This window comes from Populus trichocarpa, chromosome 18 (assembly GCF_000002775.5).
Source record: "Populus trichocarpa isolate Nisqually-1 chromosome 18, P.trichocarpa_v4.1, whole genome shotgun sequence".
Classification (NCBI taxonomy): Eukaryota; Viridiplantae; Streptophyta; class Magnoliopsida; order Malpighiales; family Salicaceae; genus Populus; species Populus trichocarpa.
Window position 1 is genome coordinate 11,053,956 of NC_037302.2, and position 63,834 is coordinate 11,117,789.

General features: G+C 31.4%; 2 protein-coding genes across 13 annotated transcripts in view; both read right to left on the minus strand.

Annotated features, from left to right (window-relative positions):
- Nucleotides 1–17,082: 17,082 nt before the first annotated feature.
- On the minus strand, nucleotides 17,083–54,173 carry LOC7488956 (lysine--tRNA ligase, cytoplasmic). 11 transcript variants are annotated; one of them, XM_052448856.1, is made up of 18 exons: nucleotides 54,094–54,167; nucleotides 28,068–28,160; nucleotides 27,894–27,969; nucleotides 26,934–27,005; nucleotides 26,653–26,818; nucleotides 26,464–26,557; nucleotides 25,847–25,932; nucleotides 24,606–24,721; nucleotides 24,467–24,529; nucleotides 23,737–23,862; nucleotides 23,354–23,636; nucleotides 23,167–23,263; nucleotides 22,915–23,071; nucleotides 22,237–22,380; nucleotides 22,058–22,126; nucleotides 21,831–21,974; nucleotides 21,634–21,685; nucleotides 17,083–17,375 (listed from the first exon to the last, which is right to left on the minus strand). In XM_052448856.1, exons 2-18 carry the CDS (start codon nucleotides 28,115–28,117, stop codon nucleotides 17,149–17,151), a joined length of 2,022 nt encoding a protein of 673 aa, XP_052304816.1. In that variant the 5' UTR covers nucleotides 28,118–28,160; nucleotides 54,094–54,167; the 3' UTR covers nucleotides 17,083–17,148. The 11 variants fall into 11 exon arrangements, 10 of the variants coding, with proteins under 10 accessions (XP_052304816.1, XP_052304815.1, XP_024446231.1 ...); XR_008057990.1 differs by lacking the exons at nucleotides 17,083–17,375; nucleotides 21,634–21,685; nucleotides 21,831–21,974; ... (12 more) ...; nucleotides 27,894–27,969; nucleotides 28,068–28,160 and adding exons at nucleotides 21,150–21,290; nucleotides 47,258–47,316; nucleotides 47,603–47,654; ... (12 more) ...; nucleotides 52,897–52,968; nucleotides 53,834–53,909 and having other exon boundaries at nucleotides 54,008–54,173; XM_052448855.1 differs by lacking the exon at nucleotides 28,068–28,160 and having other exon boundaries at nucleotides 54,008–54,169.
- Nucleotides 54,174–61,996: 7,823 nt separating this feature from the next.
- LOC7488957 (homogentisate phytyltransferase 1, chloroplastic) overlaps nucleotides 61,997–63,834 on the minus strand; it is a 7,210-nt gene continuing 5,372 nt past the window's right edge. The window contains exons 13-14 of one of the 2 annotated variants that reach the window (XR_002979150.2): nucleotides 62,252–62,376; nucleotides 61,997–62,180 (exon numbers count right to left, since the gene is read on the minus strand). Coding sequence is in view for 1 of the 2 variants with exons in the window: in XM_006372018.3 (XP_006372080.1) it covers nucleotides 62,335–62,376 (42 nt within the window). In the remaining variant the exon portion in view is untranslated. Of the gene's footprint in view, nucleotides 62,377–63,834 lie in introns of both variants that reach the window. The other variant, XM_006372018.3, reaches the window with a different exon arrangement.

Consider the following 63,834-nt stretch of genomic DNA (forward strand, 5'->3'; position numbering starts at 1 on the left):
ATATAAGTCATTTGGCTGACTTTTTTTTATTTTATAAAAATACTCTTAAATTTATTTAGAAATACAAAATCAAACAAAAAAAATAAAAAGAAAACTTCTCTCAACCCCAATCGTGATTCAAAATCATTGTGGAGGGCTGTAAAAAAAATAACATTAGTTGATTCTATAAAAAATTATGTCATGGAATTTCAGGGGAAAAATAGAACTTATTGATATTTAGATCTATTTTTTTTGGTCAAAATCGATTTTCATTGAGAATTTCTCTTTTCAACTTGAAACTAAAAATTATATTTTTTTCTCTCTCAAACTAAGAATTTAAAAATAAAAAAAAATAAAGTTCTAGAGAGAAATTAAATTTTAGAAAATTAAAAGGGTTGAAAAAATTAAAAATTATAAAGTATAAAGACTAAATCAAACTTTACATGTGAATGTTGAAGTCACCACCGATTTTCCCAGTTTTTTTTTACTTAGGTTATCAATCTTTTAATGGTGTTCTTTACTAAGAAATTATAAGCAATTAGCCATCAATTTAGCCACATGGATCAAATCACTAAAAAAAAAAAATCAAAATGAGAAAAACATTCATTGCATAAGTCCATAATAAGTCATGGTAGAGTCAATGGTGTATAGTAAACACAACATACTTTTTAGTATTTTCTATAATTTTACACTGTTTTCTTTTAGAAGACAATATTTCATATAGTTAATTACGTTAATATTTGTTTCAATCCCTAAAAAAAAAAGGAATGTGCACACGCTTGTGCTTGTGCATATATACATGAAAAAAGGTATTTACTTATTGATTTTGTTTTTTTAGAAATAAAGTTATTTACAGAACAATCTTGATAAATTAATAATTTTAATTAAATAATATTTTTTGTCGATCTTGACTTGGAACCAATATAGTAAATTAATCCTTTATTAAATTTATAAGATAATACATTTTAAAAAAAAAATACATAGGTCCCACATGATATATAAGTTAATAATCTTCTTATACATCACAATTACATTCATATATCACCTATTTGTAAAATATTACTCGAATGTTACTTATTTTTTCTTGTAATTGATATCTTCTTAAACTTCATCTCTAACCTTTTTTAATGGTTTAAGAAACTTTGGTGTAGTGTTCTCCTATTGTAAAAATAATTTATGCAATATAATTGTTGCTTTAAATGCATCTTTGTGGAAGATATGTTCGTGACAAAAAAAAATCTTGTTTGTGTGCCGCGAAGGGCCTACCCCTTGAAAATGTAAGGGCATGGAGAAGCGGATTCCTACTTCTTAATAGAATAGCTAGATCGACCCTCCAATCCCTCGCTAAACCTTATGAGGTCGTGACGATTTTCCGCGGGTCTCTCGTCGAAAAGAAGAGTGTATTTGGTATTGTGGTTGTGGTTTGAAAAAAGTTGTTTTATAAAAAGTACTTTTAGTTGAGGTTGGTTTGAAAAAATAGGTGTTTGGTTAAAACTGTGGTTGAAATTGAGGTTGAAGAAAAAATAGTTTAATGTGTTTGGTTAAGAATGCTTTTGAAATTGAGGTTATAAAATAATTTAAATATATATATATATATATTAATATTGATGATTTTTAATTTAAATATTATGGATTTAACTATTGCTATTATATCATAAAATAAATCATACTTTATATAAAATATTTTTTATTATTCCATGAAACCATCTATAATTCCACTACGTACGAATTACATCCGATAAGAACTACAGTTTCCATAATTTCTTAGCGTGTAATAAAATTTAAATAAAATATTATCATGTATAAAATTCACTCAAAACTAGTTTTTTTTTTTAAAAAAAAATGTTAAAAAAATTAACACACTAAAAAAAAAAGAAAAAAAATTTAACACACTAAAAAAAAAAGTGTCCACGCAGTGCAAGTGAACAGTGTAATTCTCTTGCACTGTTCACATGAACAGTGCATCACTATGCACTGTTCATGTTAATTTGCACTGTTCATTGAACAGTGCAATTAACGTGAACAGTGCAAAAAAAGCAAGGAATTCTTGCTTTTCAAATACTGCGTTTCCAATGCAGAAAAGAGGTGGGACCCAGTGAACAGTATGCCTCCTTTTTCTTTAACCAAACGGCTGCAATTGTGTTTTAAATAAAACGCAGCCGTAGCCGCAGAGCCAAACAGGCTTTAAGAAGCTAGCGAAACAGCGGTTGGTGTGTAGTCAACTTCGTCGAGCCTCACTCTGTCCCTTTAATTAGGAATTCTAAAGATTTCTCTTTGATTTTTATAGGTGAATCAGGTTTTCTGTGTAATCTGATGAGATTCGTTCAAGTACATAATTATGGTCTTTAGTTTCATCTTCTTCTTCTTATTTTCATTTCCTGTTCTCAATAATTTGGTTGTTACTCAACGATTCTTAAGTTGCCTTGTTTTCTCTAGAGTGGTTTAAAATGTATTCAATATTCAGTGTATCATGATATTTTAATGTTTTTTCTAGAATATATAATTGTTAAATGACTCTATCATACGAATGTTGATCCAAATTCATTAAAGTCTAATTTTATAATGTAGAAAACAATTTCCCATTGTACTTGTTTGAATTAAGAGAAGGAGCAGGACATTCTCAAAATATACATAAATAAAGATAAAGAAGAAAAAAATTATAAGAGCAGGCAGCCGTTTAATAAGGCTCTTCACATGCCCTCCCAAGTCCCAGGTGGAAAACTTAGTTTCTAGCTCCCTGTATAAATTTGTCTACTAATAAAATTCAAACATTTTTAAAAGAAAATACTAATTAAACTATAATATCACTGAGAGTCTAATAAATGGTTACCAGTAAAATAAAATAAAATAATAAGTAGTATTTTTTTAATGGCAAGAAATAAATACTTGAGAGGCAGTTCTCCGTGAATGTTATGGGGGCTTGCGCCGCTGAGCACTGCCCAGCCAATGGGAGCAGCAGGTGCACCTTGCCGGAGCCGTTATCAAAATCTTTAGAAATTGTCAGGGCTGCACATGCACTCATTATAGAGGCCACAACGTATAACATTTGCTTGCGCACAAACGTACAAGTTGCTAGAAAATATTTAAAGGTAGAAGTGTAGAACAAATTGTTGAAGTTTTGTTCAAAGTGATCCTTGTGGGAGTCTCAGTCTTAATGTTTGTCTCGTATTTTTTTATTGTTGTAATGTTATTCAGTACTGCTTCCTTTATTGATTATTGTGTTGTTTTTTTTATGACGGTTTAAACGGCTAAATATTGTTTAATTATTACTATATTTGTGTTTGTCCGTGTTGTGCTGCGGGTTAATATTCTTGTTTAATCATTTAAAAAAAATGCTCGGATTATACTAACATATCTTAAAAAATTAAAAATTAAAACATAGATCTAACCAAACAAAAATTTACTATAATTTAATTAGATAATAAAAGTACAAATAACAATAATAAATAAATGAATTTAAGCCAAAAAGAATTATGAGAACCTGAATAAAAAAAAGGGTTACCAAAATTATAAAAAAAAACACTAAGCAATGATTTCAAACAATCAAATGAAATAAAAAAAAAAAAAAAAAACTTACATGAATCAACCTAAGTGAGCATGCCAAATATATAAGCTAAGTAATGAGATCGAGATAAGCCAACAAAAAATAAAAAAAAATCAAAGTCCAACTCCAAATAAATCTAACGTAGAAAAGTGAATTTGAAAAAAAAAATCAATTAAAAAAAACTAGAAAAACAACAAGAAAATCCAACAAGTAAACTAAATTTTGTGAACCAAATCATATAAATGAGATAACTCAACAGAAAACAAAAAAAAAAAAAACTATGAAGCTTAATTCTTAAACAATGTAGTTTTGAATGATAGATAGTAAAACAATATTAAATTAAAAAAGATAATTTTAAAAAACCCCAAATCAATTTAGACTAACCCACTAAGCTGGTGTTATAATATACACAACTAATACTGTATACTATATGAATTATTACAACGATAAATGTCAACATTCTGTAAAGAAATAGGTTATCCTGTTGTTAGTGGCATCTTGCAACATAAGTAATCATAATAATATAATATTTCACTAAAAAAATATGGGGAAAAGGACATATTTTGTCACATAATTATTACCCGATTCTCATTGTTTCCATCCCTAACAAAACCAAAAAAAAAACAATTTCTAATTGGAGTCCCCGTCATCCAATTAATGTTTTTACTAATATACATGGCAGACAATTTCTTCTTAGGATACTAATTTTCTGTTTGTTTTTACGTTTTAAAAATATTTTTAAAAATAATAATTTTTTTATTTTTTTTATTCAAATTAATATTTTTTTTGTATTTTTAGATATTTTGATTCACTGATGTAAAAAATAATTTTTAAAAAATAAAAAAAATATTATTTTAATATATTTTTAGTAAGAAATACTTTAAAAAACAACCGCAATTATACTTTTAAACACACTATACAATAGGTCATCAACGTTAAAATTTGAAGGTAAGTTTTAACCGGATAACATCCACTAGATGAGGGATCAAGTTAGAAAGCTTTTCGCACTGAGGGTCTTGGCCTGGCGGTGGGAGGGGCTTGTCTCCTCCTGCTGCTCCTGGGTTCGAGTACTCATGTGAACGTCTGTCACCCCCGCGGTGCCTTACATGCCTACTGGGTTTGCAGGGTGTTCAGTGGGCCGTGGGATTAGTCGTGGTGCGCGCAAGTTGGCCCGGATATCACGTAAATCAAAAAAAAAAAGTTAGAAAGCTTTTCGAGTGATGGTTTGGACACAAATTTGTCAAAAATATTATAATATCGTGCACTTGTTTCCTGGAATCATTTTTTTATTGACTTACAGAATAAAAAGATGGGTATTTCAAACAAAAGACAATTAATGTTTATGGTGCCAGAAGAGTACTTAATTGATAGCAGACACGCAATCTTCCATCAAGTCAGTTAATAAATACATGACAACGTAGGTCATATCCTAAGAAGTAAATTAAATTATTAAGGACTTATTATTATGATATTAAAATAATAATAATAAAAAAACTAAAACTCATCTTTCTTGGGCTGGACCAGTTGCACTATCGATTGCTACAGTGCAATCACGTCTTTTCCCTTCATTTCAAAATTTAAATGGCCTACATACGGGTAAAATGTTCTTGTTTAGGGGGGCTTCATTTGGTATTATTAAATGAATTGAGGTATAATAATTTATTTATATATATATATATATATATATATATATATATATATAATTAAATGACATAAATACCCTTAAAAAGTAGACAAAGGGTATTTTGATAAGAGGGGTTTAGCGTCATTTGCTTTTTTAAAAATAGTAAAATTACTTCCTTGCAATTAAAGAAGGAGTCAAAGGTTATTTTGGTATATATTTTCATCATAGTTTTCTCGTTATAATTTATATGAGTTGGGGGTAAATCAGTCTTTTAATAGATATAAAAAAAAATTTTGGTTGGCGTCTGCTGCAATGAGTGGACACCGCCTACACCCTTCGGGCAGCGTGTGCAACGTCTTTTAGTCGCCAAAAAGAGTCCAATCATCGTGTCATTGAAAGCGTCCAGTTGCGGCAGCTGATGGAGTGACGCATGTAGTGCGATTTACGATGGTTCCGTGTCGATGGAATTTTTTTCCTTTTTCTCTCTTTTTCCTCTCTCCTCTCCTTGAAATCTATGCAGGTTCAGCCAAAATTCAGAATTTGTCCTCCCATTTATTTATTCTTTCAATCTTTTAGTTGATCTTTATTTGTTTTGGATATTTTTTTTTTCAATTTCATTTATTTGGTGCTCATTCTTTTGATTACTGTTTTTTTTTTTTTATCTTTTTCTTGATTTGTTTTTTATTTTAATTTTTTCCCTTATTTCATTAATTTTTTATCCAATTTTAGTTCTCATTCTTTTAATTGTTTGTTTTATAATTTTCTTAAATTTGTTTCAATAATGTCCTCAACATTTTATTTTATTGATATATTTATTCAATTTTGGTCCTCGTTCTTTTAATTACTCTTTTGTTATCCTTTTTTTTTTCAATTTTTCCCTCAATATTTTATTCAATTTATTTTTTTATCCAATTTTGATCATCTTTCTTTTAATTACTCTTTTTTTTATATAATTTTTTTATTTTATAAGGTTGTCCTGTATCGTAGGTTAGTTAAGTTGACCTGAGTTGTTTAAAAAAAAATTCAAAAGTTTTTTTAAAAAAACATTTCATCCTGACATTAGGCTATTTCAGTCTTGAGCCTTTGATTTTTTTATATTTTTCTTTTCTATGGGGTTATATTAGGTCGCAGTTCAATCAAGTGAACCTAAGATGACTCAGTTTGTTTTCAATATTTTCTTATTCAACTTTGATTCTTTTTTCTAGGTCATTTTTTTTTCAAATTAATTTTTTAATCCCGATTTCATGTTGTAGTTGGCGGGTTAGTAGAGTGAACCCGGGTTGACTCGAGTTTTTTTATTCGATGTTTCTTTTTTAGAATTAATTTTTTTAAAATTATGTTTTAAAATTAGGTTATTGGACCTTATTTTTGTGGTTTTTTTTTTGCCTTTTATTTTAAGGTATCCTATTCTCATATCTCACATATTTATTAAGTTAAGTTGGTTTGATTTAGGTTATCATTTCCGACTTGCAATCTAGGGCGAACAAAAAAAAGCTTTTATACTAAACAAAATTTCAAATCAACTTATATATCAATCAAGGTTAATTCTTTTCTTTAAACAATCCTAAAAACATACTCGATATCATTCTAGTACATTGAAAGAAATTTAATATTATATTTTTAAATAAACACGTGAATTATTAACGTGCAAAAATTGATGAAAGAATTTCTTCTTAACCCTAAATTTAAAAAAATAAAACACTGCATTATTTTATTAAAGAACCCATCAAATATGCGCGTGGTGATTCTTATGAGCTCAGCGATCGAAGTTTCTGCAGTTCTAGCCTGCATATGAAAGCTGCTTATAAATTTCCTGTCAAAGTTGCTTTCATGTTCAGTTTGATTTTGGCAAAATGCTTTGAATCTAAAAAGCCAAGCAATAGCGTTACGGTGACTAAGTTCTATCCAGATGTTGGATGCCTATATACGACACTCCAAGAGCAAATATAACCAAATATATGTGTATTCTATACAAGTAAGATCCCAATATTAATTTATATGGCCGACGTATATTCTAATCACTAGTCAGACAACATTCTAGTAGTCTAAAAAGAGCAGGCAAAGTATATTTTCAAATCTCCATTCTCCCAGGACCCAAAGTAAGCCAATATTGCCCGACAGGCATTTACAATCTTCAAGCCGTTTAGCTAGCTGTTGATCATCACATTACAAACAGGAAAACTCCATCTTGTAATGAAGTAGTCGTCCCCAATAATCAAATTATGCATCTTTCGAGTTATATATGGGCAACAATCAAATTATACAGAACAACATAGTTTAATTATGCTAGTTTTTTCTCAACTCAACTTTTTTTTTATTATTATTAACCGTGAGTGTCTGGATCAGGTTACGTTTACCTCGATTAATCCTCCAGGACCCTGAAGTTAACGACCATGTAAATTTCTAGTAACCTTGAAATTTATGGCGCTCGAATCGATATATGATTTCTGAAGAATAAACTCAGAATTTGACCAATTAAACTATACCTCATTTTGCTCACCACAACTTGCACCTTGCTCAAATGTCCTTACACTAATTTCATGTGCATGATGTTGGGAAATTGTCGACACAATATATATAGCCAGATGCTACCACTTCCATGTCCTAATTAAACTACTTATTATTACGATAATACAGAGGATCGATCCATGGATTGTAAATATTAAAAAGAATAAATTCAAGGCAACTCATTGCTTCCCATAATTTAAAAGGGTGATTATCGAAGAAGGTTTGATATTTTATCGAGAGGAGAAATGTGCTGTTGAAAATATCTAGTACAGAATTTGTCTCCCCCCCTCCCCCGATAGAACCGTTCAAGAGGCGTACTCTCGGGAGAGACGAGGAAAACAACAGACGGTTGATGGGGCTAGGGATATAATTTCGATAAGGGAGACCAAGTCGTCGGAGGGCCAAGATTTATTATTGTCTTGATTTATTTTATTTTGGAAGTCAACTGTGTGATGAATATAAAAGGTTTGATGGCCCTTTAAGAAGCTCTGGCCATTTGGGAACTACTCCAGGTAAAATTTTAAGACTATAATATGGAATAATGCAAGTCAGTTTAAATATAATTGTGTAGAGAAACATTTAAAGAAAAAACATTGCACCACAGCATGTGTTCTTCGGCGCTTACCGCACGTTTTGTTTTCGTTAAAACCCCTGTCATAATTCATTTAAGTTGCTCGTCAATGGTGAGATTCCTTAACATATATATATATATACATATATATATATATATATATATATATATATATATATATAATGTTCATCCTTTTTCTCATTAAATGATTATATAATTAAGTCATAAATTAAGAACCACTACTCTCCCTTAATCCTACTGTTTTAATTAATTAATTTATTAATTTAGTCCTAAGAAATAGTTTTCAGAAACAAATTCAGAACTGGCTTGCTCTAAGAGTCGTATTTGATTATACGGCCTGGCCGGACTCTCCCAATTCAATTTCGTATAGTTCTTTCTCCTTTTTTTTTTAAGGTGTAGAAAAGTCAGTTTTCACGTGGTAATATCTTCATAGCATATATAATCAAGTAAATTTATGTGCTAATATATATATATTAAAGAAAAAAATTAGAAACTCAATGGGTAATTAAGAACTATTTAGAAAATTCAACGAGATAAGAACTTAGTCTATTATGTACAAAACTAGATTAAAGATACTTTGACCAGTAAAACATATATAATTAATATATTTGATTTAATCTCAAGTAACATTTAAAATTGATTCATTTATTTCATTTTACTTTTATTACTTCTATAAATAGAAAATGAGCTTTTTTATTTTTTATTTCTTTTTTTATTTAAATTTAAATAAATAAAGATGGTTAATTTCTCAAGTCATAAAATAAAAAAAAATTACAATTTTGTCTGAATAACTATTTTTACATATTTTATTTATCAATATATGTGATTAGATTTTCATAAAAAAAAAATTGTCTTTAGACTCTTTACACAATTGCTTGTGCAGCACAAAGTTTTCATCCCTTCTACTTTGATTTATAGCTCTTTTTTCTATAATATATCTCACATTACTTTCACTCAGCTTTTCTAATTAATTTCATCAATTATTTTTACTAAATACATTATTTACACCATTTATTTTTACTAATTTAAAATTTATACGTTTTATTTTACTCAATTGAGTATGGTTTGCTTCAATAAAAGACCCTACTCAATTAAGAGGGATGGTTGTTGGTATCAGATCAGGAATGAAAAAGAAATTTGATGATAATAATTTGTACAGTGAGAAAGAGTGCTCAATTAATTAAAATAAATTTTATAATCTTAATTAGCAATTTGTATTCAATTGACTAAAATTAAAAACATACATTCTCAATTGATAAAATGTACAATAGATGAATTTGTTTCTTGATGAATTGGTGAAATTAGAACACAACCGAAAATAGCAGGTTTTGCTAACTTTTTATTTTAATATACAACCTTGACGTTGCTGTAATCTTATTTATATTATATCATCTATTTTAACTTTGTTGGATTTTTACTTGATGGATTAATATTAAGACTAAATGCATCCATCATGCACATCACCGATGAAAAAATCTTACTTAAACTAGAGTTTGTTTGGTATTATAATAATGATTGTTTTTTAAAAATATTTTTCATTAAAAAATTCATCAAAATAATATTTTTTTAAAAAAATTATTTTTAATATTAGCATATTAAAACAATTTAAAAACATTAAAAAAATAATTTTTTAACAATGTCAAACAAGTTGTAAAATGACTTAAAAACAAAAAAACAAGGGAAGTTGAGTCAAGCTAAATAGTAAAAAAAAAAAAGTCCAAAACCCAATCTGAGCACCTATGGGGTGCTAACATGGTTTTTTTTTTCTTTAAATCTTCATCAAGTGTGTTGGACAGCTGCGTTATTCTCTCCTAGCTCAACGCATGAAGAGTTGGGGAGTAATTCTGTCAAAATAAAAATAAAAATGTGTCTTTTTAAAAAAAGAAAAGGCAGAAGAGGCTCCACAAATAACATGTAAACATGTGACATTTATTAATTTTATTCTGCATCCCTACCTAAAGATTCACTTGGTCGATCGTGCATGATCCATAATTTCATTTACATGGCATGATTTGTCATGACAGTTTGGCATGAAACACCGTCTTCTACAAGCTACAGCTACACAGGTTGCATGCACCATGTGTCTTCTTCAATCATTATGGGTCGATCTGCCTGCCCTGCGCAATTAAGCACCAATATCCCTTCATGATTCCTCAGTTTATCTGTCTTTTTCCCCAGTTTTATCCAATGAAACAGGAGTTTAAACGAATGTGTTCATTATAAAAAGATGAAAAGATTTGAGCAAATCAAATGTTAAACTATTCAAGCTGAACCAAAGAACGTTCCATGCAATAATATGAACAAGATCAGATGCCGAAGAGCTCTTTGTAACATTAATTAATTCCCCAGTTATTATCACTGATAGGGTTCTACCTTTTTAGATTTTGGAAGCTCGAAGGGGAAGGCTAGCTTCTCTTGACGCATGTACTGTCATGCTTTGTCCTTGAAGGTCCTTGGACCCACTTGATAACCCCGTTCCCTTCCCGGCTCTCGCATGCACTCCCTTCAACCTCAACAAAGAGTAAAATAAAAAATATGGCCATAATGTTAGTAATATCCTGAGAAAATCCTTTTTCATTTTGATATTGAAATTTTAGAGGATTGGATTAAATTTTTTTAAAGCTCAATTATGGATAGAATTACAAGAAAATCAAAGTTTGAAGTCAATTAAGAGTCAAATTAAATAAATTCAAAACTAAGGATCTTTTTGTAAAAAGATTATGAATTTAGAGGTTAAATTCAGCTGAAAACAAAGGTAAAATTAAAGAAATTAGAAGTTTAAAGGTCAATTGAGGACAAAATTAAAAATATCAACGATCAAGGACTAAGATGGAAAACACGCTGGAATCAGGGTGCGTTTTTTAAACTTGACAGGGGTGAAATTGAATTACTTTTTGGAATCAAAATTCAATTGAGAACTTACATAAATAATTGAAAGTTTGACGAATGGAGTTAAAAGAGGAAATTTAAAACCTAATTTTACCCTAAATACCAAAACGACATTGTTTCATTTAAATGAAGCGATGTGTTTTGGCTATGTTTTGACCAAAACGACGTCATTTTGGTCAATGCCAAGTAAAAAAAAAGTTAGATAACACGTCATCTGGATACTATTCATCATCGTTTGTAACAAACCTGGAAATGGCAGCTCCAATGTCACCTTTCCAGCCTTCTCTCTCTCTCTCTCTCTCTCTCTCTCTCTCTCTCTCTCTCTCTCTCTCTCTCTCTCTCTCTCTCTCTCTCTCTCTCTCTCATACCTTCACCATACAAAAAAAGAAACATGCAACCCTTATGACCTGACAATGCACTACACTCTCGAGTCGAAAACCGCTAATTTTTCACCTAAAATGTCAATTTAAAAATGGTCTGAATACCCTAACCCAATCAGCCTTATAACTTGGTTTTGTAAAACCAGGTTATTTGTTTGTGGTCAACGAATGAGATCCTTTCAAGACGAATCAAAAGTCATAAACCATGCTCACGAGACCCCTCATGCTCCTCTTACCCCCTATAAATAGGGGTAGATTTCATGCAAGAGAGGTGGGGGAGAAAAAACCGAAGAAAAACTACCCCAACACTAGCCTTTCTTTGAAAAAAGGAGAAGGAAAAAAAAAACAGAAACCATCCCATTCTGCTCGAAGCCAAAAAAACCAACAAAACATCTCCTCCCCCTACACAGTTGCCTTACATTTTGGTAAAACCCAAAAGAAACACACTAGTATACCAATCTCACCTCTGCATTGTGAATAACAACCCCTCCATTGCAGTCTCTACACTTCCCAAACAAGCACCTTCCTAAGACAACAGTTGTTGTGGACCATCAACAACTCAACTGTGAGCCAGCCAACAACACCCTTATTCAACCCATATAAATTTCTGCTCTCATTCTCTCTCATGTTATCTTCTTTAGAGGCATGTCATAGCATACTAGTAACGTCAAAGAATAATTCACGTAACTGACAGCCACCACTAGGTCAGGCCAGTGATGGCTAAAATGGACTAGACCCTTGTTTCAGCCCACATCTAAAAAAAAAAAAGTTAGTTAGGCCATTTTTCGGCCCAATAAAATGAGTTGGGTCAAGCCTGAGCCCAAACCATATACATGGGTTTGGGCCTCAAGCCCAATATGTCTATCCCATGTGGTTGGGTGTGTTCAACACGCCCTATTTTTCCTTAAGGTATAAATCTTTGTATGGCTTCTTAGGACATGTTTTCCAAACACACCCTTAAAGAATTTTGTATGCCTCTGATTTTAGTTTAAGGGAGCATTTGCTAAGCTTTTCCCTTTAATTTTAATTTGTCTATATTTATGTGTATAGTCAAACAAACCCTTAAAAATAAAAAAGAATCTAAAAAAATTCAGGAAACATTTGAAATTATTTGTGGGTCCTTCAATTTTTTTTCCAACATTTTTGTCTAATATCAAGTTGAAAACTTACGTTATGACCCGATATTAAAAAATACCTGATTTTTCTCTAATTTTTTTTTTAAAAAATCCTTTGTTCCAGAAAAACAAAAGCATGTTTTTCTTCAAGAATTTCATTTAATATTGGGTTATAAACTTACACTGTAAAATAAAAAATACCCATTTTCTTTGAAATTTTGAAAAAATCTAAAGAATTTCAAAAGAATTCCTCATTTCAAAAACACAACAAATATGTTTTGTTTTCGTGCATATGATCAAATTATAAAGGTTTGTCACAAATTGTTTTATAAAAATCGCATTTTATCATGCAAAATACATATCATAACCTGTTTATGATTATCTATTAGGATTTGACTAAAATATCAAAAATCTCAGAACAATTAATTTTTTTTTAATTAATATTCGGAGTATTAGGATTTAGTTATAGACTTTAATATTTGAGGGCATAAAATTACATTATAAAGTATACGCTCAAGTATTAAAGATATAAAAGTAAGAAATAAATGTGTTTCTAAAAATTAGGTTTTAGAATAGTTAGGATTTAACCCGATAAGAGATATATTAATTGCACTAGATGTATACGCTCAAATAGAAACATGTTTTAGATTAACAAATCACTAAACAATACAGTTTATCATATATTAATTGCACTAGATGTAATATGTTTTCTCGTTACATAACTAGTCTTTTTATCCAAATTTTTATTGATCATATATTTTTTAGTGATCATGATATTAAATGAGAACCACATCTAATAATTAATTTATAATTAACTCAAACACACTACTTATTTTTTTAAGACACAGCTCTGCATTTCAACGCCTCACGTCATAACACTCTTCATCAGAGATTTCATTTAGTCTTGAGACAATTGATTGTATATTATACTTGCGTGTGTTCTAAGACATCAAAGACAATTTCGAATTTGCTTTGTTTGATCAGTAACTTGATCGTGTAAATTAAATGCTATCATAGCGGACAGTCAAAAAGCAACACCCGTGGAAGGAAACAACAACCGTGCATGTTATTTATAATTATATTATATTATAGAACTAGTAAAAGACTTTGGTATTTTCCTGTTTCTTTTCTATTAATTCAACAGCACTTAGCAGTCTTGTGTATATTAAATCATCTGGATACGAACTTTAATTTATCTCTTCAATTTTATCTCTTCATTTTATGTTAATACGGTTTTAAGCATCATAATTTGTTACATTTTACAAGTTATAGTGTATTCATATGATTTCAATAACTATATATCACAAAACTAAATTGATGCTCGATCGATAAAATTGAGTTTTATAAAGTAAATAAGAAAAACAATATGGATCAAATTTAATACAAAAACAAAAAAAAATCCTTTTTTTTTTAATATTTATGGGGTGTTATAAACTACAATTTGATCCTTGAAGTTTTTACTTTTTGATTTTTGGTTCTTGAATTTTGAGAGTTCCACATTTCAATTCTAAAATCTAGTTATTTATTTTAAGTTTCGGTCTCTAAAATTTAAGAGGAAAGATAGTCACTAAAACAAAAAAGAGGGGAGAGAAAGTAGTTGGTTGATCATATTTTGACCACTAAAAACATTAATCTTTATGTAAATAGATTCGTTTTTGAGAGAAAGGTTCAAAAAAGATGGTGTTTCTCTTTGTCTTAAAAAATAAATCAGAATTTGCAAAGTTTTTTATTCAACTTAATTTTGGTTTTTTAGAGTGATAATATACTCTCTTCTTTTTTTGTTGGAATGAGTTTGTTGAGGGTTTTAGAATGTTTCTTAAATATTTTTAAGTGAAAATAAGTTAAAAAATGATATGTTTAGGATTCAATAACTTGAATCTTGATATTCTAGCCATTACAAATTATTAAAAAATCAATTAGAAAATGATTTTTCATATATATATATATATATATATATATAAATTAGTATGAACGACATGTGTTTCATTTATTGGAAAAAAATAGGCGTACATGCACTCTTAAACTTTTTCTTGGGCTAAGCACTCTTGGCTTTTTTTTTTAATATTTTTTTTAATTTTTGATAAAAAAAAATGTCTTTTTAAATCAATTAATTAAAAGAATATTGTAGAGATTTTTCAATTAAATAATTGTTTTGATGAAAATTATAGCTTTTGGGGATAATATTATTATAAATAATGATGCGGTAGTCTAATGTTTATATTTAAAAAAATAATTTATTCTTTGATATCGTCAATCACCAATGAAATTGATGTGATGTTAACTGAAATGACAAAGAAACTATCCCGTCTTGATGCTGATGAAAAATTGTTGAAGATCAAATGATACAAGTCAACGATCGAGCTGAAAGGGCATGTAATTATTAGAACTGTGTAATAATGAATGACCTAGTGTGGGTCTCTAGCTTTGTAGGGTTTGACCTTTAAATCATTCCTACAGGCACTCCATGCGTCTGGCAAAATTGAAACTTGAAAATATAACAGAGAGGAGGCCTTGGTTCTGGACTGGTTGTGTTTATACTTTTATGAACTAAGCAAAGGAATTAATGAAAGGCAAAATGGGAGTCGACCAACGATCTGGTGGCATTCCTGTGGGAGTACTAGGCATTGAAGACGGCCACTTTTGCATGGCCAAATCGGTGAAGACAATTTTTATCTTTACGACTTTTTTTTTTTTTTTTTTTTAGAAACGATTAATATGGTGCCTAATTTATTCCTTTGTGGGGTGTTTTTATATGGATGAAAAATGAAGGAAGCCAATTCTAAGAAATAAACTAAGACATTTGTTTTACCTTATTAGAAAAACTATTTCATAGTGTTTTGTTTCATTAATTCATGGTTTTCAGGAGAATGAATCGAAGCCATGAGAAGGCAGCCGAGAGCTCCAAACTCAAACCATACCATGAAATACATGGTTTTCATGAAATCTATGTATTTCAAGTGATACGCAAGTTATCTTCTTTTTTTAATAGGAGATTGCATGATAGGTTGGGGAGTGTTTGATACTGTGGTAATTGTTGTTTTTCATAGTGTTTTTTTATTTGGAAATGTATTAAAATAATATTTTTTTATTTTTAAAATTTATTTTTGATACCGGTATATGAAAACGATCTAAAAATACTAAAAACAAATTAATTTAAAATAAATTAAATTAAATTTTAACAAAAACAAAATAGGTGAAGCTTCATTGCCAAACATGCAACAAATAAAGCATGAATAGATAATTTTCCAAAGTTTGGTGTGCATTGGTTCAGTCAGATACAATTAGTCTATACAAGATGAGGACATGAAAGACTAGGCAAATGGCCTCTCTTTTTTCCTCCTCCTTTTGAAACCCGCAACGTGCTGGACCAGCATCTTTCAACTCATGACAATTTTATTTTTTAGGAAAACTTTTTCTATATAAATTAATATTTTCACCAGAGCCCCATCCCATTTGTCCCACCTGATTGTTTTGGCACTAGCAAAGAAAGCTTCCTCCCAATATTAAATAGAAAAGAAAAGGAGGAGGATATAAACAAAAATGACCATCAGAAGAATAGACTAAAGAGAAAAGACCGCGAATTATTGCCACTAGAGAAACTAAGCATCTCCTTTGGGATTCCAAGTGATTATACCCACCAATTTGTGTCCACCAGTGCTTTATTCTGGGTGGTGCAGTTTGTTTTTACTCCTTTCTCATTATACAGATTCTTGAAAAAGAGCATGGCTTGTTTCAAGAATAAAATGATACAGGTGGGAGAAAAAAAACCATAGCTACACTTGTTCTTCAGCAGTATCTATATAGCCTTTAGACTTTAATGCAGTGTAAAGGCTTTCTTGCAAAATGGTATTTGGTCGGATGCTTTGAATCAGCAGGCGCTGCAATGGCTTGAAATAATGGAGAACATGGAAAGTGCACAAGATCCACTAGCCAAGTGGTTTTATATATTACACGTTGCCTGTCTTTGTCATTGATCAAGTTTCTTCTGTTTTTCTCATTTGATGGCCATAATTTTGCAACCAGTCGATACCCATCTAGCTACCTAGTTGGTTATGGCTCCATGTCCACAGGATGTTTTCGCTTTGTGTTTGGTTATGGTCATATCATATGAGTTATGTTTTCAATACGGTTTTCTGCGTTTGATTTTTTTATTATTATTATTAATATGGATATCCGGGTAATTTATATACTTCTTGACTAATCTTACGGGTTCTAAATTTAATGATCATATAAACCTCTAGTGACACTGAGAAGACTCAAACTCATGACCATTGAAAAGCAAACCTAAAATCTGGCCAATTAAGCTACCCCTCAAGATTCTATACTTGATTTTCTTTGTGCATGTTTTGTCGGGAGGAGGATATCCAAACACCCCACGAATTAATTTGCAAGAAATTTATTATAAATTATCTATCTTCTAATATATTCGTTTGAATTAATCTAGACAGAGCTTATTTGAATTATATCGAAAACGAATTTAATTTAATGGATGAGAAAAATGGGATTAAACAAGTGGATTAGAATGATAAAATAATAACAAGAAAAGATAGAAGGTGATAGAGCAAGGCATCAAAATGAGCACCTGCTTTTGATGTCAGATGTCCACTCCTTTTGGCCACACTCCCTGTTTTATCTTTAACAATAAATGAAAAGCAGGGAAGCCTCATGCATTCAAAACACCTATTCTTGGACCAGTTACATGTTGCTATCTTGCTGCTACTAACAAAATTGCTTGCATGATCCTCTACCAAAAAATAAAAAAAACGGGGGAGGGGGGAATAAAAAAGCATGATATATACTTCCATTTTTGGGAAGGGACAAAAGTATAAAAAAAATTAAAAAATTGATGTAATTAAGTGACTACATATACACTAAAAAGGCCACTCAAAAAGCATGATACATCCATTGTAGGAAGGGACAAAGGTTATAAAATAATGATGTAATTAAGTAACTACATTAAAAGAAACTAAAAGGGCAAGTTGTTTTACTATATTCATTCTCTTATACATCATTGTAAATTGGAATAGTGATTTTTTAAAAATTTTAATTTGATCCTTAATTTTTTTGTTTTGTACAATTAAACTCTTTTAGACCTAAATTAATAACAAATCAGTTTCTTTTTTTTAAAAGAGGGTGAAATTAAAAAACAGAAGTTCACTTCTACTGCCTGCTAATAAATATCCAACTGTTGGCGAATCAATCGCATTGAAGCATCTATAAGTTTTGATCTCGAAGGAAGAGGGGCTGACAGGGACAGAGGCCCTGCAAGGAAAGACATCTTTTTCGGCCACCTCCTTTAATAAATTAGATTTTTAATCTTAAGAATAAAAAAAAAAACATTTGACCGCTTCTAAGATTTTTTTTCTGTAATTTGACTCCGACAAACTAAAATTCTTTGCTCTGTCCCTGCCTGAAACAAAATAAAGGTAAGAATTTAGATCATGAAGTGAAAAACCCACGATTCAAAATCTATTCTTTTGTTTGAAATTGAAAGACTTGCTGCTTGTTTTGTGGCTTTGCAACTTGTGGCTGGATTTGAGGTTTTGGTGCTTGAGGTTCTTGTTCTTCTTGCTGCGAAAGAGAGGACTTGGCGTAGTGGGAAAGTCATAATCTTATGGCCAGCAAATGGGTCTTGGAGGGAATGATGGAATGAGATTTGGTTCTAAAATGGAATTCACAATTTGAATGGAGAATCGGAGCGCCAATGTTGATTGTTTTTTCATGATGTGCGTCGCTCTCAGTGTTTGAAATTTTAGATGAAAATATTCTTCCTAGGTTCTATTTTTTTATTTTCTCTTTGTATTTATCTTTTTTTTTAAATAAACCCAATAAATAACTTGTAGAATTTCTCACTCGACATCATCATCCACATCGTAAAGTGTTATCTTGTGCTTTAATAAATCAGGTGGCTACCGGAGTAACACTGCTGGTAAGTCCAAAGAGGTACAAAATAACAGTCGTTGGTTTCAAATCATGGATCATGCGCATTTGATTTACTATTATTCTGTCTAAAAATTGTGGATTTTCTTACCAAACCCCACTAAAGACAGTCTTTGGACTGCTCAAGATACCAAATCTGCTCTCGTTTAGAACGTTGCCCTAAAATCACTCCATATATAGCCGCAAGAGTTTATCAGACAAAATCTTAAAATTAATCTCGGATTTCTTAGCTGCTCCGCCCGATAACTGGAGGGGCTACTATTTTTTTTCTTAGAGGACTTACTGCCTGTTTTTTTGTTTTAGCTGCGGGGCCACATGTAAGAAAAAAATTAATTTTTTTCTTTGAATTATATATTTTTTCAGTGTTTTTTAATCTTTTTGATATGAGAATATATTTCCAAATTTTTTCTTTGAAAATCTGGCTCTGTGTCCACTGGGAAGGCTTTTTTTTTTTTTTTTTTGTGAGGCCTATAGTTAAACTTCTATTACAAGAAGAGCATGGACATGAAAACTGAAAGGTTCAAAAGCTTTAGCCCATATAGCACCAGACCTGGGCATACAGAGAAATATTGAGGCTCGAGAAAAGAAGTTGGGTTCTCGGAATAATTCAACAAATATAAGATGCCCAACAACCTCATGTATCAACACACAAGTCAAATCAAAATGAGTTAAAAATTATTAACCAAAATAGTATCAAAATATATTATCTATTTATTTATCCGAGTTATTATTATCAATGGACATAATGTTCATTGAGGGATATAATATTCATCAATAAAAGCATTTTTTGAGTAAATAAATAGATAATGCAAAATAAAAACGTCTTTGATTTTGGAAAAGAAATGATCAAATGAGAGATTTTTACAAGTTTTTATCCACCTAACCTTTTCTATTGTCTTATTGTATTTATTAGGATTTGAGTTTTATTTGTATAAGGTAATTTGTTGATTTTTTTTAAAATATTAAATTTAAGAAATATTAAAATATTTTTATCTTTGAACATTTACACTGCTACCAAGCACGTGTACTAATTACTCTTGTAACGATTACCTCCTTTTCATTTGTGTAACCAATCATCCATGAAAAATTAACTTTTACACTTCAAAAATTGCCCTTGTAATAATTACTTTTGCACTAATTCACTCTTATTTTTTAACCCTATACCGGATGCCACTATAAAAGTGATCATATAGTAACTTGATTGCAAAATATTTTCCAATAAAATGATGGGATTTTATTTTTCAGGCCTATTTGTTAAGTATAGGGACCAAAATCACTTTCTTAAAAATTATAAAGAGAATAGAAAACCTATAAAGTCTAATTTCCAACCATTCTAATATTTAAAAATAAAATAAAAAACCCGAAAAATAAATCAAATCAATTAGGATAATATATTAAACCTGTAACTTTTTTATCATGAAATCAAGATGATTTTATAAAAAGCAAATAAAAAAAATTATAAAATTTCAATTCTAACATATTCAATGTTAAAGATTGAAATTGAGAAAAAAATAAAAATAAATCCATTAGACCAAGATACCTAAAACAAAAAACAAATTGAAAATAAAATTATAAAACTCAATCCCCAAAATAACATATTATTAAAAGATTAAGAAGAAGAAGAAGAAGAAGAAGAAACAGAAGATTGAATTGTTGGAGAGTAAAATTAAAAATAAATAATCAATTAGAAAATGACAAAAAAATAAACTCAGTCAACTCAACTCAGGTCTTCTAAACTTGCAATTCAAGTTATGAAATTGAAATAATCATATAGAAAAAAATTGAAAAAAAATTATAAAACCCCATTAAAAAATATTCGATTAAAAAGGACCAAGAAAAACATACAAAGTCAACCTCAATCAACTTACCAACCTCATCGGGTTATGAGATCAAGATAACACAATAGCATGTAAATAAATAAAAAATACAAAACCTAATTTTTAACTAACACAATGTTGAATGATGAAATCAATAAAAAAAACAATAGGTTAACCTATTAAACTCACGACCTGAGTCATGAGATCATTATAAATTTATAAAACACAAATAAAATTTTTTATAAAACTCCACTTCCAACTAATCTATGTTGAAGTTTGAAATCATGAAAAAAAAACCGCTAAACCCATAAGATCATTATATAACATAATAAAAAAAGAATAAAAAATAATTATGAAGTATAATTTTTAAAATAATATAATATTAAAAGAAGAATTAAAAAAAAATTCAGTTGTTAAATGGTGAAATTAAATAAATCAAAAACACAACACAACTTTTAATGCTGATAAAAAAGAAAGACATAATTGTAAGACCAGACAAGAATTGTTAAATAGAAAGCAAAAATACCTGATAAAAAAGAAAGACATAATCAAATAAAAGAAAGATTCAAGGATGTGAAAGCTGAAAAAAATAGTTTTGAGGTGATTCACTGTTTATCATATAAATGGTATTTCCACACTAACAAGATCATAAAGCGACACAAGACAAAGTGGCCCACATCAGTGTAACTCTTTTAATGCTTTTTTATAATAATAAAACTAAAAAAATCAATCTCCGAATGATGCAACTCATAGTCAAGAACTGTAACAAAAGCACATCTTATATATTTAATGAACTCATCGAATACCATTTCAAGCCCTTCTACGTTAAGAGTCCAAAGATAAATTTCAAATAATTATCAGTCGGGTGGGGAAAAAAATCCTGAAGGTGACAACACAGCCACCTCTATAACTGACAGAAGGTTCATGCTCCAGATCTCAGAATTTCAGACAGCCTAAGTAGCTGCGGTAACAAAAAACAAGTATTAAATGGCAAATGATAAGCACCAAGTAAAACTGAGTTGGTGAAACATGCATCTCTAGTCTACAAGTGGATTGAACTATGCATCTTTTTGTGTAACCTCTATCCCTGTAGGTGCTTAGGGTAATTACAAAAAATAAGAATGCAGTCGCATCTAGCTAAATACAGCCAAAATATCCTATGATGGTGAGAAGAAAGGGGAGGTGGCAATGCAAGAGGAATTAAAGAAAGCATTAGTAGGATTCAGGAGTCAGGATGAGAAGTACCTTTAGCAGACGGTTCATCCTGAGGCTTCATGGCAGGGAAGAGAAGCACCTCCTGCCCCCAAAAAGCAAGCAGAAATATGAGTGATAGATGAAAATTAAATCCCCGTGCTGACATGGTAGTGAGTGTGGCAGCATTGGCAAGCAAACATGTGGACACGCAAATAAAATAAAATATGAAGAGGTGATTTGGCACAAACCTTTATGTTCTGTGAATCAGTTAACAACATAGCTAACCGATCAATACCCATTCCCCATCCACCAGTAGGAGGCAATCCATATTCAAGTGCCGTACAGAATGTTTCGTCGAAAGCCATTGCTTCATCATCACCTGATTGTCGATCCTGAAATTCGGAAACGAATTGCCTTTAGGTATAATTTCCAGTCATTAGACTGACATTGCAAACTGCAAAATGATGTGGGTTACCTTGAGTTGTGACTCAAATCTTTCGCGTTGTACAACAGGGTCATTCAATTCAGTGTATGCATTGCAAAGCTGAGCAGTCACAGAATATCAAACAATATAAGAGGCGCAAATCGAAGTATAAGTAGGCAGATGAATTGAAGGGGAACGAAAAGTATGAATGATGCAACTGAGAAAAACACCTCATGCTTGTTGACAAACAATTCAAAGCGTTCGGTCAAGCCTGGTTTCGATCTATGCCACTTTGCCAAAGGACTCATAATCTCAGGTTGGTTAATGATGAAGGCAGGGTTTACACAAGTCTCTTCTAGAAAATGCCCCACCAGCTGCAGACAGAAAAAGTACAATAACATGAACCTTGAACAGTTGCTTGGTCCTTTTTTAATGCTTAAAACAACTCAGCTTTTGACCTCAACATTAACTCAAAATCAGTACAGCACGCTCCATGATCAGTCATTACTTCATCTCTATATGTAAAAAGTATGCATCGAAGTGTAATTTTGTTTCAAACAATGAATTATGTGTAAATGAATATCAAAGGCTTCTGTTAGATTTTGGTGTTCAAAACCCCAAACCATAGAAATTCCCACCATTCATCCCCAACGAATGCAGAACACATGAAAAAACAAATGAGAAAACAAATTGAATGAAATACTTTCTAATGTTTCCTTTCATGATTAAAGATTTTCTCAGCAGACCATAGACCTTGTTTCATGCACAAGGCTGACTCATCTACTTAATTGTGAAAAAGTCTTTCTATGGTACACACCCTAGGATACAAGGAGAGATCCTTTTTCTCATTCAACGCCATACAATTTTACAACAGTCAACTAAAGAAAGAGATGGGGAAGAAGCATTACTTTATCCAGCAAACGAGTTGTCGTTTGAGGAGGGGGGCACTTGACCTCAAACCTCTCACATGCAGCTACAAGATATTTGGTAGCTTCATCACTTGAAAAGTCCTTCGGTATATTGAGGTTGGCCATCTTCTCCAACTCCTCAATCATGTCAATTCGTCTGCAACAGTTAAAAAACTGTTAATTCAATCATCCACAGATAAAGTCAAAAGTTAAAACTATCCTATAGATGAAAAGCAACAATATCTAACAGACCTAAAAGGAGGTGTAAAGTCAATCTCAATTGGATCCTTGTCAAGCCCGTTGGCATGATATTTAATTTTGTAGCCACCTGTAAGTTCCTTGACCATGCCTATTTTAAAAATACAAGTATTTCAGTAAAATTAAAAAAATAAAAACAATGTAAAAACGAATTTTGCAGATCCCAAATATTCACTCTTACCGCTCAACATTTTCTCAGTGAGTTCCATCAAGTCATTGTAATCAGCATAAGCCATATAGAACTCACAAGTTGTGAACTCTGGATTATGTGTCAAATCAATACCCTCATTCCTAAATTGTTTTCCGATTTCATAAACACGGTCGAGTCCACCAACAACTAACTCTTTAAGAAAGAGTTCGGGTGCAATGCGCATGTACAGTTTCATGTTCAGGTCATTATGATGGGTTACAAATGGACGGGCAGCAGCTCCGCCAGCAATCATATTCATCATTGGTGTTTCAACCTGAGCACAAAAGTTGAAAAAATCAGCAAGAAATAAATAGTTACATATGAGGAAAGCATTACAGGTAGAGGCTTGCAGAACAGCAAAATAGATGACTGACCTCCAAGAAATCAAGATTGTCAAGAAAGCTCTTCACATATTTAATGATTTTAGATCTGGTCTTGAATATTTGTTGAACCTCCAAATTCAACATTAGATCTAGATATCGTTGGCGATAACGTGTTTCCTAAAACAAAACAATAAAACAAATAAATGACTGCTCCAAAGGGACACTGGAAATTGTCAGAGACCCATCATGGAGGCTATTCTTGTGCTAGAAAGAATGGAAAGTGTGATCTTATCAGTTTCCCCAAGTATCATTCTAAGTCAACAGAGAATAAATCAAGACACAAAAAATTTACAAGTTCAACAGTCACCCAGCTCAAAGATAATATAATGGTTTTATTGCATTATTCACAAAAGAAAACACTATCATAGTTTCAATTGCATGACTATTTTGAGTTGGTAATCTGCTATTCAAGTATTACAAGACAGCAAGTCATGCAACTTAGCTAACATCATTACTAGTAAGGCTAATCCAACTATATCAAGCTAAAAATCTTAGCCAGAAGGTCAGCTTCATCCATTATCCTTTCTAGGCAAATTCATCCAGTCTGACAGTAACATAGACAACAAAACTAATTCAACCACTCAAATAGTAAATGTAATTGACAGGCACAGCAAACTGGTCTTGTTTAGAAAGTCGTCCATCCAAAAAATGAGTTAACAAAGAATTGAGAAGAAAAGAGACCTGATCTTTCAAAAAGACTTGATTTCTTTTGGCTAAATACCTGATCTTTTAAAATATATGCCTCAGGGTTCCTGACTGTTCCCGGGGCCCAAACCTCAGATTTCTGTAGAACAAGGACACAATTCCATCATAATATAATTTCAGCCTGAGGCAGTAGAGTAACAATAAAAGTTTCTAACCTTCACACAAGCATCTGAGCCAGGGCCAGCTTTCTGCCTCGGCATCATGTGCAAACAATGAGATAAAACCGTAAAAGATGTTGGAAAGATGCTCAACTCTCCCCTTTTGGTTTTTCCTGAATTATAAAAAAGAAAAAAGTAACAAATAAAAAAGGCAAAACTAACATAATTAAAAGGATGAATTCCTAGCAGAATCTATATTTAAGATTGAAAAAAAATGACAAGATTACAGTTATAGCATAGCATCCATAGCAAGATGCCTCCAGAAAACATTACTCATTCAATCTGACTTTGAATAAAACAGAAGGGAGCAATATTTTGCAAATGCCTCAACATAATAATCAAAACAGTCCAACCAGGAAAAAATAAAAAAGATGCTTTCCTCTCAAGTGTTGTTTGGTTGGATCATGTCTTTAATTATTCTGCTGACACATTGATAGAAACATACAAATGAATGCCCATGTGCAAGCATGCACACAACAAAGGTATACTTGCCACATACAGAGAGAACTTTTTATTACACTTCTATAAAACGGAGTTATTGATCAGTTCAATTGTTATAAAATTCACCTAGAATTCTTCAACATCAATATCTCAAATGTTTCAAAAATATGTCCTGGAGAATATAAGTGTAGCTCTCCATTCTCACCTCACTATACACAAGTTGCATTTCTTAGCCAGCACAGAATATAGAGATATGCTTCAAACAGCAGTCCAGTCTTGTGAACATGGCCATCATGGAAGTTGACGAGTAATTTCTCCAAACTAGGTCTTGCGTACTTTTCTCAACTAATTCTATATATGCTTTCTACAAGTATGCATATTCATGGATACACGAGCACATGCACGCATGCACATACACACACAGAATTGGAGGGAGAGGGCTTAAACATTATGTACAACAAATGAGGTCCAGTTCAACACAAGTTGAACTCATGATTACTCAATCTCAGAGGAGAATCAATCACCCCAAGTTTTCAATACAATATTTGTTGCTAGGGAGATTTGCATCTCCTATGAACACCTCAATACAAAGTTCAATAGTCATTGGTGGCCTTCAGTTGCAATTAGGTCAGGACAAAGAAAAGAATTGGGAATGAAATATTTTGTTTGATAGTACAAATATTGAAGGTGAACTAAGACTCTTGTTTAGTTATTTCTTTGTTGAACATATTATTAGTTAAAAATATAAGATAAATTCAAAGTTAAGCATATTAACCAACACTTGTACCACACCAAACCTGGAAATCCAGTGACACCAACAATATCACCACGCTTCACACTTGAATGGAGCTTAGAAAACTCCGCTTCATCAAGGCCTGACTTGCTGAAATTACAGAAAAGAAAAATTATCCATTTGAAATATAAAAGAAGCAAAGAAAGGAGTAAAAAGGAAGAATGGGGTTGGGAGACACAATAGCATGCAACAAATCAATCCAATATATCTGGAAGGAGAAGGAGAGACAATAGATAATTTAATCAATCTATCAATTGATATGAGCATGCATATAAACTACTGGAATATAAATATAATCATAAAGCACAAGGAAGATCACAATGATCCATCTAAGTAAACGAGATCATATTGTTTACTTCTAACTTAGCACTATCCACATAAAGCAGCTAAAATTAACATAGAGAATGTGAGTTTCAAAAGGTGAAGGTGCTCTTAAAGATGAAAATAGTCGCTGTTACATAATAAGTTATTGGATTGAACAACAAAAAATGGAATATGTTTTACCACTTTCAACAAAGGAATCCAAAATGAAGGATTTGTTGCCCATGACCAGGATGAAATGCAACAAACTGAGCATAAACGAGTTTGAAGTGATGAACATATGGAAAAAATCTAATATACCTTGCATCAGCCATCACTTGGACCTTAGTACCAAGACCATGCAGATCATAAAAGAACAGCTTTGAAGAGGAAGATCTTTTGCTCATTATTCGACCTAGTAGAAAACAAAAATAAAGTTCATCAAAATGGAACATGACAACAGCCAATTACATAAAACAATAGAATAAAAGTGCCTATGTTCAAAGTTACCAGCCAAAGACACAGAAACATCCTCAAGATGCTCTCCATTGCTTAACCCCCCATACTTGTCAATATATTCAGGGATGGTCAGTGTAACAAAAAACTTATGAGGGTACATATTTTTCCCTTCTGCCTTCTGAGCATCGAGATATTTCAACCTATTCTCATAGTATTGCTGTTAACATAAATCAAAACAAAAAACCAAACTCAAAAACCAAACCTTAACAAAACTTCTGTTTTTTGTACTCATCAAGTGCAGACAAGATAAAACAAGAATAAAAAAGTTATACCGTGGGGTCCATATCTTCATCATCAGCTGCCGCTGCAGATTTCTGAACCTGGGTGCTGGCCTTGGCAGCAGCCTTCAAAATGGAGTAACATTGTTAAAAGACACAATAAAACAGAAATGCACTTAACATAAATAATCATAAATGTTCAAATTAAAAAAAAAAAAGGGAAGATAACTTTTTTGTTTTATATGATTGTAAAGGAAAATTCCTTAGGCAATAAGAGGAGCATATTACATGAAGAACAGCTGTGAAGGCTGAAGAGAACAAAATTTCTGATCAGTGTGCAGGAACCCAGGAGAGAGAAAAAAACAAAGAAAGCTTAAGAGTAGAGTAGAAAATCTCAGAGAAAGAAAAGGGGTGCTTTGGGATAAAAATTTATGAGGTTCAATTATCAAGCAAATCGCACCCCTTTGGATGTGATTTGCGATGGCATGGAAAACATGAGAATAACACACACAATCCACAATCAATTGGTCTACAATTGTTCTCTTGCCATTCATTTACTATTCCTAGTAAATATAGGCAAGCCAATTTCATCTAGATATGAGCAGGCAATAATAAAAAGATTTGGTGAATAAAAATATAGGTCATCTCCATTGACAAACACACACACACACACACACACACACACACACACACAAAAACCCGCATGCATTGAAAGCAAAACTTTTTCATCAAGATTTTGTCACTGTTGCAAGTCTACTCTGAAGCATCTTAGAAGGAAAGAAATCTTGAAGACTGCAAAGTGCCAGCTTTCCCTTATAACTAGTCTAGAATCCAATCCATCCCTTGTCATTGATGGTTTCCAAACATGAGAATTGAGTAAGTAGCTTAGAATTGAAATCAACGCTCCACAATTCCATAGTTTCCAAACGGGCTGTGATTTAGTCATAATTTAAAACCTAAAAAGAAAAAGAATAAAGATAGCACTAAAAAAAACGAAAAGAAAAGGAAGGAGACCTGTCTAGCTTTGTCTTCCTCTTTAAGGCGTCTCTCTTCCTCTTTCTTCTTATTCTTCAATTCCTTCTTCAGCGCACTACAACAATGTTAACATGCACAAACCACAATCAAATCCACTTAACAAATTAATTTTAAGCAATAACAAATTAATGAGATATATAGCGAGAGACTTACTTCTTGCTTGTGGTTTTCTCAGCGGGAGCAGAAGCGTCGGTCTCCTCCATTGTTGAATCAGTAACGCACGCAGTTCAGGTGTTTGAGAGAGGGAAATGCAGGGGAGGTGTTTGGAAGGCAACTACTGGCTGTTGCTGGTGCGTAATTGTTCTTATGGTAGTAAAAATAACGCTAGCTAGGGCTTTTATAAAAGGCCTTAGAAGTGGGTTCAGCAGAATCGGCACAACACGAGACAAGACAAGTACTTTTAAAAACACTCTTTTAAAAATTTTAAATTTTTTTATATTTTAAATTAATTTTTTTAGTAATTTTAAATTATTTTAATATACTGATTTTAAAAATATTTTTTTAAAAAATAATAATTTAATATATTTTTAAATAAAAATCATTTTAAAAAACAATATATACCCAAGCTAAAGCTTTTCTCTTAAGGCCCATTTAATACTAAAATTTTGTTCGTCAAAGGAGAAAGAAAATGTGCCGAAAACATGCTTACTTGCCCATCACACAAATGCAACCATGACAAGGGTTCAATGTATAAAAAAATAAAAAAATAATATTTAAAATTTGAGAGACCTAAATTATCTCCATGAAAAGAACCAAAATGATTGGTCCGTGAAAAGTCAGTTCGCGCGTATCATATTCCCACGTCCCTCCTTTTCTTGGCCCCCAAGCACCTTACGGATTTTGTCAGCTGGCAGTCGTGCATCTTAGTATTTCTTTAACAAGTGTAGGTGACTAAATTCTACCCATTTTACTATTATTATTATTATTATTATTATGCATATTAAATTATAAGTGTATTTCTTGACTGTGCTTGCTTGCTTGCTGCCAAAATAATATTAAATTTTGATCTTCGATTCTGCAGAGGTGTTTCGATCCTAATCTTTTACTTTTCTAATCCTCTGTCTTTAACATGCATTGAATTGAAAATGTGGTTGTGATTGTTTTTTAAAAATATTTTTTATTTAGAAATATATTAAAATAATATTTTTTTATTTTTAAAAAATTATTTTTGATATCAACACATCAAAATAATCTGAAAATACCAAAAAAATATTAATTTGAAATAAGAAAAAAAATAAAAAAAATTATTTTTTTAAAAAATACTTTTAAAATATAAAAACAAACATGGCTGAAAAACTATTATAGATAATAAATAATAATAATCAGCTCCCATCTTGTTGAATTCCTCTTCAGTTTCCTTTCTCAAACTTTTAAGAGTTTCAGTTTTATTTATTCACATTAAATTCAGATTTTATTACACACATTCGATATGTGATAATAAAAAAAATTAAATCAAGTTATTGATAATTTTAACTTGATTTAATTTTTTCTTCAGGTCCAACAATATACGTGTAAAGCCCGGTCTAGAAAATCGGTAAACCGGTGTTGAAAGGGTAATCCTCCATTAAAAAATGGTAAATGAAGAGGAAGAATTATTGTTGTATAGGATGAACATCCCTGGTGAGTTAACTTAAATTTATGATGAAATAAAATAATAAAATTAATATGTAAAATGTTAATTAGTATTAGTGATAAATTCGTGTAAAATATTTATTGTAAAGGCAAGATTTTTGTAAATTTGGGGTGAAATTATTTAGAAATATATTTTGAAATTTCAAATAAATTAATGTATGATTTTATGCATAAGTAACTATAACCGCTAGTATAAGCCCCGCGTACAATCTTGCAGTTTTTAATCAAAAGATGATGAAAGTTTTCAATGAATTAGTTTGAAAATCTTAACAATTCAAGTAAATAAACATTATGAAAAATGATATGATTAAGGAAATGTTGAATAAGCAAATTCATATTTTAGTGTAAATTTGTTCAGTTTTATGTTATCAAGGATAACTTTTAATTCAATTGTTAGATTAGGCTGAAATTTCTCAAAATATCTTCTAACGTATTGTTCTATCTTAGAGTTAGAATTTCACGTCATTCAGTATTTAGAAAGTCCATATAAATTTACCGGTCACCAAGAGAAAATATCAAAAATTAACACGTGGACCATTAGTAATGGTAAAATTATAAATAAGATAAAAATTTCTTATTCCTCCTTCGTAAACTTACGTGCAGCTGGAATTAAAGGGGGAGAGACCCTAGCTTATTTCTTCTTCTTCTTGTTCTTGGTTTTTCTTTGGGAAATTGGCCAGTGAGATGGAAAATGAGATTACAATAAGAAAGAAACTACCTTGAGGCCGCAAATTTGGTTGGGAAGAGAAGAGAGAGAAGTAGTTTCGGCTATGGAGAAAAAGAAACAAATGAATTGAAGAAGAAAGGAGTTGGAAGCTAAAGCTTGCAAGGAAGTTGTTTTGACACTAAAATTGATTATTAATGTATTCTTTACTATGAGTTTTATAATTGATTAAGATTTTAAGCAATTTTAAATGAAATTCCCAAATCTTTCAAGTTATGGTTCTTAGTAAAAAATTAAGGGAATTGCAAAATTAGTTTTAAATTTGTTAATTGGTGTGAAATGAGTTGTGATGAATGTGAAATTATAGAGAGATGAAAAGAAAAACTTGGTGTCATGGAGAGTTAAGGACCTGCCAAATTAGAGAGAAAAAGGATATTGGTTTAATTGATCTCAATGTTTATAAATTATATGTAATTAATGTGTATTGGTACGAGGATGATGATTTGAGATGAATTTTGTTTTGAGATGAATTTCGTTATTGTATTTAATTATATTTGAACTTGTAGTGCATATTGATTTAGGATTCTTGAAATTTAATTTGAAAAAATGCTTGATTATGGTGTTTTTAGTTAAGGGATATGTAATGATTGGTTGTTGTGAAAATTGAGATAGATTAGGGGAAGAAAAAAGCCTTGGGGTCGATCATGAATGAGTCCTAGGGAATCTAAATAAATTATTAATAAATTTTAATAAATTGTGATTTATTTGTATGTATTATTGATGTAATAATGTTTGAGAGAGTAATGATTACTATTATTTATGAATTTGGTTTTGTATGAGTTTTTATGGGATTGTTTGATTTTTAATGTTTATGGGTTAGGGGGTGTTTGGTAGTGTGATAATGATTGCTTTTCAAAATATTTTTCGTTTGGAAATGCATCAAAATAATGTTTTTTTATTTTAAAAAAATTATTTTTTACATCAACGCATCAAAACGATAAGAAAAGATAAAATTATGAATGATTATAACAACGAAACTAGTAATAGATAATTATGTTCGACTGCAATGGCGGTAACCCGAATTTAATCGTCATCTGCTGGAACGACAAAACTTGTGAATAACTGTGATCAATCGCAATGGCGGTGACCAACACGTAATGTGAACGATCATAATGACAGTAATCAATATATAAATTATAATCGACCACAACAATGGAATCTAAAAATAATAAAAGTAGGTAAATTGGCGGCAAAGATGGACTATTGTATAGATTATTGAATGTGTTTCGAATGAGCAATGATATCAAATGAATTATGCCTTCAATGCGGGAAATGATGCCTATAGGGAGGGAAAATGATATTAAATGAAATATGCCTTCAGGGAGGGGAATGGTATCAAATGAATTATACCTTCAGGGCAGGAAAACAATATCAAATGAGTCATGCTTTAAGGGTGAGAAATGATATCAAATAAATTATGCATTTGAGGTGAAAAAAATGTTATAATAAAAAAAACACCTTTGCGACAATGACTTTTAATTTAAACTTATACTGGTCGAGATGGAAAGGGCTAAAAGTATTCAAAGACATAAGTTACAAGTAATGAGAAGAATTGCTGAATATGGATGATGTAAAACATTAACCAAAATTATTGCATTGAATTGATGAGTACATGGTTGATGTACAATACATGTTATAAGTGTTGAGATAAATTAATGACTAGTGTATGTAATATATAGATCTCAAATATTGAAATGGGTCATTGAATATAATCGATGTAAATCCCAAGCTATGATTATTGAAATAGATCTATGAATGTACAACGACATAAAACATGAAATGATAACTATTAACATGAATAAACAATCGTGGTTGATGTAAACTCCAAGCTAAAATTATAGAAATAAATCAATGAAGTTATAGTTGACGTAAAATATAAATTATGGTATTGAAATAAATTGGTGAATACGATAGATGTAATGTATGAATTTTGAGTACCATAATCACTCGGGGAATTTAGGTAATTTATGTAGAATAATGAGTTATGATGATTATTGAATCGGGTAAATGAATACGGTTTTTGTAAAGTAAAAGCTATGATTATGGAATTGAGATAATAAATCCTATTATTAAGATAAGATCAACTGAAAGGTATTGGATTGGGTAAATGAGTGTGGTTATTCTAAGGTATAAGCTATTAATAAGAAAATGAAATAGATTAATGAATCCAGAAGTTAAATTAAAGTTTGAGTAAATGAAATTGAATGGGATAAATGAATCTACAATTAAGTTAAAACATGAGTTATGAGTATAATATGAGATTAATAAATCTTTAATTGGATTGAAGCACTAAATATGATTATTGAAATGAATTAATGAATGCATAATTGATATAGATCATGAGTTCGGAGTATATAGATAAATCGAGAAACATATTTCATTAAAAGCAGGAGTTGTGGTTTTTAAAATGAGATAATGTATATGGTTAATTTAAAGCATGACTTATGATTATCTGAAAAGAATTATTGAATACATAGTTAACAAAATTTTAAGGTATCCAAGGTGGTGACTTATAATAAAGATTAATGACATTGTGTTTGTTACTAGAATTGTAATAAAAATATTAGTGGTACTGAAAGCGGACATGCTTACTCTATTTTCTACGTGATACGGGTATGTTTCATCTCTCACTACAATCTTGATTTTGCTAATCAAACTTTCATGGTCATTTTATTAGCAGAAGAAGATTGTAAATTTATCATGATTATGTAAATAACTTATCACATGTATTTAAGTAATACACACACAAGAAGGAAATGATTATTCTTTTTTAATTTGAAAATGATTTTATATATATAAAGAGAGAGAATTACCTCCAAATTTCACATACACAACAATTAAAAAGAAAATATTTGTATGAAAAGTTTGGGTTGTTACAATACATATAAATCAATGAATATGATTTCTTTTTTTTTTCTTTACAAGTGTCTCATGAGATATATTCGCGAGTTAAAGGTGATATATCAACGAATTAAAAGTAAAAATGAAAAAAATAAGTTGTTGTCTAGTTTTTATATTAACTAGAAACCCTAATCGGTATTCAAAGAATTTTTAATAAGAGATTGATTATGTTAGGGAAGATAAAATTAAATCACCATAAAGCATCATATTTAAGATAAGTTGCATTGTTATTTATTTTTAATAATAAATACACCTATTATGCTTTTACTAAAGCTTATCTTAACTAGTATATACATCTTTCTTATTAAAGAAAAAAACTACTAAAACTCAAAACAGTGATTCGAGTCTTAAGCCTAATAATAAAACTTAATCCTTACTTTCAAAATTTAAGGCATTAACTTGAAAGAATAGTAAATGATTAAATGGACTTCAAGCTCGTTTTCTTAAATTATATTCAAAATAAGCTCAAAAGCCTTAATTCACATTTTATGAGCCTTGGTAAGGTAAGATTAACCTACCCCAGATTCACTCATAATAATAGGGTAATATATCTTGGCCTAAAAAAATAATTATAAATAAGCATTTTGAATGCATTGATAAAAAAAAAAAACACATATATAAGAACCAAAAGCTGGAATAATTTACGTGATATGTTGTTGTTGTTGATATTATTATTATTCTTATTATTATTATAGTCACCTGACTATACAGGTGGAATAGCGGTGTACCTGTTTGAAAGTGTGGTTGCAGTTGCTTTTCATAATATTTTTTATTTTTAAAAATTATTTTTGATATCAGCGCATCAAAATGATCTAAAAACACCAAAAAAATATTAATTTGAAGCAAAAAAAATAAAAAAATTTCAAAATTTTTTAAAAGCGCTTTTGAAACGCAAAAACAAACAGGTGAATGAAAAAGCTATGCATCAAGGAGCACCCTTCAATTCATATATCAAATCCATGTGTGTGAATATATATATATATATACACACACACACACACACTTTTATGCATAGTTATTTAACCCGGATCGGTCAATCAAGTTGCTGGACCGATTCGAGTAAGATTAAAGACCGGCAAGAGCAAAAAAACAGTCAAACCCAGTCCGCTGGGTCGACCCATGACCAGGGCGATCCAGTGTTAAAACTGGGCCTGGTTAAAGAAAAAATAGGAAAAATCATGACCAGGTGTGACCCGGCCGACCAGGCGGGTTGACCCGGAGACCCGGTCAAAAACCTGGTTGGACCCGTTGACCTTTTTTTTTACTAAAACGACGCCGTTTTGAATTTTTTTAAAAATAGAAATTGACCCGGGCGACCCGATGACCCGGTCAAAACCCGGAACCCGGGTCTTGGACCGGACCAGGTTTAAAAACTATGCATTTCTCCACTGAAAACACTGGTGCTCTATTTAACAAAAAAAAAAATAGAATTTGAGTTTATTGTACGTAAAAAATTAAAAGATCAAAATTAAAACAAATAAATAATAGCAAGCCTTTTGTTTTTAAGAAAAATATAATATTAATTTTGATCCTTTTTTTATCTTTGATTCTCAACCTTTTCTTTTATTTTCAACTTGATTTTTTTATGTTGTGTTGATTGAAATTTAAAATTAATAAAATATTATGATTTATTTTTTATTCGATTATCCTAATCTCAAGAAAAGTCAAACTATTGGATTGACACTTGTTTTCATGAAAAATAGTCCAATTTTATTGTTTAAGAGAAATTAAAGATGAGGAGATCAAAATTGAAACAAAGATAAAATATGAGGCCTTTTAAAAAAAAATGTGTTGGCACCTTTTGCCTTTGCGATCTTATCAAATTTCTTTCTTGGTCCCTTTAGTTTGTAAATTAAACAATTTGGTTTAAAATTTTATTTTGCTCACATTTTGTTTTGTGAGTTTGGAAAAGGATATAAAATTATCGAATTACAATAAAAAAAGGTGACTTTTCAATGATAAAACTTGTTATCCTTTGTACTAATAAATGAGGAGAGTTTCATTTAAGTTTTTTTTCCCTTCAATTTGCATAAAAAAGTAGACATGGTCTCAAAAATGTTTTTGGATTTGAGTTAGTTTTTTGTTTTTAATTAATTAAATGTTGATTTAATATCATAAATGAATTTTTAAGGTACATTGGGTGTTTCTTTGGTGTTTTTTATTGTAAAGGAAATTTTTTACCCCTTGAAGTTGATTGTCCAACATTCCAACCAACTGTTATAACTAAAGTCTGAAATGAAAGGTGACACAATGCTTGTTGTTTGTCCCAAACGTACATGTTTAGGTATTTTTTTTAAAGGCTTAATTCCCCGTGCTTGATTTATTTTTTTTCCTTTAATTTTTTTTTTATTTCAACTTTCAAAGTTGTTTTCTTATTTTTTTTTATTTTCACCTTTAACATTTTATTAATTTTAAATTGGTTTTATAATTTATTTCGATTTATTTTTTATAAGTTTATCATAGTCTCAAACAAACTTCCTAGCATTTGGTTGTTGTTCAATTTTGTGAGCGTCTATTTTTTTTTATCAAATAATAAAATAAAGTTTAGTTTCAAAAAAAAGTTATTAATTAAAAGTAAAGGAGTCCACGACCCGAATCACGAGTTTGATGGGTTAACTTGGGGTAGTTAGACAATGAGTTTCATAATTTGTTTTAGTTTATTTTCTATGAGGTTATTGTAGTGTTAAATAAACGTCTTATTTGGGTTGGTGCTCCATTTTGCAAGTATATATTATATAATTAAATATATAATAGTTTTAAAAAAAGATTATTAAGCTCAATCAAATCCATGAACCGTGTCGTGGATTTGGAGGGTTAGCTTAGGTTACTTTGAAACTGACTTCATAATTTATTTCGGTTTGTTTTATATGGGATTGTCGGTCTCGACCAAACATCATAACATTGAATTGTTGCTTAATTTTGTTAGTAATTTTTTTATCATATAATTAAATAAAAAATAATTTAAAAACTTTTTCTCAACCTGATAGAGTCTATAACCCAGATTACAGATCTGGCGAGTTAGACCGTAAAACTCGGGTAGATCCAATATATTACTATTTTAATATTTTTTTTAAATAATAATATATTGAAATCTAGTAAAAGTCATACCATGTTTTTTTAGATAGTTCAAATTATTTTTGAAACTACCAGGCTAACTGTGTAATGTTAGGATAATTCTTGCATGATTTTAATGTGAAACTTTGGTTAAGTAAGAAATCGGATCAAAATACTTATAGGTTAACCCATTGGCTACCAAAAAGATTCCCACAACCTAAATATTTATTTTATATGTTAAAATATGTTTTTATGTGACTTGCGGCATAACACAAACCACCTATATAGTTTATGTGTTTATTTAAAGACAACTATGTACTAGTGATTTTATTTTATTTGGTCCTTAATTTTTCAACATAAATATAACTTAGTCCTTTATATTTCAAGAACCTATAACATAGCTCCTTCAATAAGTAAAATAAAATAGCATGCAACGTTAAGAAGTACGCTAACCAATTAAGCAGTGACTGAACGGAAAACTGTAAAAGCAACTCACAAGGGCATTGTTGGAGCACCCTTAAATAGAGGGATAGAGATAAGGAAAAAAACCGAAAAACTGATTAAACCGGAAAAAAAATAACCGGAAAAACTGAATCGTGAAAAAAAACCGATTAAAATTTTGAAAAAAACGATCGGTTCGGTTCGGTTTTGGTTTTATAAGTCTGAAACTGAAAAAACCAAACCGAACCTAAACCGGAAAAAAACCGAGCCTAACCAAAAAAATCAAGCCAAACCAGTTTGAACCGGTTTTTGTCCAAAAAAACCAAACATCATAACATTGAATTGTTGCTTAATTTTGTTAGTAATTTTTTTTATCATATAATTAAAAAAATATAGTTTAAAAACTTTTTCTCAACCTGATAAAGTTTATAACCCAGATTACAGATCTGGCGAGTTAGGCCGTGAAACTCGGGTAGATCCAATGTACTGCTATCTTAATAATTTTTTTTAAATAATAATATATTGAAATCTAGTAAAAGTCATACCATGTTTTTTTTTTATGATAGTTCAAATTATTTTTGAAACTACCAGGCTGACTGTGTAATGTTAGGATAATTCTTGCATGATTTTAATGTGAAACTCTGGTTAAGTAAGAAATCGAATCAAAATACTTATAGGTTAACCCATTGGCTATCAAAAAGATTCCCACAATCTAAATATTTATTTTTTATGTTAAAATATGTTTTTATACGACTTGCGGCATAACACAAACCATCTATATAGTTTATATGTCTATTCAAAGACAACTATGTACTAGTGATTTTATTTTATTCCGTCCTTAATTTTTCAACATAAATATAAATTAATCCTTTTTATTTCAAGAACCTATAACATAGCTCCTTCAGTCTAAATAAGTAAAATAAAATAGCATGCCACGTTGAGAAATACGCTAACCAATTAAGCAGTGACTGGACGGAAAACTGTAAAAGCAACTCACAAGGGCATTGTTGGAGCACCCTTAAACAAGAAAATCTCGGTACACAAATCAAAGTAAAAGAAAAAAATATTAATTATAATAAAATAAAATAAAATAATGTATTATCTATTTATCTATCAATTATATAATTATCGAAGAACATAGAAACAAAGGAGCATGCTAACTAAGGGATAGAGGGGAGCCAAAAAACTGAAAAACTGATTAAACCGAAAAAACCAAAAAACAAATAACTGAAAAAACCAAACCGTGAAAAAAAACAGATTAAAATTTTAAAAAAACTGACTGGTTCGGTTTTATAAGTTTGAAACCGAAAAAACCGAACTGAACCCAAACCGGAAAAAAACGGAGCCAAACCAAAAAAACCAAACCAAACCAGTTTGAACCGGTTTTTGTCCAAAAAACCCGAACCGAAACCGGTCGGTTTGAACAGGTTTCGGTTCGGTTTTGGTTTTTTTTTAAAAAAAAAATAGTTTGGTTACTTTTTTTTAATAAAAATCGAACCGAACAAAAAATAATCACCCCTACCGAGGAATATAATCATTTGAGGGGTCAACTAATCAAGGATCGTGATTTTTGAATAGCCAAGCAATCGAGAAGATTTTTTTGGATATATATATATATATATATATATATATATATATATATATATATATATAACCTGCAGCCTATTTCCTAGTTTATCTCTCCTTTCTATGGATTCCGTTTTCCACATGACTACTTCCATTTCAGCTTACTCTACCTCTGAATCTTCTAAAAGCAGAAGGATTGTACAAAGTGAATAGATAACTATTGAAGATTTTACAAAAAACATTGATGATTGAAAATTTTCAAAAATTTCTCAAACTCAGATTTATCAAAAATCTAAATATGATATTTTCAAAACCGATTTCACTATCAAAACTGAAGAAAGAGATATTCAGCTTATAAAATCTTTTGAAACCATCCAACTCCTCTCTCAAAAATCCTTACAAAAACATCTAGCTCGAAATTATAAATATATCCATGTTGGCCTTATCGAAGTCTGGATAAAACCCCTTACAAAAAAAGGTTTGAACACCTCCATTCTAGCTGTCCTTCGGGATGCTAGATTTCAAAACTTCCAAGACTCCCTCCTCAGTTCTATTGAGTCTAGCCTTTGCAGTGGCCCGGTATCATTTGACTGTTATCCAAACATAACCATATCCCTCAAAGACAAGAATATTTTGCAAAGTATGCTACTACAAATAAAGACCCATAATTATGACATGCTAGAAGGATCTATCCATGTTGCTCTCATATTCAAAATTCACTACAAAGCCATGTTCTCAGCCTTTGCCAGCAAACACAAATTCCAATCTCAAAAAGGCGAAACACTCATTCTACAAACAGATTTATCCCGCTCAAACACTGTTGTCCCAAAAGCAATCTAATGGAAAGATATATCCCTTCCAGAAGATTGGATCCTCGAAGGTGTAGCACCACCAGAATTACCTCAACCACCTCAACCCAATATCCAAATTAAAAACATTACCCAGTACACATATTGGAAAAGTCAAATTGTCTTTCCATCGACACTCTACAAGTTCTAGATTCTCAGAAGAATCTTCCTCTTCCAATACAATAGATCTAGGAAGAATTTCCAAAATCCCTTCTATTATCAATATCCCTTATTACGCAAACCCTCCTAGAAAATCTACATATGATATCCCTTCTACTAGTTTCCAAAATGCAGACTACACTACAAATATACCAAAACTTGTTTATACAGACCTTGAGCAACCATCTCCTCCAGCTTCACCAACCTTTTCAGCTGTTACTGAAAACATCCAAAACGAGTTGAATGTTTTGACTTCAGAAAAGCATTTTTCATAAACAAAACTCTTTTCAGAAGAGATTTTTATGGTGATCATAATATTGAAAAACGCACTTGGTTTTTTCAACATTTTCTCCAACAAAGAACTGATATCCAAAAACAATTTTATGCTTACATTGAAACCCATAAAGTACAAATTTTGTTCTTTGATTGGTTTGAATTTCATTATGTGCCAATACAACATATTACATATCTATTTGCATCCATTAAACATGCATGTCCTATCACAACCCGTTCCAAAACTCCTACATGGACCCTTACCAGTGGACCTACAGTTGAGTTTGACCATCCACCTTTACGCAACATACAACTTACTCACAAAAACCAGACAGTTGATGAAGCTCCATACAAATTACCCTGAGAAGATACTCTCACAAACACCAAACATATCATTTAACAAAACAATTTCACAAACACCAACCTTCATCCATTTCATGACTGATAAAAACCCCATTGACCTCAAGCTAAAAAAACCCAGTATTCAAACCCTACCAAGTTACTAAAACAAGCCAAGCACAAATCCAAGAAAACCAAACAGATTTTCTTAGAGCCATTAAAACACACCTACAAAACATTGACCGAACAACCTTGACTGTCCCAGACACACCTCAACAATCCAACCCTTCATCCTCTATAAATCAGGTTAATACTCTTCAAAATAACCCCGTATCAACCTCCGATATAGATACTTTTCAAGAACAGCCTTTTCAACTACACAGACTTACCTGGCAAGCTCCCAAAACGACCATTGCTCCAGACATTTCCATATCTACTGAACCAACTGTCATTAGCCAACATAAATATAATGCTTCTTCCCTCTATGAATGGAACATAGATGAGATGTCTAAGTACAATATCTTAAACACCCTCCAGCAAATGACCATGGCAGCTAATGCCTACAAAACCTAAACAGGAACCCCAGATAAAGCCATAGTTGAACTCCTTATTGCAGATTTCTCTGGCCAACTTAAAGGATGGTGGGATTACCATCTCACTGAAACAGACCACTTACATATTCTAAACTCTATACAAACCTATGAAGACCAAACACCAATCCTTGATCCTTCAGGAAACACCATCCAAGATGTTGTGTCCACCCTTATCCTTACCATCTCCTTATATTTTGTCGGAGATCCTTCCCATCTGAAAGACAAAAATGTTGAACTTCTCTCCAACTTTCGGTGCAAGAAACTCAGTGACTTTCAGTAGTATAAAAATACCTTCCTTACTCGTGTTATGCTTCGGGAAGATTCAAACCAGCCCTTTTGGAAAGAAAAATTCCTTGTAGGCTTACCAATTCTCTTAGGAGAAAAGGTCCGAAACAAAATTAAGGAAACCTTTACAACCAAAACCATACCATATGACTAGCTTACATACAGTGAGCTTGTGAGTTTCACAAAAAAAGAAGGTCTTAAGATCTGCCAAGACCTCAAACTCCAAAAACACCTAAAGTGGGAAATGAAACGTACCAGGCAAGAACTTGGTAGTTTCTGCCACCAGTTTGACCTTTCCACTAAAAAACCCTCCTGCAGTGGAACCTGTTCACAACCCAAAAAATGTTCAAGCCAAAAACCTCCTTATAAACGAACAACCCATAAATACCGACAACGGTTCTATTCCAAACCAGATCAACCTTACTACAAAAAGCCCTACAAATTTACCAAACCATATAGACCTTTCCAGTCAAAACCAAAACAAAAATTTGATCCCAAAAACATTACCTGTTACTAGCTCTGTTACCCTTCATCTAACCCTTCAAGCCGCTCTATTTTACCCTCTACTAGCACTAATACCTATGACCTTACAAAGATCCTTAACAAAAAGAAATCTAAAACCACAATCACCATTCCAGAATTACATTCTGAGATCAAAACTCTCAAATCCGAACTACAAACCCTAAAACAAGCCCAACAAAAAGACTCTGCCATATTACAACATCTTCAGTCCAAAATCGAAAGCCAGTCTGACACTGAGTCTGAACCAGAAGATCAAACCATTGAATCTCATGTATTGCCCCATACACTTACAAATATTGAGCATATTCCAGATGATTTCCTGAATGTATTAACACAAATATCTTCAAAAAAAATATTTGATTCAGATTACGTTTATTTTCTCAGAAGATTTCAAACTTGACACTATTGCCTTATTTGACACAGATGCATATTTAAACTGCATCAAAGAAGGCGTAGTTTCAAAATGATTTTTACAAAATACCTCTAAAAATCTCTCTGCTGCTAATAATTCAAAATTGCATATTGCAGGAAAAACCCAAGCCTCTGTTTTCAACAACGGTATTTCTCTTAAAACATTCTTTGTTGTTACAAAAGATATTAATCATACCATCATTCTTGGTACTCCATTCATTGACATGATCACTCCATATCAAGCACATCATAATTGTATTACTTTCAAAATCAATAGCATCAAACTCGTTTTCCCATTCTTAGAAAAATCTAAGACTAGAAATTTGAATTTGATTAAAGCATGTTCCATACATACTTATCATATCAATGCACTGATTCATGGCAAACAATTCCACCTACATGATTTACAAAACCATATCTCTTTTTGTCGTATCAACAAACAATTACAAAACTTTGATTTACAAAAGAAAATCATTGATTTACAAAATACGTTTGAACAACAGATCTGTTCAGACTTACCTAATGCTTTCTGGACAAGAAAACAACACATCGTTGATCTTCCCTATGAAGATACTTTTTCAGAAAAACTTATACCTACAAAAGCAAGACCTATACAGATGAATGCTGATTTAGAACAGCATTGCAGACTTGAAATCCGCGATCTCGAGTCTAAAGGTCTTATCCAAAAGTCAAGATCACCCTGGTCGTGTGCAGCCTTTTATGTGAACAAAAACTCTGAAATTGAAAGAGGCACACTAAGACTTGTGATCAATTACAAACCTTTAAATTCTGCTTTAAAATGGATCAGATATCCAATTCCCAACAAAAAAGATTTGTTGCAAAAATCGCACTTTGCATTCATATTTTCTAAATTTGATATGAAATCCGAATTTTGGCAAATCCAGATTGATCCCAAAGATAGATACAAAACTACTTTTACAGTTTCTTTTGGCCAATACGAATGGAATGTCATGCCCTTTGGCTTAAAAAATACACCATCTGAATTTCAACGCATCTGAATGACATCTTCAATGCACATTCAAAATTCTGTATTGTTTACATTGACGATGTGCTTATTTTTTCACATTCCATAGATCAACATTTCAAACATCTACATACATTCTTTCATACTGCAAAACAAAATGGTTTAGTTGTTTCTAAAACAAAAATTTCTCTCTTCCAAACCCGTGTCCGTTTCCTAAGCTACTATATCAGCTAAGGCACTGTAACACCAATAGAGAGATCTTTAACCTTTACAAACAAATTTCCTGATAAGATCACTGATAAAACCAATTGCAAAGGTTTTTAGGCAGTATAAATTATGTTTTGAATTACTATCCCAATATTAGTCATCTAACCAAACCTTTACGTGACAGGTTAAAAACCAACCCCATTCGCTGGTCTGACCTCCATACCGACCTAGTCAAACAGATCAAGAAACAAGTCCAAACCATTCTTCTCCTCCATTTAGCTAATCCCTTAGCTCCTAAGATAGTCGAGAACGATGCCTCTGACCTAGGATATGATGGAATTCTTAAAGAAGTACAAGATAACAAAGAACAAATACTCCAGTACACATCCGCCCACTGGAATGACTGTCAAAAAAATTACTCCACTATAAAAAAGGAGATCCTTTCAATTGTTTTTTGTATTACAAAATTTCAAAGTGATTTGTTAAATCAAAAATTTCTTTTACGTGTTGACTGCAAATCTGCAAAAGAAGTTTTACAAAAAGATGTCTAAAATCTTGCTTCAAAACAGATTTTTGCCCGATGGCAAGCTATTTTAAGTATTTTTTATTTCGATATTGTCTACATGAAAGAAGATTCAAATTCAATCCCTGATTTTCTAACCCGAGAATTCCTTCAAAACAAGTCATGATGCCTCCTAAAGCAAAAGCCAAAGACAAGGGGAAAGCCCCTTAAACCCAGCCTACAAAACCAGAAAGCCCCAAGCCTTCTGCAAAACTCATGTCTTCCGCCATCTTAGCTGCCAAACCTATCAAATCTTGGTATGAGGCAGTTATTGAGGAAGAAGAAACTACAAAACCACCACAGGTACAAACAGACACAGTTCAACATTGGGTTAACACTATATCCAAATCATCAGAGTTACTCATGGCATTACAAAAAGTGTCCCAACAAGCCTCCAGTGACTTCGTATCTCAAACAGGTAGTATTTCCAAATCCCTTTCAAAACCCTAAGGAGGCATTTCTGCTTCAAAACCCCTCCTTTCTTTACAACAAACCAATTTTTCAAAAACCAAATCCAAATATATTTTCAAAACTACTTTCCAAAATATTTTAACTATGGAAGAAGGATTTTATCATGAAAATCCTTTCATTGCTGCTTCAAAAAATTTCCCTCAAAATTGGCACTACAAACCCTGGAATTTAGCCAAACCACAATCCTACTATGCTGCCATCCTTGAGATTACTAATTCTGTCAAGTTCAAACACTTCAAACTACATTCTGATCACACTGAACCGGCATATTCTACATGCATCATTCACAAGGTTATCCACCCTAAAGATTGGGGACAACCTTTACATCAACCTCTCTCCTTCCCCATACACTTCCGTACAAACCCCCAGGACTTCAATACTTCCTATACATATTGGGATTACCAACATGCATGGTTCAATGATTTCCTCCTACAAAATCAAAACCATAGTCATTCTTGGCTTTTCTACTTCCATAGCGTCATGAATACTACAAACCTCCCCCTATGGTTCCTCCAATGGTGGGACTACTATGGTTGTCATGTTGACTACCTCAAAGAACATCCTCTGGTTGAAAATGGTTACCTTCACTTCAAAAATAACTTCCAACCAGTTCTTTCTGAAAGGAAGTTTTCTTCCCTTCTCATTTTCTGTACAAATTTTTTTGTTCCATGAGTATGTTCGTGATTCTATGAATATAATCTACAAAACAAAAATCCAGTACTTGTTCGCAAATTCAAAATCAAATGGTGGGATTCCTTTGCAGTTGAGTCCAAAAGTTCCAAATTAGCTGTTACGGAATGGCTACAAAAACACCAAACAACTCCCATCATTGATCATCATCCTCAATCAAAATTTCTAGCCTGAAATGCTCAAACGGCAGCTCTCCTTGCCTCTGCTAGAACAGAGGAAGAATACCTACAAATAGTACTAGGCATTATACAAAGCCAAGACCCGAAAACAGTCTTGTCCCAATCCAGCTCATCTGGCTCGACAACTCCTGTCGTTTCCCTTGGAGACGATAATGAAGATGACTGTTTTGGTATCCTGCTGCCTATCAAGCGACATTAAAAAAAAAGAGTATTTCAGGCTCATCTGTTTAGAGCCCATATCTTTCGACTCAACTGTTTTGAGTCCCTTTTTATTTTAAAGCCCATTTGTTTTAGGCTTTTTTCCTATAAATATTACTTGTCACTGCAAACAGACAAATCCACTGTCAGTGGCAAGAAGACAACAAATGAAAGTCCCATAAAAAACATGGGCAATTTTCATTTTGTCGTCACCCAATCATGGCAGGCAATATCACATGGGTTCACATGGGTTCTGAAGGAATCTTCAAGCTTTCCAACAAGACGTTTTGGCCTCTTCCATGACAACTCGTCTATAAAAGGAGACTCCTAAGACCTTAGAGGACAGACTATCATTTTCCCTCAGAAAAATTAGACTCTCCCCTGTAAACTCGTATCTGTAGCCCATATCCACTCTCCTCTGTAACCAATATCTTCTGTATTGATTATCAATATCTCCTGTATTGATTTACATTACAAATTTAAGTAAAATTCTATTTTCGTTACTTACATTCTTGTTATATTTTATGTATATTTAAGTATGCTCTGTGTTTGATCAAGGATCCTGATATTGTTGGTCTTGCCTTGTTCATTTACATCAGAAATCTGTTTATATTTAATTGCACTTATTTTCATAAAATCAGTATATAGGCTGGAAACCTGGGACCCGATCTTTTAGATCATTCTCAGGTATAACAACGTCACGTACTGAGGTTTTCTATATAATGTTTTCTCTTATATATATATATATATATATATATATATATATATATATATATATATATATATACAAAACTAGATTTTAAGATACAAAATAAAGGATTTCACACAAAAGTTAAAATTATCATAAAAGCAATCACACTCAAAACTTAAAAATATAATTAATTTGGTATGAAAACTAAAGTCATCATGGATTTAAGAAGAAGAAATAAACAACAACATCACGATTACATAATTGGCATAAAAGAACACAAGATTTAAGCAAACATAAAAAACAATAGGAATAAAACATGCACACAACTTTGATTTAATTAGCTTGAGGTCAAAATATAAACTTAACTCGGATTAAACATGAAAAATAAATTATAAATGAAACAAACACACATGAACGTGATAATTAAATACAACAACATGCTTGAAATTTTAAAACCAATTTTCAAAGTGCACACAATTTCATATTTAAAGTTAGAGAATAATATAAATAATATTTTAAAAACTTACTTAACAACTTAAGCTATTGGATTGAGATGATTTTTTGATATGGTACTAAAACTTTGATGACCAAACAGTGGCGAGTTCAAATCTCATCATCTCCATTTATTTGATAAAAAGTAAACACAAAGTAATGTAAACATGTGTAAGTTTCAAGACCAAAAAGTTTTTACTTGAGAGGATATATTAGAGAATAATATAAATCATATCTTGAGACCTTACCTAACAGTTTAAATTTTTAGGTTAAATAATTTTGAGCTTTTGATAACCAAACACTCATGATAATTAATTACCACAACATGCTTGGAATTTTAAAACCAAGTTTCAAAGCTAAAAAAACATTTTTTTTTATGTAAACATGACAAAAGAACACTATAATTAAAGTGCACACAATTTCATATTTAACATGAAAATTCAAACACGATATGTATTCAAAGTAGACAATAATAAAACACAAAAACAACACACAAACAAATCAAAATTTCACATCACATCATGACCAAATTGTTATGTCTTGGATAATGTAAAAATCAATACATCCCATCCTCCCAATCTCATCACGAGCGTTGAACACAAAATTATCACTCATCAAATTCTCATGACAATCTTTGATCCCTGGGGCATTATGAATCGTCCAAGATAAATATATTCCACCATTACAAATACGCTTAAATTAAGAAATGTAGCAAATATTAGTAATATAAAATAAAAATCAGGGGATGGAAGCACCTTGATGATCACTAGAACTTAGTTGAAATAGTGGTGATCTATAGGTTTACATGTCATTACTAATATTGGTGTGTGGATCCATGAGATTTGTTATCGTTGAGCTCATTGAAGGGCATGTTTAGGGATGTTATTTTTGGTTTGTTTAATTTTCATATAAAAAAATTAACCAAACTAAAATTATTATTTCTTAAAATTTAAAACCCAAATAAAAAATAGTCGAGAATTGTAACAAAAGCACATCTTATATATTTAATGAGCTCATCGAATACCATTTCAAACCCTTCTACGTTAAGAGACCAAAGATAAATTACAAATAATTATCGGTCGGGTGGGAAAAAAAATCCTGAAGGTGACAACACAGCCACCTCTATAACTGACCGAAGGTTCATGCTCCAGATCTCAGAATTTCAGACAGCCTAAGTAGCTGCGGTAACAAAAAACAAGTATTAAATGGCAAATGATAAGCACCACGTAAAACTGAGTTGGTGAAACATGCATCTCTAGTCTACAAGTGGATTGAACTATGCATCTTTTTGTGTAACCTCTATCCCTGTAGGTGCTTAGGGTAATTACAAAAAATAAGAATGCAGTCGCATCTAGCTAAATACAGCCAAAATATCCTATGATGGTGAGAAGAAAGGGGAGGGGTGGCAATGCAAGAGGAATTAAAGAAAGCATTAGTAGGATTCAGGAGTCAGGATGAGAAGTACCTTTAGCAGAAGGTTAATCCTGAGGCTTCATGGCAGGGAAGAGAAGCACCTCCTGCCCCCAAAAAGCAAGCAGAAATATGAGTGATAGATGAAAATTTAAACCCCGTGCTGACATGGTAGCGAGTGTGGCAGCATTGGCACGCAAACATGTGGACACGCAAATAAAATAAAATATGAAGAGGTGATTTGGCACAAACCTTTATATTCTGTGAATCAGTTAACAACATAACTAACCGATCAATACCCATTCCCCATCCACCAGTAGGAGGCAATCCATATTCAAGTGCCGTACAGAATGTTTCGTCGAAAGCCATTGCTTCATCATCACCTGATTGTCGATCCTGAAATTTGGAAACAAATTGCTTTCAGGTATAATTTCCAGTCATTAGACTGACATTGCAAACTGCAAAATGATGTGGGTTACCTTGAGTTGTGACTCAAATCGTTCGCGTTGTACAACAGGGTCATTCAATTCAGTGTATGCATCGCAAAGCTGAGCAGTCACAGAATATCAAACAATATAAGAGGCGCAAATCGAAGTATAAGTAGGCAGATGAATTGAAGGGGAACGAAAAGTATGAATGATGCAACTGAGAAAAATACCTCATGCTTGTTGACAAACAATTCAAAGCGTTCGGTCAAGCCTGGTTTCGATCTATGCCACTTTGCCAAAGGACTCATAATCTCAGGTTGGTTAATGATGAAGGCAGGGTTTACACAAGTCTCTTCTAGAAAATGTCCCACCAGCTGCAGACAGAAAAAGGTACAATAACATGAACCTTGAACAGTTGCTTGGTCCTTTTTTAATGCTTAAAACAACTCAGCTTTTGACCTCAACATTAACTCAAAATCAGTACAGCACGCTCCATGATCGGTAATTACTTCATCTCTATGTGTAAAAAGTATGCATCGAAGTGTAATTTTGTTTCAAACAATGAATTATGTGTAAATGGGTATCAAAGGCTTCTGTTAGATTTTGGTGTTCAAAACCCCAAACCATAGAAATTCCCACCATTCATCCCCAACGAATGCAGAACACATGAAAAAACAAATGCGAAAACAAATTGAATGAAATACTTTCTAATGTTTCCTTTCATGATTAAAGATTTTCTCAGCAGACCATAGACCTTGTTTCATGCACAAGGCTGACTCATCTACTTAATTGTGAAAAAGTCTCTCTATGGTACACACCCCAGGATACAAGGAGAGATCCTTTTTCTCATTCAACGCCATACAATTTTACAACAGTCAACTAAACAAAGAGATGGGGAAGAAGCATTACTTTATCCAGCAAACGAGTTGTCGTTTGAGGAGGGGGGCACTTGACCTCAAACCTCTCACATGCAGCTACAAGATATTTGGTAGCTTCATCACTTGAAAGGTCCTTTGGTATATTGAGGTTGGCCATCTTCTCCAACTCCTCAATCATGTCAATTCGTCTGCAACAGTTAAAAAACTGTTAATTCAATCATCCACACATAAAGTCAAAAGTTAAAACTATCCTATAGATGAAAAGCAACATTATCTAACAGACCTAAAAGGAGGTGTAAAGTCAATCTCAATTGGATCCTTGTCAAGCCCGTTGGCATGATATTTAATTTTGTAGCCACCTGTAAGTTCCTTGACCATGCCTATTTTAAAAATACAAGTATTTCAGTAAAATTAAAAAAATAAAAACAATGTAAAAACGAATTTTGCAGATCCCAAATATTCACTCTTACCGCTCAACATTTTCTCAGTGAGTTCCATCAAGTCATTGTAATCAGCATAAGCCATATAGAACTCACAAGTTGTGAACTCTGGATTATGTGTCAAATCAATACCCTCATTCCTAAATTGTTTTCCGATTTCATAAACACGGTCGAGTCCACCAACAACTAACTCTTTAAGAAAGAGTTCGGGTGCAATGCGCATGTACAGTTTCATGTTCAGGTCATTATGATGGGTTACAAATGGACGGGCAGCAGCTCCGCCAGCAATCATATTCATCATTGGTGTTTCAACCTGAGCACAAAAGTTGAAAAAATCAGCAAGAAATAAATAGTTACATATGAGGAAAGCATTACAGGTAGAGGCTTGCAGAACAGCAAAATAGATGACTGACCTCCAAGAAATCAAGATTGTCAAGAAAGCTCTTCACATATTTAATGATTTTAGATCTGGTCTTGAATATTTGTTGAACCTCCAAATTCAACATTAGATCTAGATATCGTTGGCGATAACGTGTTTCCTAAAACAAAACAATAAAACAAATAAATGACTGCTCCAAAGGGACACTGGAAATTGTCAGAGACCCATCATGGAGGCTATTCTTGTGCTAGAAAGAATGGAAAGTGTGATCTTATAAGTTTCCCCAAGTATCATTCTAAGTCAACAGAGAATAAATCAAGACACAAAAAATTTACAAGTTCAACAGTCACCCAGCTCAAAGATAATATAATGGTTTTATTGCATTATTCACAAAAGAAAACACTATCATAGTTTCAATTGCATGACTATTTTGAGTTGGTAATCTGCTATTCAAGTATTACAAGACAGCAAGTCATGCAACTTAGCTAACATCATTACTAGTAAGGCTAATCCAACTATATCAAGCTAAAAATCTTAGCCAGAAGGTCAGCTTCATCCATTATCCTTTCTAGGCAAATTCATCCAGTCTGACAGTAACATAGACAACAAAACTAATTCAACCACTCAAATAGTAAATGGAATTGACAGGCACAGCAAACTGGTCTTGTTTAGAAAGTCGTCCATCCAAAAAAAGAGTTAACAAAGAATTGAGAAGAAAAGAGACCTGATCTTTCAAACAGACTTGATTTCTTTTGGCTAAATACCTGATCTTTTAAAATATATGCCTCAGGGTTCCTGACTGTTCCCGGGGCCCAAACCTCAGATTTCTGTAGAACAAGGACACAATTCCATCATAATATAATTTCAGCCTGAGGCAGTAGAGTAACAATAAAAGTTTCTAACCTTCACACAAGCATCCGAGCCAGGGCCAGCTTTCTGCCTCGGCATCATGTGCAGACAATGAGATAAAACCGTAAAAGATGTTGGAAACATGCTCAACTCTCCCCTTTTGGTTTTTCCTGAATTATAAAAAAGAAAAAAGTAACAAATAAAAAAGGCAAAACTAACATAATTAAAAGGATGAATTCCTAGCAGAATCTATATTTAAGATTGAAAAAAAATGACAAGATTACAGTTATAGCATAGCATCCATAGCAAGATGCCTCCAGAAAACATTACTCATTCAATCTGACTTTGAATAAAACAGAAGGGAGCAATATTTTGCAAATGCCTCAACATAATAATCAAAACAGTCCAACCAGGAAAAAATAAAAAAGATGCTTTCCTCTCAAGTGTTGTTTGGTTGGATCATGTCTTTAATTATTCTGCTGACACATTGATAGAAACATACAAATGAATGCCCATGTGCAAGCATGCACACAACAAAGGTATACTTGCCACATACAGAGAGAACTTTTTATTACACTTCTATAAAACGGAGTTATTGATCAGTTCAATTGTTAAAAATTCACCTAGAATTCTTCAACATCAATATCTCAAATGTTTCAAAAATATGTCCTGGAGAATATAAGTGTAGCTCTCCATTCTCACCTCACTATACACAAGTTGCATTTCTTAGCCAGCACAGAATATAGAGATATGCTTCAAACAGCAGTCCAGTCTTGAGAACATGGCCACCATGGAAGTTGACGAGTAATTTCTCTAAACTAGGTCTTGCGTACTTTTCTCAACTAATTCTATATATGCTTTCTACAAGTATGCATATTCATGGATACACGAGCACATGCACGCATGCATATACACACACAGAATTGGAGGGAGAGGGCTTAAACATTATGTACAACAAATGAGGTCCAGTTCAACACAAGTTGAACTCATGATTACTCAATCTCAGAGAGAATCAATCACCCCAAGTTTTCAATACAATATTTGTTGCTAGGGAGATTTGCATCTCCTATGAACACCTCAATACAAAGTTCAATAGTTATTGGTGGCCTTCAGTTGCAATTAGGTCAGGACAAAGAAAAGAATTGGGAATGAAATATTTTGTTTGATAGTACAAATATTGAAGGTGAACTAAGACTCTTGTTTAGTTATTTCTTTGTTGAACATATTATTAGTTAAAAATATAATATAAATTCAAAGTTAAGCATATTAACCAACACTTGTACCACACCAAACCTGGAAATCCAGTGACACCAACAATATCACCACGCTTCACACTTGAATGGAGCTTAGAAAACTCCGCTTCATCAAGGCCTGACTTGCTGAAATTACAGAAAAGAAAAATTATCCATTTGAAATATAAAAGAAGCAAAGAAAGAAGTAAAAAGGAAGAATGGGGTTGGGAGACACAATAGCATGCAACAAATCAATCCAATATATCTGGAAGGAGAAGGAGAGACAATAGATAATTTAATCAATCTATCAATTGATATGAGCATCCATATAAACTACTGGAATATAAATATAATCATAAAGCATAAGGAAGATAACAATGATCCATCTATGTAAACGAGATCATAATTTTTTACTTCTAACTTAGCACTATCCACATAAAGCAGCTAAAATTAACATAGAGAATGTGAGTTTCAAAAGGTGAAGGTGCTCTTAAAGATGAAAATAGTCGCTGTTACATAAGAAGTTATTGGATTGAACAACAAAAAATGGAATATGTTTTACCGCTTTCAACAAAGGAATCCAAAAAGAAGGATTTGTTGCCCATGACCAGGATGAAATGCAACAAACTGAGCATAAACGAGTTTGAAGTGATGAACATATGGAAAAAAATCTAATATACCTTGCATCAGCCATCACTTGGACCTTAGTACCAAGACCATGCAGATCATAAAAGAACAGCTTTGAAGAGGAAGATCGTTTGCTCATTATTCGACCTAGTAGAAAACAAAAATAAAGTTCAACAAAATGGAACATGACAACAGCCAATTAGATAAAACAATAGAATAAAAGTGCCTATGTTCAAAGTTACCAGCCAAAGACACAGAAACATCCTCAAGATGCTCCCCATTGCTTAACCCCCCATACTTGTCAATATATTCAGGGATGGTCAGTGTAACAAAAAACTTATGAGGGTACATATTGTTCCCTTCTGCCTTCTGAGCATCGAGATATTTCAACCTATTCTCATAGTATTGCTGTTAACATAAATCAAAACAAAAAACCAAACTCAAAAACCAAACCTTAACAAAACTTCTGTTTTTTGTACTCATCAAGTGCAGACAAGATAAAACAAGAATAAATACCGTGGGGTCCATATCTTCATCATCAGCTGCCGCTGCAGATTTCTGAACCTGGGTGCTGGCCTTGGTAGCAGCCTTCAAAATGGAGTAGCAGTGTTAAAACACAATAAAACAGAAATGCACTTAACATAAATAAACATAAATGTTCAAATTAAAACAAAAAGGAAGATAACTTTTTTGTTTTATATGATTGTAAAGGAAAATTCCTTAGGCAATAAGAGGAGCATATTACATGAAGAACAGCTGTAAAGGCTGAAGAGAACAAAATTTCTGATCAGTGTGCAGGAACCCAGGAGAGAGAAAAAAAAACAAAGAAAGATTAAGAGTAGAGTAGAAAATCTCAGAGAAAGAAAAGGGGTGCTTTGGGATAAAAATTTATGAGGTTCAATTATCAAGCCAACCGCAGTACCCCTTTGGATGTGATTTGCGATGGCATGGAAAACATGAGAATAACACACACAATCCACAATCAATTGGTCTACAATTGTTCTCTTGCCATTCATTTACTATTCCTAGTAAATATAGGCAAGCCAATTTCATCTAGATATGAGCAGGCAATAATAAAAAGATTTGGTGAATAAAAATATAGGTCATCTCCATTGACAAACACACACACACAAAAAAAAAAAACCCCGCATGCATTGAAAGCAAAACTTTTTCATCAAGATTTTGTCAGTTGCAAATCTACTCTGAAGCATCTTAGAAGGAAAGAAATCTTGAAGACCGAAAAATGCCACCTTTCCCTTATAACTAGTCTAGAATCCATTCCTTGTCATTGATGGTTTCCAAACATGAGAATTGAGTAAGTAGCTTAGAATTGAAATCAACGCTCCACAATTCCATAGTTTCCAAACAGGCTGTGATTTAGTCATAATTTAAAACCTAAAAAGAAAACGAATAAAGATAGCACTGAAAAAAATGAAAAGAAAAGGAAGGAGACCTGTCTAGCTTTGTCTTCCTCTTTAAGGCGTCTCTCTTCCTCTTTCTTCTTATTCTTCAAGTCCTTCTTCAGCGCACTACAACAATGTTAACATGCACAAACCACAATCAAATCCACTTAACAAATTAATTTTAAGCAATAACAAGTTAATGAGACATATAGCGAGAGACTTACTTCTTGCTTGTGGTTTTCTCAGCGGGAGCAGAAGCGTCGGTCTCCTCCATTGTTGAATCAGTAACGCACGCAGTTCAGGTGTTTGAGAGAGGGAAATGCAGGGGAGGTGTTTGGAAGGCGACTACTGACTGTTGCAGGTGCGTAATTGTTATTATGGTAGTAAAAATAACGCTAGCTTACTTGCCCATCACACAAATGCAACCATGACAAGGGTTCAATGTATAAAAAAATAAAAAAAATATTATTTAAAATTTGAAAGACCTAAATTATCTCCATGAAAAGAACCAAAATGATTGGTCCGTGAAAAGTCAGTTCGCGCGTATCATATTAGCATGTCCCTCCTTTTCTTGGCCCCCAAGCACCTAACGGATTTTGTCAGCTTTGATGGCTGGCAGGCGTGCATCTTAGTATTTCTTTAACAAGTGTAGGTGACTAAATTCTACCCATTTTACTATTATTATTATTATTATGCATATTAAATTATAAGTGTAGTTCTTGAGTCTTGACTATGTCATGGGTGGGGTGGAGGTGGGGACTGGGAAGAGACTGCTGAGTCAGAGGGCATTTTAAAATTCTTACATTTGTTGAAAGTTTCGGTTAACTCGTGAAATCATTATGTTTTTATTGATTTTTCTGAGTTGACTTGTTTTTATATGAGTTCGATCGGATTTGATTGGTTATATTGGTTTTTGAATTTTAACCTATATTTTGGCTCGTAAAATTGGATAATTTTATAAATTAAAATATATTTTTAACAAATATGTTCTTTACTATGCTCTTGACTATGCTTGCTTGTTAAAATAATATTAAATTTTGATCTTTGATTTTGCTGAGGTGTTTTTATCCTAATATTTCACTTTTCTTATTCTCTGTCTCGAACATACGAAGTGTATAGTTGTAGACTTAATTTTTTATTTTAGAATATCAAAATAATCTGAAAACATCAAAAAAATATTAATTTGAAGTAAAAAAAATTAAAAAAATTATTTATTTTTAAAAATACTTTCAAAATATAAAAACAAACATGACTGAAAGACTATTATAAATAATAAATAATAATAATCAGCTCCCATCTTGTTGGATTCCTCTTCAGTTTCCTTTCTCAAACTTTTAAGAGTTTCCAGTTTTATTTATTCACAGTAAATTCAGGTTTTATTACACACATTCGATATGTGATAATAAAAAAAATTAAATCAAGTTATTGATAATTTTTTCTACAGGTCCAACAATATACGTGTAAAGCCCGGTCTAGAAAATCGGTAAACCGGTGTTGAAAGGTAATCCTCCATTAAAAAATGGTAAATGAAGAGGAAGAATTATTGTTGTATAGGATGAACATCCCTGGTGAGTTAACTTAAATTTATGATGAAATAAAATAATAAAATTAATATGTAAAATGTTAATTAGTGATAAATCAAGTAAATTTTCTGATCATATAAAATAATTATTGTAAAGGCAAGATTTTTGTAAATTTAAGGTGAAATTATTTAGAAATATATTTTGAAATTCTAAATAAATTAATGTATGATTTTACGCATAAGTAATTATAACCGCTGGTATAAACCCCGCGTACAATTGTGCAATTTTTAATCAAAAGATTATGAAAATTTCTAATGAATTAGTTTGAAAATCTTAACGATTCAAGTAAATAAACATTATGAAAAATAATATGATTCAAGAAAAGGTTGAATAAGCAAATTCAGATTTTAGTGTAAATTTATTTAGTTTTATGTTATCAAGGATAACTTTTAATCTAATTGTTGGATTAGGCTGAAATTTCTCAAAATATCTCCAAACATGTTGTTCTATCTTAGAGTTAGAATTTCACGTCATTCAGTATTTAAAAAGTCCATATAATTTACCGGTCACCAAGAGAAAATATCAAAAATTAACACGTGGACCATTAGTAATGGTAAAATTATAAATAAGATAAAAATTTCTTATTCCCCCTTCGTAAACTTACGTGCAGCTGGAATTAAAGGGGGAGAGACCCTAGCTTATTTCTTCTTCTCCTTGTTCTTGGTTTTTCTTTGGGAAATTGGCCAGTGAGATGGAAAATGAGAGGACGTTAAGAAAGAAACTACCTTGGAGGCCGCAAATTTGGTTGGGAAGAGAAGAGAGAGATGTAGTTTCGGCTATAGAGAAAAGGAAACAAATGAATTGAAAAAGAAAGGAGTTGGAAGCTAAAGCTTGCAAGGAAGTTGTTTTGACACTAAAATTGATTATTAATGTATTCTTTACTATGAGTTTTATAATTGATTAAGATTTTAAGCAATTTTAAATGAAATTCCCAAATCTTTCAAGTTAGGGTTCTTAGTAAAAAATTAAGAAAATTGCAAAATTAGTTTTAAATTTGTTAATTGGTGTGAAATGAGTTGTGATGAATGTGAAATTATAGAGAGCTGAAAAGAAAAACTTGGTGTCATGGGGAGTTAAGGACTTGCCAAATTAGAGAGAAAAGGGATATTGGTTTAATTGATCTCAATGTTTATAAATTATATATAATTAATGTGTATTGGTACGAGGATGATGATTTGAGATGAATTTTGTTATTGTATTTAATTATATTTGAATTTGTAGTTTACATTGATTTAGGATTCTTGAAATTTAATTTGAGAAAATGCTTGATTATGGTGTTTTTAGTTAATGGATATGTAATGATTGGTTGCGGTGAAAATTAAGATAGATTAGGGGAAGAAAAAAACCTTGAGGTTGACCATGAATGAGTCCCAGGAAATCTAAATAAATTATTAATAAATTTTTATCAATTGTGATTTATTTGTATGTATTATTGATGTAATAATGTTTGAGAGAGTAATGATTATTATTATTTATGAAATTGGTTTTCTTAGTGTATTTTCAAGCAAGGTTATAAATAGAAAAACTATAAATAACGGATAAGTAATGATGGACGATTTAAATTGATGTAAACTTGATGCAATGAGAGTAAAAAAGTGAAAAATAATGAAATTGATTTGAGAAATGTAAATTGTTGTAGAGCAGTGGATTTTATACATGATTTACATATTGCAAGTGTGTTTGGGAAAAGGTTGTAAATGTGAAATTTTATGGGATTGTTTGATTTTTAATGTTTATGGGTTATGAGGTGTTTGGTAGTGTGGTAATGGTTGCTTTTCAAAGTATTTTTTGTTTGAAAATGCATTAAAATAATATTTTTTTTATTTTTAAAAAATTATTTTTTACATCAACACATCAAAACGATAAGAAAACATAAAATTATGAATGAGTATAACAGCGAAACTAGTAGTAGATAATTATGTTTGACCGCAATGGCGATAACCCGAATTCAATCGTCATAGGCTAAAACAACAAAACTTGTGGATAACTGTGATCAACCGCAATGGCAGTGACCAACATGTAATGGGAACAATCATAATGACAGTAATCAATATATAAATTATAATCGACCACAACAATGGAACCTGAAAATAACAAAACTAGATAAATCAGTGGCAACGATAGACTATTGTATAGATTGTTGAATGTGTTTGGAATGAGGAATGATATCAAATGAATTATGCCTTTGGGGAGGGGAATGGTATCAAATGAATTATACCTTTAGGGCGGGAAAACAATATCAAATGAATCATGCTTTAAGGGCAAGAAATGATATTAGATATATTGTGCATTTGAGGTGAAAAAAATGCTATAATAAAAAATACACCTTTATGGCAATGACTTTTAATTTAAACTTATACTAGTCGAGATGGAAAGGGCTAAAATTATTCAAAGGCACAAGTTACAAGTAATGAGAAGAATTGGTGAATGTGGATGATGTAAAACATAAACCAAAATTATCCATTGAATTGATAAGTACATCATTGATGTACAATACATGTTATAAGTGTTGAGATAAATTAATGACTATCTAATATATGTAATGTATAGATCTCAAATATTGAAGTGGGTCATTGAATATAGTCGATGTAAATCTCAAACTATGATTATTGAAATAGATCTATGAATGTACAATGACATAAAACATGAAATGATAACTATTAAAATGAATAAACAATCATGGTTGATGTAAACTCCAAGCTAAAATTATGGAAATAAATTAATGAAGTTATAGTTAACGTAAAACATAAATTATGGTATTGAAATAAATTGGTGAATACAATAGATGTAAGGTATGAATTTTGAGTATCAAAATCACTCTGGGGATCTAGGTAATATATGTAGAATAATGAGTTATGATGATAGTTGAATTGGGTAAATGAATACAATTTTTGTAAAGTAAAAGCCGTGATCATGAAATTGAGATAATAAATCCTATGATTAAGATAAGGTCGACTGAAAGGTATTGAATTTGGTAAATGAGTGTGGTTATTTTAAGGCATAAGCCATGCATAGGGAAATGAAATGGATTAATGAATCCAGAAGTTGAATCAAAGCTTGAGTAAATGAAATTAAATGAGATAAATGAATCTATAATCAAATTAAAACATGAGTTATGGGTATGATATGAGATTAATAAATCTCTAATTGAATTGAAGCACTAGATATGATTATTGAAATGGATTAATGAATGCATAATCGATATAGACCATGAGTTAGGAGTATATAAATAAATCGAGTAACATGTTTCAATAAAAGCAGGAGTTGTGGTTTTTAAAATGAGACAATGTATACGGTTAATTTAAAGCATGATTTATGATTATCTGAAAAGAATTATTGAATACATAGTTAACAAAATTTTAAGGTATCCAGGGTGGTGACTTATAATAAAGAAAATGATAGTTTATCAATTGACGAGAAAAAAGTAACAAATCAGATCTAATACAGATTTAAAAATGCTAGAAAAAAAAAGATTAATGACATTGTGTTTATTACTAGAATTGTAATAAAAATATTAGTGGTATTGAAAGCGGACATGCTTACCCTATTTTCTATGTTTCCATGTGATACACGTATATTTCATCTCACACTACAATTTTGATTTTGCAAATCAAACTTTCATGATTATTTCATTAGCAGAAGAAGATTGTATTATCACATATATATAAGTAATACACACACAAAAGGGAAATGATTACTCCTTTTTAATTTGAAAATGATTATATATATATATAAGACAGAGAGAATTACCTCTACATTTCACGTACACAACAATTAAAAAGGAAATAATTGTATGAAAAGTTTAGTTTGTTTCAATACATATGAATCAATGAATATGATTTCTTTTTTTTCTTCTTGACAAGTGTCTCATGAGATATGTCGAGTTAAAGGCGATATATCAACGAATTAAAGGTAAAAATAATAAAAAAAAAGTTGTTGTCTAGTTTTTATATTAACTAGAAACCCTAATTGATATTCAAAGATTTTTTAGTAAGAGGCTGATTATGTCAAATGAAAGATAAAAATCACGACAAAGCATCATATTTAAAATAGGTTGCATTGTTATTTATTTTCAATGATAAATGTATCTATTATGCTTTTACTAAAGTTTATCTTAACTAGTATATATTTCTTTCTTATTAAAGAAAAAAAACTACTAAAACTCAAAAGAGTGATTCGAGACCCAAGTCTAATAATAGAACTTAATCCTCACTTTTAAAATTTAAGGTATTAACTCAAGAGGATGGTAAATGATTAAATGAACTTCAAGCTTATTTTCTTTAATTATATTCAAAATAAGCTTGAAAGCCTCTATTCATATTTTATGAGCCTTGGTAAGGTCATGATTAACCTAGCTATTCACTCATAATAATGAGTAATATATCTTCGCCCATAAAAAAAATTATAAATAAGCATTTTCCATTCATTAATTAAAAAAAAACATACATAAGAAATAAAAGCTGAAATAGTTTTCATGGTATATTATTATTATTATTATTATTATTATTATATTCACCTAACTATGCAAGTGGAATAGCGGTTTATTGAATGGCGAAAAGTGAATGAAAAAGATATTCATCAAGGAGCACCCTTCAATTCATATATCAAATCTGTGTTATATATATTCACACACACTTTTATACGTAGTTATTAAACTCGACCAGCCCAACAGGTCGATCCGGAACTAGGATCGGTCAACCCAGTGGTTGGACCGCTTCGAGTAAGGTGAAAGACCGGCAGGAGCAAAAAATAGTCAAACCCGGTTGACCCGTGACCAAGACGACCCGGCAAAACCCGATGAGATTTTTTTTTTCAAATGTGTTTTTTCTCTAACCAAAAACCCCTCTTTTTTAGTTGGTTATTAACCCTTTTCAAAGTTCACTATATAAATACTAGAAGAATGTTTTATTTTTTTAATATAGAAGTTGAAACCCTTTAATATATATATATATATAAAAGTTATGTTTTTTTAATATTGGATAAAAAAAATATTTTGATTTAAATACTTCAATTTAAAAGGATAACATAATAAGATAGTATCTTTTTATATTTTGAAATAATTTTTGAACTTTATTATTTATAATATTTATAGCTTATATTAACATGAATTATTTCTTAATTTTTTCATATAAAATATTAAAATTTTAAATATATTTTTTTAAATTTTTCCAAGTTAATTTGTAATAATTATTGAAAAGTTAATTTGCAATAATTCTCGTAACTTAGACCCGGCTTCTTAATTGAGTTAATCTCAAATTAGATTTGATAACTATGACCGTTAGGTAAAAAGAATCATTGAAAACTTTTATTGTAATCTTTTTCTGACAAAAACAATCACAGGAAAATCAATATCATCATTAAAAAAACAAACAATGGGACATTGCAACACAAAAAACTAAACACGACCACAAGCAAAAAAGGAAAACAACATGGAGGAGAGACGTGGGAGCTGGTGGCTGGCGAATGACAATTTTATGAGTGGCTGGCGGGGGTGATTGCTGGTGAAGGGCGGCTATGAGTGGGGAAGAAAATGATAAAGCTAGGGTTTCATTCTATCCTCTCTCTTTTTTCAGGTCACGGGGACCTTTTTTTTTTCCTCTTTTTTTCTTCTCTGATTCTCTGCTCTCTCTCTCTCGTGAATTTTCTCTTCCTTTTTTATTTTTGAATTTTCTCTATCTAACCTCTCTCCCTCCCTATTTTGGACTATATGTAGTGTTTATTTTTAGATTTTTAAATTCTTTTTATCTTTTTTTCCTTAAAATTTTATATTTTTAAATTATTATGATTTTTTTATTACTCCTCATCCTTCTCAACGTTATCTTGGTGTCTCTCTCTCTCTTTCTTTTTTCCTTTTCATTCCACTCACTAATCCTCCCCTTTTTTTTTTTTTGAAATATGCTGGGAAAAAAAAGTCAAAATCAAGTTATAACAAAGCTTGTCAACTTATGAGCACTTTGGTATGGTTCAAACACTATGCATCTATAAGCCTTGTTTGTTTGTTGAGAAATGTTTTTTTAGAAAGCAGTTTTCTGAATTTCTTATTTTTGGCTACATTATGAAAAACAGATCAACAAAATTCACTTTTTGGTTGAAGAAAAACATAAACTTTAGATGGAAAAAAGTGTTTTAAAAGAGGAAAAAATACTTTACATGATGGATTCAAAAACTAAAGTGACACAACATTTCAATTACATATTAAAAAAATACTTTAAAATATAATATTATTAAAAAAAATTACTAATATATTTGGATATGTTAACATGCAATATAAAAGTATATTAATTCCATATATTAGTGCATATAATACTTTAAATTAGATAATATTGCTAAAACATATATTAGAATACAAAACAAGTTATATTATACAATAATCATACATTTTAAATCATATAAATTCTATTATAAAAATAGAATATCATAAAAAATAAACTTATTTTCAATCAATATTCTCCAAGCACCAAAAACAAATTTGATAAAAATAAAAATTTTACTATTTCAATCAGTATTTTTCAAACGCAAAAAAAAAAAAAATCACTTTTCAAAGAAGGCCCAGATCTCCTCTCTGATCGCAAACCAAATAGCACTTTTGCAGGATAATGGAAGACATTAATATCTAGAAACACGTTGGACTCTTTGAATTCGGGATGGTAGGCCATTTAAACATCTCATAACTATTTATTCCATGGAGTCCTCGCTCCAAATCAAGTGAGAGCCAAAGCACAACTCAAGATCGATTGTAACTAAATTGAAGATCTTACGTCATTACGTGATCAAGAATGCAACAGCATGCTGCTATCATTGCATGATAGCATTCCTGCACCGATTTTCTAACCACGTTAAACTTCCATTTCACAATTTATCAGAAGAAGCCAGGCCATGCAATACCTTACGGAATCTTCAAGTTTCGTTCGGACAGAGCATAATTGTCAAGAATTTATGGATCCACTTTCTAGAGTGCTCGGTAATTATCATCTTACAAGTGGTATGAGCAAGTATTCGGCATAAAACAGCTGCAAGAGGAACACTTCATGTTAGAAAGAGTCAAACCAATTTATTAAGTTCGGAGAAACAGATTAATCACTGTGTAAAGATGTAAAGCTTGTGTAGTCTGCCAATTCACTCTTGATATAAATAGAATGATCCATCAGCACCCAGGCATGTACTATCTCTAATTTGGACCAGCCTAAACAAGCTCTGTGTAGACTAGACTAGCCAACATTATTATTAATTATTTGTGATATTTCTCTAAGTTTATACTACAATCCTGTCCAAAAGATGAAAAAAATAAAAAAAAGGTAATGGGAAAGAGATAATAGCAACCAAGATCGAATGCTGATTTCCAGATTTTTATGCAAACTCAATCAGATCAGGTAGCAATGAAGGAGCATGTTTGTTAGATTTTGAATTCAAACTCACTAGCCATAAATGAATAAGAATAAAAAGTTGGACAACTTTTCTTAGTACAGAAAGATTGAACTCTTTACAAAATAAGAACGTAAGACTTTTTGGAATCTTTGGAATTGAATTCAATTCTAAAGCTTAAATCAATACTTGTGTTTGGAACCCTTTTGATGTATTGATTTGAATTCCAAATAGAATTCAAATCATAAAAAATAGACAAAAGTAAATCAGAGGGGAGACCCTTTAATTTGTAAATCAATTCCTCTTAAAATTAACATTGAAAATACTATTCCAAAAATACCCTTTTTATTTTTTTCAACAAAAACTTCTTTTTACTTTAAATTGAACATCTATGTTACCTTCTCCTACCTAATAATATGATTTTCCAGACACCTATTTACATTGTATTTAATAGGTAACTACTCTTGTATTTGATGAAAGCAATTTTTCTCTATGGGGAAATGGAGAATGGTGGATGATTCTTGTTGCTCAGAGCATAACAGTTGGCATGATCATAGTTCAATGGGTTTCAAAGTACTGCTCTCTACTTTGTTTGACAATTAACATGGATAATTGCAAGTTGAGTCCTTTTCTTTTATTTTTCTATATTGTATATGTTTATTCTATGGTGTCTCTTTTTCTCCGCTAAAGGAAGAAAATTTCATTGAGGGAAAGAGTGGGAGGGAGAGTAGACAACTAAACATGTCCTTTACAATACAAAATATAAACAATTAACCTTCTAGTTCTGTTGAATATAAGTTTAGGGCATAGCGTGGAAAAAGCTCCATGTTGAATGCCAGCATGAGGGAGCTCAATGTGATATTTTTTTTATAAACAAATTATTCACTGAGAAGATATACCATGCAATTTTGAATTAAAGGCAGAATAGTCAAGATTGCTAATTCAATTTAATTCCACTGATATTCCAAATAGTATAATTAAATTCAATTGTGATTTAGTATTTTATTCCTAACATAAGAATTGTAATAAGTTATCAATTGAATTCAATTTCACATTGGTTCCAAACAAGCTGTTACATGATTGATGCAAATATAACTACCTAGCTG

Excerpts from the sequence above, each read along its gene's own strand:
- LOC7488956 (XM_052448855.1), bottom strand. The coding sequence starts at position 54,057 with ATGGAGGAGACCGACGCTTCTGCTCCCGCTGAGAAAACCACAAGCAAG. Across the intron at positions 25,933-26,463 it reads CAAGTGATGGCTGATGCAAG|CAAGTCAGGCCTTGATGAAG; the intron begins GTATATTAGATT and ends CTGTAATTTCAG. Across the intron at positions 23,072-23,166 it reads GACTTTACACCTCCTTTTAG|ACGAATTGACATGATTGAGG; the intron begins GTCTGTTAGATA and ends TAACTGTTGCAG.